This window comes from Perissodus microlepis, chromosome 1, assembly GCF_051167445.1.
Source record: "Perissodus microlepis isolate ML-2025 ecotype Zambia chromosome 1, ASM5116744v1, whole genome shotgun sequence".
NCBI lineage: Eukaryota > Metazoa > Chordata > Actinopteri > Cichliformes > Cichlidae > Perissodus > Perissodus microlepis.
In genome coordinates, this window is record NC_140461.1 from 9832048 (window position 1) to 9904136 (window position 72089).

Sequence of the window (72089 nt, forward strand, 5' to 3'; positions counted from 1 at the left end):
AGTCCCCATGGACACAACAAACAGCATCCACAAATGCTAAAAAGTTATTGTAAAAAAGACCCATCATCTCTCTCTTTTTCCTAAAGCTATTTTCATTAAGTACTAAGTCCCCTGCGAGGTGCCATGTGGGTTCAGTGTTGTTGAAGGTGCTTATAGTATTTTAAAGGATTTTACTAACTTAAATATACGCTAACAAAGAATTCACCCATTAAATAGTAAAATAATGTAGTTTTAGTTTTAAACATTATTGACTCATTTTATGCTGTATAATGTGTGCAATGCAGTGAAAAGCATCTCCTTCCCTAACATTTCGCTATTTCAGTCCATATCCTAAAATTAAAAAACTCAGATTACAAAAATAGACATGGTCGTTTCATGGTAACTAAACGATAGCTCGAAATAGCAAATTCTAAGCAAAGCAAATCCTAACATGAATGCACTTTCAACACATAAATCAAGACATCTAAGTGTTACATCACTTACAATAATATTTTTTTGCCTTTTCCAAGCACATTGTTAAATTAACTATGGATACAATGAACCAGAAACCAGTAAATAACACATTTATGTCTGACTGTTGGCCCAAGGATTGTGTCAGTGGAGGTCACATGGCCAGTGATCCCATGTACCACACACCAAGTGTTCAGTGTCCAGCAGTACAAGTTCTAAAAAGGCACACTTGCACAAGGTATTCAGTTCCAACCGTCAACTGTAACAAAAACCACAGAGAATTAGGCCATGCATCGTAATATGAAGGCATGCTTAAGCGCACATGTAGATGTGTACTTATGCATCTGTGTAATAATTAATATCTATTCTTTTGGTTAGTTCACTAACATGTGAACATACATATAAACACTGATAGGGAGTGTGCAATCATGTGTCTGTGTGTGTGTATGTGACGGATGGTTTTGGAGGTGACCTCTCTTAAGAGCAGTCACCAGTGAGGGCCTGCCTGTGACCCTTGGACACTTAGGCACATTAATCACAGCCCTCTCCCTCTTTCCTTTATCAGCCCCGCTGAAAGCTACTGTCCAGCTTCCACCCCCAGTCCCCCTTCATCACCTCTCTGTTTCAGCCATTCATAAGGATCTCATCAACCTCAGACCACAGGTATCACTCCATCACTACACATTTATCAGGGGCTGCTCTTATCAGCCAGCAGGGACTGAATATGGAAATGGGATCCCTGCCACTGATAAGGACAGTGGAGATTATCCCTAGTTCTCCTTCATCAGATAGCCACTGAGGAATGGTAACAGGCTGGAACATTCTGTAATTGTTTTGCAGTGCTGCTGACTGAAGAAGTGCTAAGAGGGGGCATGTAGTAGAGAAATATGTGACTGTTTATGCACATATATGTACACATGCATGTTCATTAGTAGAGCACACACACGCACACACATGCAGAGGTACTTCCCTGCTGGCTGTTAGGTTTATTAGCTGTATGCTTGTATACAGCATGTATACAGCTTGTATAGTTGTCCATCTATAGTTGACTATTGTTGTCCAAGAGTCCATCCACACATATAAAAATACACAAACAATTCTGATATGCATTACACATGAACATGCATACTGAATCACACATACTCTCCCATACAGATAGTAATTCAAATGGCGGCCTTGTCTACACAAATGATGATAAACATACACACAGGGCTACACACAAAACACTCTTTCCTTAGCATGCGTTCAAACTAAAATAGGCCACTCCTAATTAGGACCTCATAACCTGAGCTGTTTCTTCAAAGGCAGCCGCTCCTGTGCTAATCTGAGGCATCGCTTCATTATGAATTCTTCAAAGTCCCACCCAGCTGTCAAGCAAGCTTGTTGAGAAGGCTGTTATTAGTGCAGCTAGTATAGCAGGCACAAAGCCTGGTCTGTTGTTCTATGTTGCTTCCACCCTCACACAAATATACACAATGACTGGAGTGAACATTTTGACCCGAGATGAGTTTGTTGGTCTCTGAAGTGCTCAGGTGCGTTGACTTGAACACACTCTTAACAAAGGAGTATTGACATGACTAGGAGGGTTCCTGCAAAATCCGTTGCTCCGTGAGAGAGAGGCCCACTAAAGCTTATCTTATCAGATGCATTATTAGCTCTGATTGGGAAAACTATCAAAAGAACGTTAGCTGACAAAAGAGGTCCTGTCCAATGCCTGCAATAAAGCCACCACCTAAGTGATTTATATGAGCGTTAAGTGATTTATATGAGCGACTTAAAATGTCTTTTGGTTGGGCTTTGAAAAGATGTGGCATGCTTGTGTGTAGTTGACACACTGAATATGGACTTACTGCTACGCCCAGGGTCAGAATCAACAAGGGCTACAAGATGTTATAATGGGCCCATATAACTCATGTTACAGACAGCATGTGTCTGCTTTTATCACTTAGTGTGTAGGGATTGCACAGGAGATCGTTTGCTGGCTATAGCTCTGTTCTATGGTGATGCATGATATGGTTCGGATGATGACTTGTACTCAAAAAATATTATACTACAATAAATAATATATTGGTTACTGTGTTTGTATATGTACCAGTTAATATTTAAAAAAATATTTTTTGCCTGGTATTTGTTAAGTAAAGACAGTCACAAAATCATTTAGCATTTATGTTAATAATATGAGGAATCCAATGCCTTCAGTCCTCGTCGCTCAATGAGCGACAAGAGACAAAGTTTGTAAGTATCTACCCACACTGAAAAAAAGGCCATGTTGGATTTACTTGATTCAATAGTGGACATTGGTTGCACACAAATGTTTTGCTTTGGGAGAAACTTAAACAACTGAGTTAAATCAACACAACTTTTTCATATTCAATAAACCTGTGCATTTTGTGTTCATAAAACGCGATTGAAACATGTTCAGATGAAGTAAGTTGAGCTCTTGGAATATTTTAATCCTTCACAATTTTGTCATTTTATTTCAACACTATTCAATAACTTTTACCCCAGTACTACTTGGTTACTTAAATACTACATGTTGTATTCATATTACATAATGTTCAACAAAGTCTAGATCCTGGTTACCATAAAAATTCAATGGGTCTACAACAACTACCATCCTCCTATCTTTATCCTGGTTGCAGGAGGGCTGGGAAACAACCCTGAAGTGATAGGTTACGAGACAGGGTACACCCTGGACAGCTCACCAGTCTATCACATAGAAACAAACAACCATTTACACTCACGGGTAATTTAGAATCACCAGTTAACCCTAACTCTAATAACTGCATTTAACTGTGGGAGGAAACCAGAATACCCAGAGAGAAACCACTGCAAACTAGCCAGAATGTGGATTTGAACCCAGGACTTTCTTACTGTGAAGCAACTGCACTAACCACCATGCCAACAATCTAGGAAATACAGGAATGCTATGATTTCCTGTATTTGATGCAGAATTTTTTTGTTTTTGTCTTTCACAGTTTAATCCACAATAAATAGCAATAGCATGCATGTGGTGTGTGTGTGTAGTCGTCTGCCTCTTATAACTCCAGTGATTTTCCTGCAGTTTGAAATCTTGTGAATTTCATGAGTTCAGCAACTAACCACTCTTACTAGATTGTATCATGTCATCTCAACAAGAACAAATTAAGTTGTTGAATTTCGTACAGATCCTTCATGATTTAATTACGTTCATAGAAACATGAAATTATTGTGTTCAAATTACAAGTTAGACTTTTTTAATGTAACAACCACCCAATTTACTTTTTTCGGTATACCAAAAAAAGTCGAGGTGGCTGCTCGACTTGACTGAGATGGATGCCTTCCTCAAACCACGATCCAAAGAGCGCAAGACTGAAACCCGTGCAGTGTCGCGGGATTTAACATTGGTATATTATTGATTTACTTCACTTGAACATGATATGAACAATTTAATCTAGCCGCTCTGCATATCATGTAGTTTCTACACTATATAGTTACACTTAACTTTAAAGCATGAGGCAATTGTGTTAAATACACGCAAGATGCTTACGTAAATCCAAGAGCTGGCCAATCCCTTTTGTTCAGTGCAATATTCCACAGGAAGTACAAGTAGGAAGTAAACATTAGTCGATAGTGCTATATATGTTTTGGTGGCAACATTGCAGTGGCTCTCATGCACATATGCATGCCCGAGCTTAGATGGGGGCAACAATGTTGGCCACTTACCTAGGTTATTTCGTAACCACCACAAAGACTCGATACTGAAGTCTAAATCAAACTTAAGAGATAACAGAGCTACAAAGCTCACATACAAAGACTGTATGGATTGCAGCAGCATAAGTTAAACCGGAATGGTTGACTGGTGGTTCACATTTAGGAGCTTTGTGTTTTGAACTTTGTTTTGCTTGGCTTTTATCCACTGATTTGTGACATTTTCAGTTACTTTGAATATGGCTTTTAGTCACCGTTTAGGCTTAGGCACAGAAAACTATTTGGTTTAGTTCAGGAAGAGATTGTTTAGGTTATTGGAGCTTAATATTGAAAAATGATGCTGCTGTAATGCACTAAAGAACAATGCCAAGAGATTCTAAAATATATTTATGAGTTTTTAATCAGTATGTTTACTCTAATTTCGATATAAAAGGTAGAATCCCAGACTTCCAATTTCATTCAGTGAGCACAGATAGTAATAAAAGTGTGACTTCATTAAGGCCACTATGGCAGGAATTATTCATTCTGACATAGAACTTAACACAACATTTTTTATACCATTTGTTTGCATATCTAAGCTTAAGTTTGACACTAACTTATGTAGCATTTGCCACAGAGACTGAGGCATAATAATAGTATCTGACTTCCCTGAGTCCTCAGACAGGCTGGTAAGGGTGGGTGCATTCATGCGTGCAGGGAGCTAAACAGATTTTAATTGCTTCTCTGAATAGCTTTGATAGTGACATCTAAGTATGTGGCAGTGGTTCTCAAGTACACCCAAACAGGCTTGCCTGAGAGATCACGTTCTGTATGCGCACAGACAGTGATACTGACCAATACACCCATACACCCATAACACAATGACAAATTAAGTCAAACGCACACACAAAGGTTATACATAAGTGGGGTGGAAGGAAGTTCTCTGTAGGATTACAGGAGCCACAGAGGACTGTGTTCAGGCATTTGAAACACGACTCTAAATTTTTAAAACGAGCATTATCCAGTTTCCCTAACTCCAAAACACAGCCCTTGAATGACAAGAGCTGGTGTTGGCCTATTGCTGAGCTATTGCTCAATGTCCTCTTTTATTTTTATTTTTTTAATTGTAAATATATTAATTACCATCTACCATCTAACTGCTATCAACTACCTTGCTTTGTTTAAAGAAAAATCTGTGATATAGGGACACAACAGCCCTGTTAAGCAGGTCACTGTCAGGCTGGTCCTTGATTGGCAAGCAGTGCAAAAGCTAGTCACAGTCTTTCACACATTTAGCAAGGCCCATATGCCGAATCAAAAAAAGCCACAGCTTCATGTGACTGCGCCTATGGAGTAGCTGTATCATGCTCAAATCTCCATTTAATCACCATTCTCAAGTTACCCCACACTTAATAAACAGCAGATTAGTGCATTCTTTGCTATGCCCAACACACATTTCCGCTTCAGAAAGTCCCAAGGGGGCAGATCTTGTTGTTGGCATAACCAGCCATGTTAAATGGTTGGGATAAGGGATGTCATCTGCTGTCATCCAGCCCCTCTGCTCCCAAGATTTGCTAGGTCACCCTGCAGCCATTGTTGTGGAGGGAACTCACTTGTCTGTGCCCTTATGCCAAGCTGACCCCCTCCTCATTGGAAAATGATCTCCATAACCTTTTGTCTGGAGTTCTTCTGAGCCACAATTGGGAATATCTGTATTATTCTCAAACACAGTAATATGAATGTGAACGAGAACGTGTGAGAGAAAAGTGTAAATGTAGTCTGCATCATTGAAATTATTGTGCGGTGTGAATAACAATAGGAAGAGATGTCATATTAAAAGGTTACTTGGGTTACTCCGTGGAGTCTGTCTGTCACCTCCATGCCTTCAGGGAGCTCTAATCACTTTACCCTATAATTACCACTACAAAAGGCCCCGTTAAAGTTCCTGTAAAATAAACCTGATGCTATTGAGAAGAAAAGAGCCCCTTTCTTTTAATTAGAGCCATCCATCTTAACCTTGTCTACCTGAGGTGAAGTTAAGGTAGTTCAGGTCAAGATCCCAAAACGCTCTTCCCTATTGTCTCCTCCTGCCACTGACTAAAGCATAATGTCAGTGCTAGCCTGCTCTCCACGACGTGCCCTTTGTTGCCTGCTTGCTGGCTCCTAGTAGGATTTGCCACTGAATAGGTTTTTTTTTACAGTGACACAATGCTTGCAATTCACAATGGGAACCCAACACTGCACGCATCACTGTTGGATGTGAAACATATGCAATGGGTGACTATAAAAAATTAAGTATAAGCTCGTATCATTTAACAGCTGTCGGTGTGACGTAACAGACTTGCTCCTTGAATGGACAACTTGAGGCTTGTGGGAACATTGTTTTTTTATTGGGTGTTGCTGAAAGTTGTATCCGGGATTACACGTTGTTACATCTAATCCCTTGCTCTGCTGCTTGATACACCTCTGCGTATCCGCCCTGTGTGTGTGTATGTTTGTCTCCATTTAGAGTTTCTTATTTGTGTGTCAGTATGTCTCACATACTCTGTGTTATCACCTGTGTATGTTTAGTCAAGCACCAGACAGGGCGATGCTGTGTTTAGAATCTGTGTATCTTCAACAAATTTCCTAGGTGAGCAGTAGGGTCTGATGATCAAAAGTAGTGTTTGTTTTTTCTTTCCGACCCCGAGAGGGAGAAACGCCATGTCCCTGCAGAGCGCAGACAGGCAAACTGCCTCACATGGATGAGCTCTCCTGAGAAGAGTACTTTCTCTTGTGTGTGTATATACAGTATGCACTGTGAGTGTGCATAGTGTGTGCTACTGTTTCATTGTTCTTTCCCCCTTAGACTCTTTTTTCCCCCTTCTTCACTCTTTTTAGGTGCTGTTGGCTGCCACCTTAAGCTGACACTGATGTGTGCTGTCAGCTCTGCTGCAGCGAGTGGTAGACATGAAACATGCTCACATATACACATACTGTACACAGATATAACTATATACAGTGTTGGGGAGCAACACAATGTATGCAATTACAATGTATTTAGAAAGCACAAAATAACTTAAAAAAATAAAAACCAAAAGGAGAATTTTTTATTTAACCCTTCATTATTTGCTCTGGACTCTAAAAGGTATAACACATTTCGTATAAACCACTGATTTAAAACAAATTACAAGCATAACTGCACCACAGTGGTAGGGTAGGGTGGAGATGGAGTGTAGCCTAACTGTCTGCGCATGACATAAGAGGATGAAATTGACACAAAGCAATGGATGGATTTCTCTCCTGGAAATTTAATGATCATGCCACAGTCATAGGGCCAGATTTACTTGTAGGCATCAGGTAGCAAGTCCAGTCAAATCAAGTCAAGTCAGGCTATTTATATAGAACATTTAAAGACAACAGATATTGATCACAGTGCTGGAAAATGGCAAAAACAGTGATGAAACTGTGGGTGATTTAATAATATCTACACATTTTAAAAACTTTTTTTAAATATAAATGGAGCCAGTTTATTTCATTAATGATCAATGTAATCAATCAAGAGAATCTGAAGTGCATAGTATATGTATATACAGTACAGTATTCTTCTATAGCCTCCTTTTTTCCCTTACTACCTTTATACCTGAGCCCACTGTGTCTGTCCCACAGTGCACTGCGTGTGCTTTCATCTGTGCTGAGGTGGCGTGGTCGTATATTATTCATGGATCGTGCGATCTGAGGCGCGTGTCATATGGCAGAAGTAATAAGATGGAGTACTGGTGAGGAGATGATGAACACAGCACTGGCATGAGGGACACAAACCTCTCTCTCTTGTTGCCTTGCATATCTCTCTTTACTTTGTATGTTGGCACAGCTTTGATTTATCCTGTAATGGATGTCCCAAAATAGGACTGCTGTATTAAAAGAACAGAGACTATTCCATTGAGTAATATATTTTGTATTTGTTGGACATGGACCACACTTAAAACTGGTGTATCAGAAAAGTTTGACATTTTTTCTTTAATTGTTTTTCTTTTTATTCCTTCATGCCCCTTGCATTGTATACTGATATGCAGCTGTCTTTTAATCTCATTGCCTGTGTAGTGACCTTACGCTCACTGAATTTGCATTCATCCTAGGCAAATGTTAACACTAGAGAAAAAAACAAAAAAAACAAATTAACCGTTGTACATGAAGGAGTAAGACTTTTGACCTCCCACAATGCCCCTCAGCTGTATACATGTAGCATGGGTGCCTTTTGAGGGTGGAGGGCAGGGCAAAGAGCAAACCAGCTGACCAGTATTGGCGTATCAGAGACTGAGCCCTGGTGCGCAATGTCTAGGGGTGACATGTGGTTCACCACCTGGCCCTGCTGTTTGACCCACTGCAGTGTATGTGTGTGTGTGAAAGAGACAGAGAGGAAAAGAGAGTGAGAGAGCAAGGACAGGCTGTACAACCATTTGCTCATCAATGGAGGGCATCACCTCCACTTAACACAGCTTATTGATCTGCACAGCCTACAGGGCCTCTGTTGTGTGTCCATTTCCTATTGATTATTTCAAGTCTATTCTTATTGACTGCTTTCGCTTCCTTCTAACCATTGCCCTCCTCTATCTGCTCCACTGGGGAATCTTTTTAAACAGTCATTTGAAATTATAATCTGTGTGTGTAAATGTCATAATCGCCCCTAAGGTCTGGTGCAGATTGGCTGGAGAGCAGAGGTCTCTGAGGTCAATGACACCAATCGATACTGATCCATTTGTGTTATAGCCAGTGCTGTGGTCACTTCAACCAAAATGGCTGACCTCAATTCTGCCTACTCTTTATTTTATCCTTCATGGGTCCAGTAATTTTTTTCATAATTACAGTGGATTCAGAGACGATGTAACACAAACTAATATCAGTGACACGACGGAGGGAATTCAATTGTTATTGTTTCAAAAAACCAGGGAATGAAGAGTGACGCACTAGCCAACTGCTCATCAATGCTTCATAGGTTAGATCATTAGATCTAAAGTGACAGCGCTACACAAGGATGGGGAGTGGGGGTTGCTTAGATAAAGATTGGCATATTGCTATTGATTCACCACCCCTGGTGCTTCTTCTGTTACCGTGGCTATAGCCAGGGGAGCAGGGTAGGAGCATGAATCTGACACAGTGAGAATGATGTAACCATTATCATTTGGAATTAAAATGAAATTTTTATGACCACATTTAAATACTCCTCTTTTCACTTTTGCTTGCTCTAAGCCTGACAGCTCATCATTTACTTCTAATTTATGGGACTGAATACAGAGACTAACAGTTGGCGCATTTCCGATATGTGTATTTCACTGCAGATAACCATCTGTGATCCTAAAACTATTACTTTAACCCATAACAAATATGCAGTTTGGTTGCATTAGTCAAGATTTTCATTGTCAACAGATATGGGCTTGAAAAAAAATCTCACGGCTGCTCATGTTGGACTGTCAAACTCCGTAGCTGTCCTTCTAAAGCAGACTGAAATTAGAGCAGGCCTCAGAAGCTCTTTGATCTTTTACTGCCAGGGTCAGGGTTGAAATGACACGTAAATGGGGGAGGAATGAGTTTTCATTTTGTCAACCTGTTCTGTTATTGTAAAGCTAAGGAGCCTTTGGTGTGACATGACATGAGTTTGTTTTAATTGCCCACAACAGTGGAACGACTGAACATGTTTGCGAGTCACAGCCAAAACACTTTTCACCTCCACAGCATAAATATATTCACACTGCTATGGAATTCTACATAGATGATACAAAAAAAGTCAGTGTTAACATTTATGTGTATGTGTGCAAGCATGTGTAGGGAGTTTGTATGTGCAGTTCTTCTTCTCCACATATGCTGGCTGTAAGGTACTGCAGAGAGATAAAGAAGATCTTCCAGCAGTATGATAGGACAGCAAAGTAGCAGTAGTAAATACCTGGTTAAAAAGGAGCAACCTCTGTAGCTGTTTATGGCGCTCAGATTTCCAAAGGAGTGGAAATGGTGCTGAAGGTACATAAAGGTAACAAAACATGATCATTATGGGATGCATTTGTACTAAATCGCTGTACAGAACATCTCCTTCCAAGTACCAGCATCACCCACGCATTGTTCTGACTACAGAGAGAAACCCCTGGAGCTGACAAAGGCAAAGGAAGAAGTGGATGGGAGGAAAATCGGGTGCCATATCCATCGCTCAAGTCTCGGCTTGTGTTCAGTAGTTCAATATAACACCCACTCCACCCATTTTTTGATTTGAACCTGACAGTTGTTTCTGAAACGCTGTACTCCATATCACAGAGAGGAAATGAGAGCGTTGAATTCCACAAGATGTGAAAGGTGAAAAATGGAGAAAAACACCCTCCCCCTTCAGGAGAGAAAAAAAAACCCTAAAACAGAGTGAAAACAAATACATAAATAAATAAATCAACAATAGAAGCTGCAGTTTAGAAGGGAAACATTGCGAAAAAAAAATTGCAGTGGGAAGATTTTAAATGGTGGTTTTATCAATAATTTAACTCCCAGAGACACGGTGTTTTTGTTCACCATAAGGTTTGATGCGTCTGAGAAAAGAGTTAAGATTAGGAAGACTTTTTTATTATTGATGCCACAGTGCGCAGCTCACATATGGCGTTACACCACGACAACAGTGCGCAGCAATGCCCTTTGCAAAACGACTGCAACACTGTCAGTCATCTGTAAAGATGAATAGTTATCACAGACTGTGTCAGGTCCAGGTTACAGTGCCTTGTGAAATTGGGTTTTTCTCATAGAAGGTATATGTAGTTCCAACGTAACTGCTGCACCTATTAAAGGAAAATGTGTCTTAACTCGTAATTGAAATACTATTGTGAGTTTTTATTCGTTTTTTAGTCAGCTAATATGAAAGTCCTATTGCACAGTGTAAATCAATTCTAAGACAAAGATGAAAGTCTGGATTTAATGTGTGTGACTTTGAGCTTTTGGCACATTTTGAGCAAAGGCATGTCTGGGTAGGTGGAGACATAAAACACTTATAGCTTTCTTGTAACCTCAACTAGACCTTGTAGCACACCCCATGATTCAGAATCTTGTTATGCCTCCCTAATGCCATGTCAGTACCAATGCTCACGGTTAGCATCACTCCTCCCTACCATCATCAGTGACTCGGCCAAGCACAAATGACCCTTGCCAGTGCACTGAGGGCTAGCGTGAACTTAATCACTTGAGCAAATTGAAACCACTCGCTCTGCAGTATTTTTACAGGGGTATAGCATATGACCTCAGCCTATATTGACTGACCTCTGCTTTTGAAAGGACTCAAGACCTAAAAAAACACAGTAATGTCTTTTAGCTTGTTCCATATTGGGCCAGGGTTCCCAGCTTACCCAACTTGTGTGTGATTTATAACACTGTTGTAATCCTCTCAGAGTTGACATTTAGAGGATGTTGTAAAAGAGATGTCCTCAGTGTGAATGCGTTTTAATCACTGGGGAGATCCACCACCTTTTCTGAAGGCCTTCCTGAGCCTGTAGTAAAGCTTCTGACCCTGATTACTGGTTCTCAGGTCTGGTTCCTGTCAGCCATGGAAGTAGAGTCAACAGCCATCAGCAAAAAAGGAACCATATAGTCATGATCACCACTGATCTGATGCAGCACTCTGATACTAAGTGATTGATTCTTGGTGTCCGTGAGAAAAATGTAGTTCAGAGCAAGATTTTTGCTAATTTTGTACATGAGTCATATGCACGTAGACAAGCAATGAAAGACATATGGCTGTCAAAAGTAAAAACTAAGCAAGGCAGACGAATAACAGGCTAGCCGTTAGCACATGCTTACCTTATTCTGCTCTTTTGTTCTCTTGCCCAAAGCTCAGTACTGGGATGTCAGTAGAACTGAACGACTTATACACCACTTCAACATAATCTGCTTTCACTCAGACTATGTCATGTCACACAGTTGTTGCACAAGACGCACATGTTCACACAACATGGTTGCAGGGGCTACTCCTTAAGTGTTGGAATTCCAGGGCATACAGGGGCTCCCTTATAAAATCCCCAACGAAATCCCCAATGCTCCTTCACGCCCCCTTCTTAATCGTAAACAGGCTAGCACACAGTATGGCCACTGCACCCTTAATACCTCTTCAAATAATAAGTATTTAGTCTTGATTTACAGAGGCAGTAAAACTCTTCAAAGTGCAGTGTAATCTTTCATTAGGGATCCCGAAGACGATGTCAGCCATATCTGTTCTTCATTATCTTTAATCACTCGGTGTTTTACCTGTTCATTTTATTGTAACGGAGATCATAAAAACACCCTTGTTAAAGAAAACACCCTCCTGACTTCAAGAATGTCTTGTTAACACAGTCATACAAACTGGGCCAATTTAACTGTTTTTTTGGAGTGTGCACAAAAGGGCAAATCACTTTTGTGAGACAGATTTTTTAATTTTTTTTGCTAAATTTTGCTATCGCTCATCCTTCTCCAACCTGCATGAATGTGAATTTATATAAAGTAATAAAATAGGTTCATACAACAGTAAAACTGCAACCTTGGCACCTTAATGGAGAGAGCATAAGAGAATGATAAGAGAAGTATAACTTTTTAACACTGCACAGTAATTGACATATCACACAGAGTTCCGTTATAAGAGTTTTTCAATAGCCTCACCACTGAACCATGGTATTATTATCACAATGTAGACCCACTTCCTGTGGTCTCAACAAAAACCCAGTTGGGTGTACTCAGGAACCAGCCCATGACACTGACCACTGCCTGTCACTGTGACATGGGGGTTGGGGATCTCAGGCAAGGTATTTGACCTATATGACCTTTGACCCTTAGATGATTGAAGTGGTGGCCTTCCCTGCTCTGGTGCTCCAGTCTAAAGACAAGGTGATGATTCCTTTAGGAGCTCTCTGGTTGCAGGATTTTGAAGAGGGTAGAAGCACGGGGAGCACAGGCGCCAGCCTTTGTTGGGAACGTTGTTGTAATCTGTCTGTTAGGCTTAGGCCTAAAGACACGTTGGCCAGTCATGAGAGAAGCTGGGCTGTGACCTTGAGTTGTCTCAAGTAGTATCACTGTGGCTGGTTTGCTCCAGGGCAGCCGCTTACTCATGTAACCTAGATGAGTCACTTAGTTTGGGTTTGGGTAACACACGATGTAGTTGGTTACTTGTGTTAGCCACATATTATGATGTGCGTAGAAGCATGGTATTATTGTGAGTAACTTGTGTGAGTTTCATATATAAAGAGCCAAAAAATGTTTGCTTTCTAAAGTAAAGTGTTTCTGTAGATTCTTTTTGCAGGGCTATTTACAACCAAATCCTTATAAGCATGGATACATCCAGGTGTTAAGTTGCACTCAACTAACCTAATAATCTCTCTTAATTTTCACCTTGTCCATGCCTCAAGGTCAAACAACTTTTCTCTCTTTAGTGTTCTCAAATGTTGCTATGCTGCTCCCAGGGTCATCACAAGTAATCCCTAGTTACTACAAGCCTGTTGGATTTCTCCCATGGGCAGGTGAAACCAGATCCCAAACCCCGAAGCTGGGCCAGAGATAAGCATCCTGAGCCCACTCCCAGTCAGAGGTCTTAGGCAAGAATTCAGAAATACATCATCACAAATCCATTAAAGCCAGCCTACTACTTTAACCACACAATCCAGATTCAGCCACAAGACCTTATAGCCCCAGCCTGGAGTCCCAGTACCTTGGTTAGAGCCACAACCCTAAACCACGGCGTTGCTCCCTATTCTCACATCAGTTGCAGTTTCAATCTGACCTGTCACCCATGCCTCAACAGGTCCCAACAAGAAATGAAATGCATACAACAATCATAAGAATAGGGACACAGTGAAAAATGACTACATGCTGCTTTGCATCACATTATTTCTAGATAATATATCAATGTTTCAAGTGGCTTGGAACCCATGGTCATTAGCACTAAAAGAACTATCGCCTCACCACCAGGCATTTGACTAACTATTCTGCATGACCTTACAGCTCTTGTCTTGCTCTTGAGTGCTGCCTTTAGCTGAGCCAAATGGATGACGCCTGTATGGGAGGTAGGCGGTGGCCGTCAGCCACAGAGAGGGTGGATTAACAACCTATAGTGAATGGTGGCAGACTACTCTATTGTTTGTGGTACAGCGTTGTTTGTGCAGCTCTAAAAGACAGCGCTTGTGTATACCAACCACAAGTGGGAGATTTGTCTCTTCGTCTTTCCACATCTATCCCGCATGAAGCCACTGTACTGCCTGTCTTGCACCAACAGTATTGTGTTTTTAACTGTGACAGTCACTCTGCATGTATTTGGCTAGGTTTTATGTCTACTTAGCGTCAAGGCTACTGTACCCTTCAATTAGCACAGCTTTTAGTGGGAATCTTTGAAACCAAGGTTGTGGAACAAATACAACAAAGCCAAACATTTTCAAGTAGATCACATTTGGGTTTTATGATAACTTTTATGAAAACATTCCTTTGTTTTCTTCAAATTGTGTTTAGTTAGTGTTTAATACACAGCCAGTTTTTATATGCTTTTCATGTTTCATGCCAGTTTACTTGTATAAAAGGATTCCTTGTAATATTTTAAACTTTTTGTCTAATAAGCAGTATTGCTCAGTTGCGTAAAATTGTTTCATATATAATAGGTGCAGAGGCATGTTTGTTTGTGAGTTGCATAAAAAATTGATGTCACCATTTGTGTACTGGGTGCGTGTGAGGGTTCTGCAACCAAGGGTATCTATTTCTTTTGTTCACCCTTTGTCATTCTTTGTATGTTATTTTTATTTTAGTACAAATTGGGCGTGTATTTTAATGCCTGAAAAAATACTATAATATTAGTCTCAATGTCCTTTTTTGTCCTTTTTTGGCACACAAATTGTTACCATAAATGGTACTATCCCCCTTTTAAATTTTAAAGCACAGTTTTGTTATTGATAGCAAACAATTTTGTGGCTCTCTAAGCTACGGGTTGCAGACTCAAATTTCCCAGATACAACTTCTTTATAATTTACAGAACTTCTGTTGTAAATTATTAATTTACAATAAGCTTGTTTGTACACCAAGCATTTGTTTAATTATTTGTAGTTTGGTGTTCTTTGTTCTTTGATTCTTCTCTCAGAGGGCATGTCAATGTATGATTCTCAGGACAGAGCAAAGTCCAGCATCAACACAAGGAAAACTCTTTTTTACTAATAAACATGTAAGCCAAGGAAGTGTATAGTCAATGCTATCTATTTAAACTGTAGTTTTAATTATCAAATACTTCCTGCCTCTAAAGTCTAATCAGTCAGCTTTGACTTGATGCCATGAGAGGGCTGCAAATGTGCACCAGAGGGCTGCACATGGCCCCCACCCCCCATTCTAAGCACCAACACTACCTCCAACCCTCAGCCTTGTTGTTCTTTTTATCGTTTTAGCTTTGTAAAAGAATAAGACAGGCTTCTGACAGCACTGCTATAATACCAAACTGCTTGATGGCTTCAAAGTTAATTAAGAGAAGCTTTAAACTTCTTTTTTTGTGATTTGTTAAGTATTATTATCTATACATAATTTCACCGGTCTTTTCATAAAAATGTCTCATTGTCCATGTCAATAATAAAAAACAACAACTTTTTTAATGATTGCAAAATAACAGGCCAGCTTTTACATCACTTAAACACATTATGCAACTGAGTAAATGAGTTCTTTTGTATGTACTAGCACATTTTAGGATACGTAGACATCTCGGAGAGAATGCTGCAAGTCCTGTTTCCTGCACACAGCATGTTTTCATTTACCAAACAAGGAGCAGAGCCAATGAGAAAATCAATAGCACAGATAAGAAGCCCCTCTGCCCTCAATGTGTGACGGTGAACCCATATGGACACAGCAGGGTGCTGTGGCGAAACATGTCGCTAGGAGGAAAGGTTCCAGCCTCAACCAAATGTTTCTGCTCTGCTCCACAAACAAAGGGCTATTGTGCGATTATTAGTAAGCTTCATACCTCAAGATTGCTACAACTGCGGATGGAGAATTTACTACTTTCAAGAAAAAATAATGTGCGAGAGGACTAGTGTATGTTTGATTGCAGCTGTGAGTAAGTGAGTATGCGTACAGGTTTGTAGCTTAAGGTCAAAGGTTCCATGAAAACGCTGAAAAAAATGTGTATCAAAGAAACCGATATATACATGTACAGTCTTATCCATGATAGTCCATGCTTAGGGGGTTGTGTGCAATATGTTCTCTATTACATAGTCCAGGTGATATCTGGCTGTCTCTTCTCAGAACATGATCTCCTCCAGGCCAGGGCCCGTGTCTCGTTAAAGCGGCGTGGACCCGGCGTGGATTGAGTTTAAAAGTAATAAAAGAAGCGGACCTGCTGGCTAGGTGAAAAAACCACTATCGGATTCCTAAGAGCAACTTTCTTTTCATGTGCAGACTGCATTCAACGAAGCGTTTAATTCAACAAATCCATGGTTGTGATCCACCAGAAACAGAGCTAGGGTTAGTTCAATTTGTACCAAACGATCTCCACATGATCAAAGCACGGCAAGCTCTCCCCAACATACTGCTTAAATTAGACTAACACCAAAGTCTTTGGCTCTGGGACAGTATTTGGAATGTCTTACCAGCAGAGAAATTCCTTTGCACATATGGTTTCAATAGGCCCAAGATGCCAGTTTCACATCTTTAATGGGCTGACAAGGAACTTTGGTGCTAACTCTCTGACTCCCAAAAGTTTTTGGCCTGTCACCCACAAAGCAGTGCTCTTTTTTTTCTTCTTTACTTTTTCTTTCCCTCCCATTACCGATTGCTGAAGAGGGGTAATTGTGCATCTGTGTGAGTTTCTCTCTCCCTTTCCCTGATGCAAATGCCGTCCTTGCTGCAAGGGTGTCACTTCTCGGAGTGTGTGTCGGCCACAGTGAGTCGGGCACCTCTGCAGCCTCCTTGAAATAACAAACCAAAGTTACAGAGCTACCCTAACCAGACGATGTCCTTCTCATCATCCCCCTCCCTCTCCTTCCCTTCCACTTTTTTTGGTACATGCAGCCAAAATAGCAGAACTCAGCTTTGTACTGGGTCAAACAGACAGACAGATAACTTGGGTTTGTCTCGTAGTTCTGTTTGCAGGCAATGACCGCGCATGTTAGGCCGAGTGGATGGAGGGTCTTTCTTCTTACTTTCTGTTGTCTAGATCTGCGAGGCATGTGGAGCACACAAAACACACAAACACACCAGGAAGAGAAAACAGGGGTGTGGTTCTCACGTGGCTGCTGGAAATCGAGCACTCCCCCGGCATGCTGTAAACGCTTCTCTAATATCAGTGTTATAACCAAAAAGATTGTGCATAGCCGGATGCAGTTTCTGTTTTCCAAAGTTGGTGATATCACTCCCGACACATGATTGTGACTTGTTTGGAAGAGCGGATGTCACAGGCATTATATAAATAAATGGAATATCACTTTCTCTCTCGCTCTCTCTCTCTCTCTCACACACACGCACACACACACATGCACACTCGCGTGCGCTTGCAGTCACAGACATTTCAGATTTCACAGCTGAATTGACTTAGGACTCTCTGGAGAGTTCAAAATGTGACATTTTCACTCTGCATCTGCACTTTTGTTACAACAGGCATAAAGAAAATCAGAAAAGTAGAACCAGCGGGAGGTTGGTAGGTGGGTTGTGGGTTGGGGGCGTCTCTCCAGGAGCACATTCACACTTCTCAGCTCTATTTCTGTTCTAGTGCAATTAGTCTGTTCCCAGAAGACAAGACTAAGGAGAGGCAATACATGATTATACGCTTGTTGGCATGTCACCCCATGAGTTCTCTAGTATGAGTTTCAAATGTGTATGTTTTTTTCTTCAAACTTGCTTTATGAATTGAATTAAATCATTCCTCTTCAACTATATATCAACATATTTCCATGATCTTTGGGTTTGTGGATGTAGCAAAAAAAATAATAACTTTGCTTTAACATTAGATACAGTTCACCATAATTCCACTACTACTCTTTAACAAAAGGAGTTTTCTTTAATTCTGCATGATAATATATACATCACAGCAAACCATATTTTTTTTGCATTGCACATCTTTCTAACTTCTATTGCCTCTATTGTGTTTTTGCAGATGTCACATCATAATAAACACAAATAAATTTTTAAATTTTGCTAATCTTACATAGCAACTTTACTATAAAATCATCCTGTCCTTAGGATTGATGATGGAGATGTAGAAAAAAGCATATTTTCTAGTGCTTTTACACTGATGTTGTACAACAGCATCAACCTAATGCTTAAATTGTAAAAAAGCAGCACCTAATCACCCCCTAAAATTTTTTTACACTGAATAAATCCTTGTTGCCAACTTCAAATGTTATGGACATTAGTTAAAAGCAATTGTTCTTTGCAGTAATTTATGCATAATGTGGCTTGTTAAATGCGCCTTAATTTATTGTAAGGTATGAAGATTCAAAGCAAAACATTTACAGGCTGTGCACCAACTCAGACCACATAAGGGACTTCTTTGGAAGAAGTGAGCATAGCCCCGAGTTAAACTTCTTGTCTTTGGAAAGTTTAGCTCCCACCTCCTCTCAAGCTCTCAGGGTTAATCAGAGGCATAAAGGTTACGATGTAAGGCTAGTGACTAACGACAATATGATGTGCACGGAAACGACATGGCAGTTTGCAGCCATTAACCTGAGAGCAAGACATAGCTCATTTTTTAAAGGAAGACAGGTCAGGTTTAATACAGCACAGGATGAGACTTATTTTTCCCTACATCCACACTGTTTTGAATTCTGACAAGCTGTCCCTTGAAAAATGCTAATTTTATTTTACATTCCCCGAGTCAGACAGGAATGTTAGATCAAAAGGAAATTGAATGAGCTGTGAAGCACATTTAAAATCCAAACCATTTAATGGAAAAGTTTACTTTAGAAAGGTTGTTAGACAATTTAGTTTTAGACAGGTTGCATCTGTGTTATCACAGGCACAATCCAATTTGACTCCCCCCAACATGTGTTGAACCAGGATGACTTGCTCATAAGCAACTTCTTGAGAAATGCACACCCTCTTGAAAAGAGAGAAAAGCTGGGCTAACACGGCGAATCACTGACTGACCTCTGACGTGACCTCTTGCCTGTTTGCTGACATTTTTGCAATTGAGGCACTTGAACAAAAAATTGGGGGAGGAGAACGAAGAAGAGAGGAGTATGAAAAGAGGAGGGGGAAACGGGAGAATGCCTTTTTCTGATGGATGAGGTCTTCTCCTGTTACATTTGGAGAGAACACAGCTGTGAGGAGCTGTTAAGTACACGCAAACAAGCCGTCTGCTTCAGACAAGCCTGCCGGGCACCCGGCCCCACATCCCACTTGTACAGCTCTGACACATGATCACAGCCAGACAATACATGTGGGAGCTGAGCATGCTCCACTAAAAAGTGAGAAATATTTTCAACTAGAACAAAAAAACAATCCCCTTTCAATACCACTGGGACCCCTCTTGGTATTAATTCATCTTGTTTCTCTTTGTTTTGTGCTGGTTTGTGTGCTGCTGGGGAGAAGGAAGAGTGAAAGGAGAGAGCGAGGTTTGGTGGTTTAGTGACTAGGAAATAGGTTAGGAATGGGGAGAAATGTAAAGAACATCTGCTACCGTGACGATGTCACACTCTGTCTAATGTGTTCTGAATAGGCACGGCTGTCCCAACTTGTGTGAGGGGAAATCTCTCTGATCCATATGGTGATTAGGGGAATTAATGTGGGATTTTTTTTTTTAAGTGATACGCACCATTACTCTGTTTATTTTATTTTATTTTTTTTAGGCTATAATAGTGATAAAATAGTATCATGTGTCAAAGTATTTCTTGAAAATTTTCTTTGAAACAAATGGAATCTCCACAATGCAGGTTTTATGTTAGTTAATCTTGATTGATCGTGATAACGTTTTATAAAAAAGATAATCCTATTAGAAAAAGGGAAAAACACTTTCGCGAATGGTTTAATTTTAATCATTCTTTTGTCATATGTTCCCCAGATGAGCTTTTGGAAAGGATATTACCCAACATTATGGGTCCAAAAAGCAGTGCTTCTATTCGACACATGTGTCATCTCAACAGTGACTGCAGAGGGGGCGACATTAGTCATTATGTTCCCCTATGAGGAACTGGAATTGATGTGATGCTTGTGGCAAACCACAAATAAGCTGACAAAGTTTTCAAACTTTTGAACACTTCCAATCTACAAAGAGTGTAAAGTGGTTTGGGCAGTAGCCTTTTGTAGTGTTAAGAACATCTGGCATTGTGCTAGTCTGAGTCATATCTCTGAATCAAAGGGTGATGGAGATGGTTTGCCGACAGATGTATGTTGTGGTGAAATCTGGATCCCTAAAACAAACTGTGTCTTGTCATATTTTTAGTAATAATCCCGTAAGTGTTTGTGAGTGAAACTTAAAACGGTTTGGGTTTCGGTAATTGGGTAATCAGTTCTTTCTGTGTGTGTGTGTGTCTGTTATTAAGAGTGCTGATTCAGCATTCAACACTGCAGTGCTACAGTTGGTTATTTTTGGGGGCACGTGTGGCTTTTTCTCTTGCTAAATATGAACTGTGAACTTCAGAAGAATTCTACTGTGTAAAGTGCACTTGTACTTGACATGTAGTGCTAATTGCATATAAAGAGCACAATAAGCACATTCCTGGACATGTGTATGTATAAAAAGCCAGTCTCTCTGGGGCAAGCAGGGAAAAAAGAGGTGAAATGGACATTATTGATACATGACCTTGATTCTGAATAAGAGATGTTATCTGGTTTTAAGGTACAAAAAAGGATGTTTTTAAAGCATCAAAAGACACTGTGAGCCCATGCTAAAGGCCCAGCTAAGTGTCCACTGTAACCACAATCAAGTGCCACAATTTTTAAACCTAAATCATATGGCAAAAACCAACCTTCAGACAATTAATCACCATGCTATTAATAGAGCTGAGAGGGTTGGGGTCGTCTTTATAACAAGACAAGAAAAGAACATGCACAGTGTCAGCAGTCAACAGAGCCAGGTCCAGGTTGCAGGATACACTATTGTTAAGTATCTCCATTTATCACAAGACTTAGGTTAAAGAGCAACCCTACTTCCCGTATCCCAGCACTTCACACTCAGCTGAGCTGTTCTGCAGGACTATCACAAACAAAGGCAACCTTTGCACAGCAAAGACTGGGGCTCCAAAGAGAAAATAAACACACAGATGAATAACTTGGGGGGAGCAACTACAAGAGGAAATATATTTATATCAATAGTGCCTGCTGTTATTTTTCCACACTGCAGCGCGCTAACAGTAGCTACGTGCTGTTGTAGCTGCTGCCTGAGGGGTTAGGGTGATGAAGGAAATCCAGGTGAAGCATCTCTCCTGCGCTGATGGCGTCACACCACTGGCTGCCTGCTGATAATGTTATGAAGTACTCTCTACTTGGTGCTGTGCTGTGGCCAGACGGGCTGGTGACAAGTTATTAGGTCATACATGAAAAGCAACATTATATAGGTTCTTCAACATTTTTGTTCATTAAAAAAGTGCTTAATACAGAATTGCTGAAGGAACAGAAAGTGTTTGTGTGCACTATAGTCCTGGTTAACTAATGTCACTGCACAGGTTAATTTTACCTCTCTCTAAAAGAGTTACTGATCTTCGCAGACTCACTTTCACGAAACAACGCCTGTTTTTACAAAATGCCAAAATATACACCAAATTAAGATAGTCTTTAAAAGTCTAGCTCTTATTACATATAATGTATAAGATTTAAGTGCTACAAACTAATTTAAAAATTATTATTATTGTGTTTCACTCCAAAATTCTTTATTTTACAAGTCTACTGGTTATAGAGCGCCTCAAATAACATAGTTGGTAAAATTGCCAAGCACTAACAGACCAGACGTTATTAATGCATAAAAATAAGATAAAAAAGTTATGGCCACAACCTAATAAGGCATGCAAACAGGATAACTAGTCTGTGGTCAAATCTCATTTATTCTGTTATTTACTTCATATACCTCTACATAGATGCAACACAGATATGAAAAAAATACATGTGTAATAAATGGAAACTCATATAAATGGATAAATGGAAACTCTGAATTATGAGAAAATAAGTGCTCTTCAAACTAAAGAAAATGGATCAGAGTGAAGAACAAAAGTACAAGTAAACAAACAGAGTGTTGTACCTAAAGTCTATGTTTTCTTTGATGCAATCTGTGACTTTTTCTCTCCTTTGGCCTGCCACCACACCACCCTCCTGTGATGCAGGAGGTCCAGATTACACTACATAGACTCCAAAACAGCCCCTTATGCAAGTCGCAATATCATGTCATAAGGTGAAACTTTTCAAAATGCATGATGAACACTGCAGCATACGTTAATTTACAAACTGAAAATAAAAATATAATTCCTGATAAGTGGCCACTTAACTTGTGCAATTTGGTCAGTAAAAACAGATCCTTGGTCTTGTCCACACATTCTTAAGACACAATATCATTATGACCTTCTTAAGGCCTATACCCATCTGTACAGCTGATTGGGGTTATGCACACTGCTGAATAAAGTTAGTTGTCTTCCAGTGATAATGCCTCTGTTTTCAGATTCTCTGAAAGTTTTGTTCCACTCTACTTCTCGTTACTGATCTTGTCTTTAACCCTCTGCAAGCTCTGCTGAGCTTGGATCACCCTAAACAATGTTTTACTCTTTATCTCTTTCTGTTTGTCTATCCATGCATGGTGATATCTTTAAATGAGGTTCGTGCTCCTATGACATATTTCTATTCTGACTCATTATGATTTGATTTGATTTGACTTTTTTCTCTTCTCTCTCTCCACTCACTTAAAAGAAAACAACTGTGCCCTCTTACTTGTTCTCTAGCTATTAATTTGGCATAATTTAATTTGGAAAACATCTCCAGCAAGTTTTCCTGGCACAACCTTTGAAGTGACAATATGAAATAATAAACCCTATTAAATATAAATCACAGGGGCGATGCCATGTTGCTATGATTCCGATTTGATTTTCGAGCGAGAACACATGTGATTGCTCTCTTTTCCATTTTTCCCCCACCCTCTATCCCACTATTTCACCTTTAATTGAATACGTTTCTGTTGTTGTTGCCAACCGCCACCTCCACCCCACATCCACCCCCATCTACTTCCTCAAGCACGTAATACATGCAGTAAATAATTCAAATGAAATTAATTTTACAGCACCTTGTTTCCACTAAGCATGCCAACATCTGTTGTCGAGTCACAAGTTTACATTGTTGGTCATTACTTTCCACACTGAGCAAAATGTTTTATTAAAGCCCCATGGGAGTCCCTCTTGGATCAGGCAGAGACGACGGTGCTACTGACTGAACCCTCCCTGAACTCTGACAATCAAAGATTGGTTGCAGCTCTTTTGGGGCCTGACTACTGTCTCGCTTTCCAAAATGGGCTGGGACTTAATGTGATTGAGGTATTGGACGCCTCAGTCCTTCAGGAAATCGCTGACCATAATGAAACAGAGCTTTGCTGACTTTTGAAGTGACGCAGTGCTTTTGTTCTGTACAACAGAGTAAATCTCACCCTGCTGTTGTTTCACAAAGGCTTATTACATAGTGGCTATATACGCAGGCCTTTTATGCTGTTACTTCTAATTACCATAGAGCAAATACTAATAGCACAATATGAAATGATAATACGCTAAATCATTAACCATTTTATCTTCTGTCAGAGTACGATATGCAACATTATACTGCTTTTTAATGACATTTTCCACACCCTGAGCCATATTAAGAAGTGGTTGGTGTTGTTAATAATATGTATCAGAGGAAAGGACTTGCATGTACACTGCATATAATGTAATATGCCATAGAGATTTGTGTGCACATCCCAGTGTGCCCAGGGTTAAATAGCACATCTCTTTCATTTGTGGAGGAGACAGTGCAGGAAGTAGGCTGTTTATTTGCACTGGTCCACATTTAAACAAATGCACTCACAGCCCTTCAGAGAATGGCACAGAGTATATTCATTGGTTTTAGTCATAGGGAGTGAAAAAACAAGCAGACTGCACTACATAAATGATTAAAAGAATGTAAATAAAAATACGCAATAAAGAGAAGACACAATGTGTGCAAACTTGACAGAGACAGAGACAGTCATCAGCTGTGTGCTGAGTTGTGAATGTGGTCTCGAAACCTCAAACCAAAGCTGCAATAGTGGTTATAAGTTATAGTTGGAAAAGAGGTCTTTAAACACAAAATTCTCCACAGGCTGCGGCTTTAACAGAGCAGATAAACAAGTGGAGAGACAGGCCCTGGGTGTTTCTGGAAGCACCTTTCCTCTAAAGACTTGGCTGTAAAATGTGAAGGGACCAAGGACACACCCCTGAGGAGCTCTGAAGTAGTTGTAGCCACCAAGGGGCCCTGATAGCCCTGCTGCTTCTGTGCTCCATCGGCCCCCAAGCAGGTGACAGCGACTCGTCTATGCTCTGGGCCTCTGCCAGTAACAGATGTGCTTAGTCAAATGACTAATTGAAAACCTAAAACAAAATCAGCAGCTTGGCTATTTGGCCTGCATAATAACAGTCCTGTGCTGATAAAGGGAGTGGGAGAAAACACGCACACCCCTCTCATCAGCTGCGCCATTAACAATCATGAGCAAAGATGAAAACAACGCTTGGTTTATTCGGCAAATGAAAGCACATAACTAGATGCTGTCCCTGGAGTCCATTTCCAATTTTAATAATACATCAAGGAGCCTAGCCGCAGCAAATGCTACTACGTTGAGAGCCAAAGCATACCAAACTACTTACAGCTAAAGCATCAGGAGACAACTCCCACAGCTAAGAATTTAGCAAATGCATAAAGGTACACAACATGATAGCTATTAGCTAAATTAAAAGAGCCATTACCAGAGTAGTGTGCGGAATCACTTGCCAGTTAAAGACTACAAACCCAGATTTTCCATTTTAGAAAAAAGTCTGCATGTTTGTTTCTTCCCCACCTCATCTCTTTCCATCTTTATCGTGAAAAGCAGGCAGCCTGAGCTCGCCTCAAATTATGTGCATGAATAATAAAATACCTTCTAATTAAAAACTGTTGTTAAATATGCAAAAATCTAATGATAATGAGATTGTGCAATACCTTGGAGTAAAGCATATTATAAATTACTTAGAAGTGCAAGTCGGCTTGACCCAAACATTGCATTTTGAAGGCTACTTGCAATATTATGTCTGGCGCATATGGAGTGGGGGTGCAGTAACTGTGTTTAGGTCTGTCTCAAACTGTTTGTGCTCATATATGCACATGAAAGTCTGTAACTGTGTGTGTCTAGTGCTATACATATGCGTGTATATGTTAACACATGTGTCTGGGTATCAGTGGGGGGTTAAATATATGCAAATGCATATAGTGCCTGCCTCATTGCCTCGTCGGGGGAAATGTCAGTGATGAAGAATCTTGAGGTAGAGTATCTTTAAAAATGTGGTTCATATTGCAAAACGGTGAAGTAAAAGAGGCGCATTATGAATTAAAAACATTTCCCCTTTTACTGTTGTACAGGACTGTGGCTAATGTTAACATGCCTCTGTAATCAAAGTGCACAACACACAGAATTCTGAATGATGTGTTTGATACTTTTACACCTACTACTAACAACAACAACAACAACAACACTAAAGAAATTTCAGGTTGTATATGTATTATATTTTTAAAGACGCCAATGATTTACAAGTGTTTGATTTGATTTGATGTCATCTTTATTTGCTGTGGCAGTTAAGCAAATAAATCATCACACCACCCAACAAATCCCAGTCCTTTTCCATTGCTTTCATCAATCACACGAGTTTCCAGTCATCCTCAGATGGAGTTGTCTTCGCAGCTATACATTACACTGCTTTTATGTTCCTTAAAGCAGTAAATAAAAATAGATTTATTTTATATGCATTTACATGTGCTTTTGAAGAACGTAGAAAACCAAGAAATAATAGTTTTCAGTTTTTAACAGCAGTGTCCATAAAAAGCAACTGTGGGAGAAAAAGTGCAAATTTTGAGTTGAATTTTAAATTGAATTGGTTTTTCTGACAGTCATGTCCAATTTGATTTTCCTGTGAAGCAAATTATAACTTATGTTTGTGTTGAACGATATTGTAAAGGAAAAAATTTTATTTTTTAGGTTACTTGTCGACATAAAAGGGTTTAAGTACACTCTGACATGTAATACGTGCACACACGTGGATACATAAGCATCACTTTTCATTTCCATAATTTTATTATATTAAGAGGTATTAGTGAATCATATTTATGGAGATCAGAGTTGCAAGTCAAATGGTGGAAATAATATTCCTCAGCTTTATAAATTCACTCGACGCGCGCAGAATGCAGCCCGTATTTAATATTCAGCAAAATAAGACTTCACTCTGATTGAAAGGTTTGCACTTCACATTGTCAAACATGATTGCCTCATTCTGGACCAGCCAGCACTGGGAAGAACGTGCATATTTCACTTCCAGTCAATAGGCCTCCACCGTGTTTATTAAAATTTTAACAGGACTCTAGGCTTCACAGCTTTATCAGCTATTCAAACCTACTGAACAAATCAGCTGTCATCTCTCTTTGCATGTTTCTGCCTCCCATGTCCCTGACCTTCCTGGCATCCGGGCATGCTGCCTCTTTACTTTCCACCAAGGCTTTATGATCAAATAAATAGCAGCATGTGACTCATTATAACCCCGATTGTTTTTATATTTAAACCATAAACAAACACTTGATGATGCGAAAAGGTAATAAATCAAGTGACATTGTATGAGAAGGCAACCCAGCCAGTGAAACAGTCATTGTAGATTACTCGTCCTAACACATACAGACAAATGCACTTTGAGGATGAAAGGCCACTAATAATAGTGATAATAGAGCTATGAGTCAAATGATGTAAAAGTATAACTTTCCTTATGTAATGAACAATTGTAAAAACCTATGAAAGCCAAAAGACAGCTTTTCCCTTTATGCCCTAATATCTACATATGTGCCGTGTCTAAGCCGCTTGTTTTCGATGCTTTCTTTAGTTATTTATTATTGTCCTTTCACAGCTGTTAGAGCGTCTCGGTTCGGCTTGTCAAACAAGGTAAACCCAGCACTGATGTGAAAACTTGACACTCCAATGTGGTGACCTCAAACAGGCTCATCCAGAGTCAACTGTGAGAGTAGATGCCCCTTTGATGTCAGAAATGCATGCCAATGTGGAAAAACAAAAGGGCTTTTGGTGAGGTAGGATGAAATGCTTGCATGTGTATGCACTTTAAACCATGTGCAGTGGTATATACTGTCTTTGTGTGCATATGTATAAGACAACAAGACAAAGGGAAAAAATAAGTGGGAAATCTGTGTTTCTGTTTGACTGAGAGTGAGTGAGTGAAATTAGATGTGTGTGTGCACGCATGAAACTCATTTTACCCGGCTATCAACTTACATCCTTCATCCAGCGGATGAAGTGAGTGAGAAAGTGGCAGTTCTTTGGCAAATAAAATCGGGTTCATGCAAAGCCAGTATTAATTTGGCTTTTCCGTAGGAATGAAATGTTTTTGTTTTGGGAGGAAATTGCCCTGAGCAGTAATGAATTTCCCCCCTCCGCGCTACGTGGCAACATAATTTAGCAGAGTGATAGATCACATAGGCTGACGATTTGAGTGTGCATATATTCTAATAGAAAACTGATACATATTAAAAGTGCGACATTTAAAAGAGCCTCATTTTCCTAGCTTTTAGTGCAGAGAGAGCAAAATTTTTCATAATGGCTACTGGCAACATAAGCCGAGGAAGAAAAAAACAAAACAAAAACACAACAAGCATTATTGGGGCCAATATTTATTCACACTGATTTATCCAAAATGAGCCTGTTAGCAAAAGAGATATCAGAGAAGCAGTGAGTAGTTAGTTTTGCAAAGCTCAGAGCTCCCTGGCATATGACAATACCCGCTGCTGTGTTTCAAAGCATCGATCACCCGTCATCACAAACCCATGGTGATTTTGCCTTCTTCCTTTTGTGTTGAAATGTTTACACGGCCACTCTCTTGTTGTCGTTGTGATCAGTTGTTGCTTTGGTATGAAGTTACAGTGAAAATATGCCAGTGTTTGTCTGCTAAAACAGCTCTCAGTTGTCTATGAGGGAAAAATGTCTCTTCAAAACATGTCAGCTGCTTTTTTTTGTTGTTTAGAAATTAGTTTTGGACACCATGATGTATTTGGAATGCTTTGATGCGTTGGCATATTTCTTTTCATGTCATCTTCGTAGTTAAACACATTTACAAATCAACGCAGTTACTTTCTGGATGAACAGCTGGAGTGTCAAAAACAACGTAATCAAAGCAGCAGCAGCGGCAGCTTTTGTGTTATTTGTGGTAATTTCACACATGATTTTGGAGCACTGCTGTACAGAGTTTTGTTGAAACACTGATTTAAAAGAAAATGCTACTCAATTTAAGACTTATTTCCCTTATTTTACAGCATGCTTAAAATGATAAACCAGCCAAAACTGTTGTACAAAAATAAAGAGGACAAATCAAAGACAGTGCATAGGATGACTTCACTGCTTTGTGAATTGTACATTTCTGTTCATTTTTTGATTTTGTTTACAAGGTAAATTTGTGAGTTAATCAGCTAAAACGTGATTGCATAAAATCTGGCTGAATCAATTATGATCATGGCTCTGTTGAGAATGACAGTGATAATGATGTCAACACAACATCATAAATTAAATTAACAGTTTGATGTAGGCAGAAGCACAGATTCAATTCTGTACCAAATAATGACTTAAAAATTATGTAATATCACGTAATATGCAAGCTTTCTGTTTATTTATGATTCGTTTATTCTAATAGGTCTCGTGATTGGGATTTACTTACCCCAACTTCTAAAGATAAGTTGCATATTCTCAATTCTAAAACATCATTGGTAATATTATAGCATGAAAAATGCATTTTGATGTAACATTTATCAAATATTACCATCTTAGTTCCCCTCTGTTCACCATCTCAGCCGTATCAGTGACCATTTACAGCACCAATGGACCTACTCCTTGCAAACCACTCTAAATGGTGCCTAACTCTAGATTACTTAAAACCTATGGGTAAAATTATATTTTTTCTGTCTGCTCCAAGAATAGAGGTCTGAGGGCTTCTGCTAGCATCATTTACCTGGACTAAATTACCATGACAAGGAGATGAGCAAATGGACAGTGCCTGGCCTTATATGAGAGAGTTGCACTTTAAAAGGGCTTTAATGGAACCAATTATTGGGAGTATCTTGCCATCTGATTGTTCTTGTTATAAATGTTCCTCCTTCCCTTGTCAGAGTTGGCCATCCCCATAGCCAACCCACCTCACATTTCATCTCTCCCCATTGTATAGTGATGAGAAGGTCGATAAAGTAGTCTTCACAGTTCTTAAACATTTTCCATATTTCCTAATTAGGCCAGGTTGCATGTAAAAATGAAGCCTATGGACAAGTACTTTCTCACACATGCACATACTGAACATATTCACACTTCATAGTGTGTTCACTAGCAAAGTCTGACTGGGAATCTGATGTTTCTCACAGGTAAAGGCAGACTGCACAATACATAGTTGATGTCTAGTGGTTCATTTCATATACTTTACACTTGACCAAAGCTGTCAGTTTGTGCTGTCTGCAGTTGGCATTCCACAAACTTAACATCTGACATACTAGAGAGGTGCTGGACAACCCATCCTTAACTCTGGATAGAGGGGACTTACCATAATGTCAGTGGGAGGAAGGATGGAAAGAAGCAGGCAACAGTGGAGAACAGAGGAAAAGGGCCACTAAAGCCTTTGACATTTTGTTCATGCTTGAAATCCTCAAGTTGTTCTACTGAGAATCAGTCGATTCAAGTACTAATTAGCAATCAGAAGAATGTCATGGCTCCAACAGTAATTGTGCATGTGTGTGAAGTTACCCCACAGCTGTCCTAATGTGGCGACTGTTTCTCCCTTCCCTGCCTCTTCTCAGATTTAATGCAACCACTGCTGCACTAAAAACCTTACAAGCTGGAAACTCTTTGACAAAACAAAGTTTAGGAAAAATATATAAATCTTCAGAGTCCATTTAGACTACTCTGTTTTTGCTTCCCTCATCAAACCATGGCATTTGCATAATTCCATGCGCTTGGTCCTTTTTCCAAGCTATTGTGTTATAAGAAGCAGTTTGAAAAGAAAATTGTTTTCTCCCAGGTCACAATCTCCAGTCATTTGTCTAAGATGCATTGACTGGCTAGCATAAAACAATGCTTTGGATTTCTGACAGTAAGCTGTAATTGAAGCTGTCTCCGAGGAAGAACTAAGATGCTGGATAAATGCCGGTAAGATGAAAACACGCGGCCTAGAATTACCATGACCACACTGTCACCTCTCTGACCTCAGAATGAGACCTCTGTTTCACTCTGTTTAGCTGGAGAGGTATGTGATGTCAAGACTTTACTGGTTGGTTGAAGAAATTATGCAGGGCTTTCCAGATGGACACCACAACTTTTTTGTTTGACTATGCTTTCCACTTTTCTGTCACTATAACGTTCCAGTCAATTTTAGTGAAATTAAAGTATCTTCCTTTTTTATCTGGATTCCTCAAGTAGATCTCATAATAAATTACCTGGGATACTAGTTGCTTCATGATTAGAGGAATGCTGGTAAGATGAGGAACTGATAAGGAGTATTGTGCATGTGGATTTAATGACCATAATAATGATTAAAGTGGCAACACGGCCAATGACTTGTATGACCCTATGTAGGTAAACCTACTGCAAAGTTCAGACCCTACACCAATGTCCATTTGCACTGTGTGACATGCATAGCTAATTAAAACTCATAAGAACCAATATTGTGGACATATAATATCAAGTCAAGTCAAGTGCCTTTAGTGTCATTCCAGCCATGTGCAGTGGTACAGTCCACAGTGTAACGAGACAACATTCCTCCAAGACCATGGTGCTAAATATAACATATAACTGGCAATCAACACAGCCTACATAACTACATATGTGCAAAAATTGCAAAAAAACAAAACAAAGATAGCGCAACACCAGACAGAACAGAATGATACAGACACAAAACAGTGCAGACACAACAATAATGTGTATTGCAGTATAAAATTAGTATAGTTGTAAATAATGGTGTTACATTTAAATTTTTTCTGCATCTCTCTGGCTGACTATATTTGCTTTTTTACTACTCTTTAGCAAATTCTTGAACAGTGAGCAGGTGATTAGTGGGCTTTAATGTTTTGTGCTGTGAATTCTTACACAAGTGGAACTTGACTAGAGCTCAAGGAAGACAGGCTGATGATATATATGTGTATATGTGGTGGTGGCTGGGGGGTTATCAGTCTTCTTTTGCTTTGTAACTAGAGTAGAAATTGGGCTAAACATTTATTCTGCTGGACGTCTTAGGATCAGAACACAGCAAAACTGCTCAATCAGTCTGGTGGAGAGGCAGCCAGACACACTCTCAGTAAGTCCAACTCAAAGTGACAGCACAAAAGGTTGCTTTACAAAGCGTTTTGTGTTTCAGGCATGTGTGTCTTTTGCTTAATTTATGGTCCTGCTGTTTTAGGGCATTTTAGATTAGTCTGTACTGGGGATATCTCATTCCATGTCTCACTGTGTGGGGCTCATTAAAGCTGTGAACCAGCCGCTGTTGCCCTCTCATTGGCCTAAGACGCAATAACCTCCAATCAGTCGATTTGGAGCTATTTCAGAATGCAGGTACATTAAACGGGCTTTGCATCAAGTTAATACACAGAGTCTGTTTGCCAACGCTGGCACGATAGTGTGATTCATCTCTGATGGCTTTTAGAAAACACCATAAAATATATTCTGGTAATGACTCAGATATCGTCAAGAGAGTGGGCTGATGGTGTGGTTAAATGCATGAATGCTTGCTTGTATTATTTTCAGTATGTGTTGGATCTATGGTGGCAATTATGCTTTCATTTCCACTCAACTGCACTGTGTGTGGTACTAAGTGTCAACCAAGTCATTAAGTTGGAGTTTGGACTAAGGAGTAGCTGCGTATTATGTGTTTGTTTGTGATTGTTTTTGTTCTAAGGTTTATGGTCTGTATTACAAAAAGACAGTTAGGTCACACTGAGAGTGTGTGTGTTTGAACTGCGCTTGAGAGGATCAGTTTCAGACTTTCTTTGTGAGGACATGTTAGTTATAATGCAAAAAAGAAGAAGCTGTTTCCAGGTTTACCATAACAATGTGTTTTTATTAAGACTGTAAATGATCTTTATTAGTTATTAGAAAATCAGCACTCATTAGTATTAAAATAAACATAAATATGTCTGTATATATAAGCGTGTACGTATTGTATGCTCATGTCCTAATGCACACTTCAACAAGCTGATGTCTTTGTGCTTGAGTAGGTGACTGTATGTGTATACTTCTAGCATATTGTGTTTGTGCAAAAGTGCTGTTTTTATGCCATTTTTGTGTACATGAACATCAGTGTTTTGTGCTTAAATGCATGTGTCTTTATGTCTATGCGTATGCTTGTGTGTGTGTGCATTGTGTTGTGTTCGTTGAGCTCCTTGGAGGACGTGACCTGTGTGGGTAAGGACAGTGTTAGGGGAGGCAAATTGGGAGGGGGCCAGCATTCTCATTAGCAGGGCAGATGTGAGGTCGCTCTGACCAGATTGCAAGCCACTTCCTTAAAAAAACAGTTCACCAATGGCCTGGCGTGAGACTTACAGAGGGGGAGCTGGGGCATGGAAATGTCCTGTGTTCCTGACATATTGTGAGTAGCCACCAGACAGGGGAAGGCCAGCAGTCTTAACCCACCTCAGAGGCCACTGAGCTTTCCCCCCGCTTCCCTCCCGCCTCTTCACAACAACATCCTTGTACAAGAACTATGGTCAAAAATAACACAAGAGGAAAACTGCAATGAGGTGCTACTTCATCCCTCCTGGACCCCTCCTGGGACGATTAAACTGAAAGAGAAAAAGGCAGAGGGAGAGGGAGGGAGCGAAGGTGGGCAAAGGAGAGAAAAAAGGACAGGCATGGAACCAATTTCACTACAATTTTCATCCCTTTAGAGATGCTTGTTCATGAAAGACCATAAGAACAACAGATTAGGTAATTACATACTGAAGGCCAACCTATAATCTTTTGGGGGTTTTTTTCTTCCAAAGTCAAGATGGCTGCCAGTTTGAAGAGCATGCGAGGTGAGATTTTGATGAGGGACTGTAACTGGCTTTCAATGAAATATGAAATACATGCGCTGCACTTTTTAAAGTAATTAATTAATTATGTTTTGCACCATCTGTTCTTTAATATTACATTCATAAAAGAGGGAATATTTACCCTGCATGTTAGAATTTAATGTGTTAGATTTAAGGCAATGTAATGACCAATAATTAAATACAACAGCAATGAGTCATTCTGAAGTGGCCCAGGGCAGAGGAAAAATGTCTTTTTGTCTGTGCATTATAAGCACTCACTCAAACAGTAGGGGAGAGGATTGCTTAACAGTGTAACAGCACTAATAGCTGTGTGTGCATGTGTGTGTGTGCATTGTACGCAATGTGTGAGACACCAGCTAGGATAAGGTAGACAGGTCAAACTGTCAAGCATGGAGCAAGTGCATGGAAAAGAGGGGTCAAGGGCGAATAATTCGCTCGGCCGCTCTTTTTGAGATGACAAACACGTGCTCCTGCCAGAAGGGAACCATTAAAAATAATTTACACAAGCTTTATGTTGGCTGAGTTCTTTTTGATGCAGTGTTTCCCCTGGCAATTATGGCTGTGGCGCAGCTCCAGCCATATGGCCAGCCGGGCAGTGGGCCGTGAGGCTCAGCAATACCTGGGTGGTTAATTAAGAGCTGTTGCCAGGGCCATAGGAGGGCAGTCTCAGATCTTCCACACCCCGGACCACCACTGCCACTATCTCTGCTAACGCTCTAACTTCTTCCTACAGCAGACCCTCCACTGTGACCTACTGTTGTCTCTACTAGCTCACAAGCAACAGCCACTAGGGACGGGGAGAGGCCACCGGTAATTATTTGAGATAACATCCCCTGAGTTGAGGTGGGATATGTGAGCGAGAAGAAAAACTATGTGCAGCACTGTGCCTGGTTTTTTTTTTCAGTTTCTGGATGTGTTTGCATATACTCCAGAGCATAAAGGTCAACATTTCCACCTTCCTTCTTGAGTGAGCATAATGCTTCTTTCGAATGGAGGACAGTGTAGCCATATCTTATATAAATACCTTATTGTGCATTCAGACATTTACTGTACTCTGCTCTCAGTCACCAGACTAAATTGAATAAACTATTCTTGCTTGCCAGGGAGCACTTGCCTCCCTTTGATTTGCATGTGCAGAATATTTTTCTTTGCATACAAACAAGCAAAAATGAATATAAAACTTTAAGGCTTTAAAAAAAGAAATGTATTGTCGTGCAATAAATTATTACGCTGCACGTTTTTGCATAGCCAAGAAATGCAGCCATGGCAAGGAGAATTATTATAGCTCGGACAACATTACACTTTCTATGTAGAACATCAAAGTCATATTAAACATATATCATTCTACACTACATGAATTTATCATTGCCATGTTATCAAAATAAGCACAAAAATCAGGTAACAACCTGATTTAAACCAAACCTTTTGCAAAACTTGAAATGATATTTTACATGTTTCAACAACATCTTCCTTTAATGACATTATTGTGTTGCTGGGGTTACTGTTGTTATAACATATAGCTTTGACCTTGGCTACATTTTTCACAAACCCTCTGTCTAAACATATTGATATTCATAAAAGCACTATTACTCTATCAATCTGCTAGACAGAGATCTAATACAGTATAATGAAGCAATAATGAGGAATTTTCTCTTGTTAAAATGTCATTTATGTAATGAATAAAAGATGATGGGTTCAGCTGTCTCTGCTTTGTTCTCAATCAGTCTTTTTTTTCTCTGGCCTGTACACTAACAATGGCGTCATTGGCAGACATTGTCCTGATAATCAGCCAAAATTGCTTCATGTTTCCACCGTATAAACAATCATTAGGATGTTGTTTTGTTCATTCGCTTTGCCTCAGCCTTTCATTTGCGAACAGTGGCTGCAACGAAAACACTGACAGCTTCTAATCTACATCTGTGATAGTTCAGAATGTCCTGATTGTGACAGCATAGCAAGGCAAATACATTTGTGACTGTGTCTGTGTGCACGTGCGTCTGTACCTGGCTATAAATGTGTGTGTATGTGTGTCAGGAACCCCCTGCTGACATTCCACCTCATCTCCATATTCCTTTATGGGAAATGTAAATGGATACATGATTATCTTAACATGGGCTCAAGCAGGAAATGGGATCGCACCCTTCACTGTGACTAAAGAAAAGAGGGAATGTTATGGTACACATTATAAATGATATATGCGTATAGAGTATGGCATCTTTTCCTTGATAAACTCTCCTGTGTGTTTTATGTGCTCCCTTTTCAACAGAGGCTCAGCAAGGTCCCAACGGTACAGTGTTTTCTCCCTGTACCTTTCTAAACAATAAACAGCATTATCTGTCTCCTGCACTGTGTTCAGTTTTCAGCCATTTACACTGATGTGGTATCTTATGTTAATAAATCCCAAGCAGTGAAAGAACGGCGATATACTTGATGCTGGATAATTGGTCATTTTGGTTGCAGGCTCCCCTGCTTCACATTATAGTGATAATGAAGGCCTGCTGAATATGGTGATCAGTGTGTGTCGGATATGTGCATCTGTCATCTGCATGCATGCATCTGTGTGTGTGTGTGTTGTAGCAGTGTCTCCTGAGTCAGGGATTATTGCTGATAGATTATTTCTTCAGCCCCCTCGTTATCACTGGATCAAACAGACTTGTGACCTGCACTTCATCAGTCTATTCATCCTGCTCTTAAACTGAGCTCTGGAGACTTGCAGAGAAGGCTGCTGGAACTGAATATATAGTGCTGGGTTTATACCAGGGGGCCATAATACTGCTGTACTGGGACCTTTTTGCATAATTATAAACCTTTACTTGCACTCTATGTGGTATATCTTTACCGGCATTATGAATTTTGTTTCACACTAGAGAAAATCCTCATTTGGGAGTGGGGCATGTTGTAATATGAAACCGCTTCTCATTCATCTGTATCATTCTGTTTGCAGTAAGGGGGAAACAGTGGACATTTTAAAAGAGACAGCTCTTTAAAATGTTATTTTTATCTTTTTCATACTGCTCTGGCCTCTGCTGTCCGGACTCATGTTCTAGTCACTGTTATTATGTGATATTGTCGTCACCTGTCCTCATTACTAGTTGAAGGACAGGCCCTTTGATGCTCATTAGTGAATGTCCCTGTGTCAGCACTACTTGAGAGGTGGTGGGAGCTGCAGCTATGAGAGACTGTGATGTCAGCCACCATGTGTATACCATGACAGTGGTGACACCCAGCCAGTCCTGCTTTTGTCAAGGACCCCTAACGAGGTCATCACTGTCCCTGAGACAGAGGTCACCCTTACATTTGACCCCCATCCCTCCCCATGCTGTAATGTCAACAGCTCCACCCGTCACCTACCGTGCAGTGTCCCTACGCTGCTCCCTCACTGGCTGGTGTCATGCCGAGCTGTCACACCAGTGGGCAGCGTGTGTGGAAATCAAGGTGGGCTGACGTCTTTTAATGAGACAGACGTAGAGCCCCGCTAATGTCCCCGCCTTCGTTAGGCAGGACCCAGCTGTAGCCTGTCAGCCTCCTTGTTAAGCTCAGCCGTGGTGGGATGGCCAGGCAGGGCAACGCGGCTGTCTGTCTGTCTGTCTGTCAGTTGCTCATATTATCTCCTCTCCTCTCCCCTTGGTGGACCTTAGTCTCCTGGGTGGAAAGCAAGCTCTGTCTGCCTTATGGCATTGTACTGCATGTCAGGGCTGTACTTTCTATTGCTTTCCCTGGATCCTGGGAGGTGGTTGCCTAATGATTTGCCAACAGAGCTTTGGGGCGCTCCACGGCATTTTGTTTCCTGATTAGAATGCAGCGGCGGCCTTTGTCAACAGGGATGTCAGCCGCTGTAAGGACAAAGCATTGTTACCCAGAGCATAATTAAATCTGTTTCCTGTGAATCTGCCACCTGTGTTGACCAGGCAGTCAGGGATTCAGGAGATTTTTTTTGCCACCCACTCTGTGTTTTCTGTTTATTCTCTCCCTCCTCCCATCTCTGTGTTTGAGAGTCAAAGGGGGATAATGCACCATAGTAAACACAAATTAGAAAATAATTCACAGACTTATATTTATGCAAAGCAATTTTTCTTAACTTGTAAATTTCGATGTTATTTTTTGAAGTTTACAGGCATGAATGTATGGCATGGGTGCACCTTCAGACTTATTTTAGATTTTTTTGCATTCATTGTAACCCTCTTATGAAAGACTACAGTTATCTGTCTCATCAGATACACAGTGACATGTGAGAGCTAGCTAACCAGACCATTAAAAGCAACAGCAGTCCCTGGGAAATGGACTGGTCAAAAATTAATTGGCCCCACGGCTGTTTGAAAGAGTAGAGAAAACAACTCCATGGAGTATACCAGGATTTCCCACATAAAATATGTCAATTTTCCTCGCTCATGCCAGTCGAGCATTAATGACCCCATGGTGCTATAGAGTGGTGTGACAACACAAATGACACTACACTGTGTGCTAATGACATGGGATGTAGTCACTGGGTAAACATGGCAATTAAACAACAGTCTCAGACTGACTAGGGCACACACAGAACCTTCACAGACCCTATTGTGTCTTTGTCTTAGCGTGCTCTCTTTTTCTCTGTTTCTGTCTCTCTCTCTCTGCAAGACATTTGCATGCTTGAGGCATAATTGGCTGGTCTCATGGTGGCAGTGGCAGTATTCCTAGAACGAGGACATCTCAATGCACCTCACACGTCCTCACTGTCACAAGGCTCGCTGCTGAAAGCCTTCCTGACACAAACACAGCAACACAGAATGCTCCCACAATGGCAGCCATGTCTGCTCCCACTCAAGCTACACCCTGTGACAAGAAGGAGCTGAACTAAGCACATTTCTCTTCCCCCTTGCAGTTTCCAAAGTTCTGGATTACCGTCAGCATGCAGGAGCTCTGCTGGAGAAGTTTTTTGCTCTCTGAGAAGGCTGTGTGAGAGTTAGGAGGCTGACAGTTGTAGCAGTTTGCTGGAGAAAACTCATGTTGAGTTTGGATATGTAGGCACATTTGAACATGCGGCAACTTATAAGTGGCACATTTATATGCATACCGGAGTGAATCCTGAACTCTTGTCAGGTGGAATGTTTTGCAGAAATGAGTTACATGTATGTTAAATAAAGATTCTTATAAAATACGGCCAGCTCATTACTTCCACTGCCCTCAGTTTTAATGTTCATCAGTTATAACAAATATAATATAATACTACATAGTTAAATAAATCACTGACCGCCTAACATATATGTGTGGCTGCCCACAGGTGACATAGCAGAGTGCTAGAGTGGCCTGCATTCACCCCATTCAATTGATAGAGTACCCCTGCCAGAGCCTTATTTCATTCACCCGTGGAACAATTAGCAATGCTGAGCAGTTTTGCAATTAACAGGCACATAACTGTCACATGCCCCAATTTTAAATCAGCAGGACTAATATCTGTTTTAGAGCAAAGTTTAATTACAAAGTAAAGCATTTTCGGTTTTGCAATTACCATTTTAAAATTACATTATTATTACCTTCTTTTTTTTAAATACTACAACTTCTTCAGCCATGTCATTTCCTGATGGCAAGATATGCCTTTTGGCAGGTGTAGGTGTAACACCTATATGGATAAATGAAACTAAATCTGATAAGAATGCATTCTAAGCTTGGCTTGCCCCAAGTGGTGTTAGAGAAATAAAGTTTTTAGGTGACTGAATGAATGACTGCCAGTGCCAGTGGAATATCATTCACTTCAGGCATGACATTCTCCATCAAACCACAGCATACTCTTGTGAACAAACAGTCTGTCTAAAACTCTAAATGGGCTCAGTCAGAATGGATGCTAGAGCCCAGTCAAGGCTTAAATCATCTCTCTGTTGAGCTCAAAAGAGAAGCGTTGAAGCCAGAAAATAGAAGAGCCGGGCTGATGGAATCTGGCGCAAACACATTCCCACCTTTCCAATCTTATTTTCGTCTCTTGCCTTCTGCCTGGTTCCCTTGCAGGGGCTTAGTGTACTTTTTGTGTCCCAGTGCGTACAAAGTCTATCAGAATGCATTTGTTTCAGGGAGCCCCCATTCACTTTCAAAGGGTTAAACAGACCATTCACCGGCCTGTCAACATTCCCTGGCCCGCCTCACGGAAAAGTCTGCTCGAGTTTTGTTCCTGATCAACACTTGTCTCCTCAGTCCGTTGTTGCTCGCTTCTTGTAATATCCATGACAATCGTGTTGGGCTTTTCAGGGGGCTCTGTAGCACCCATTCTGTGGGGCCACTTTCAGGCCATAAAGAGCTTTATTTGTGTGGATTTGAAAGAGTCATGTGAAGTGCCCTCAGGCTGGAATCCTCTTCAGCGGGTCACCAGTGTCTCAATGGGCTTCACACTCACAGGCAGCCATCAGTACTGCCCTCACGTTCTTATGAAACAACATCAACGCCACTGCTGCAAGAGTTCTGAAAGTCCTCTGAAAGGTGCACTACAGGCAGGGGGCTGGGAGTGATAAAGAACGGGAGACAAACAGGGAGGGCCATAACAGCCCACAGTAGGAAGGGTAAAGAGTAAAAGTAATGGAAAGGAACATTTTTGGTTGGATTAGAATGATGAGCACTGTACTTTAAGCTCTTGACTAGCCTGGATGTCTAAACTCATCAACAGCAGAACTCCTTCTGACCTCAAACCTGTCTCTCTAACCCACCTAAAGCGTGTGGACACGGACAAACCACACAGCAGCCAAAGACACTAAAGGCCGGGGCGTGGGAAGTAAAAGAGGTCCAACGGCGTATCTATTTTCATGAACCATATGGAAATTCTGTTGTGTGCGCAGTGGATGTGTTAGTGATGACCCCGACGACAGTGTGTGTATGCTGAATGGTAAACAGTGTGGAGAGGGGTGTCACCCTGACCCCAGCATATGGGTCTCCATTCTGAAGAAGGGTTTTCACGAACACAGCCATGCTGCCAGGCGGGCCCTTGGGACTTTGATTTGTTAATGAATTGCTCTATTGACTTGCATCTTTGGTTGCATCATTAGAAGACACCAACAACACTCCCTGTTTTCTTTTTTCCCCTTCTTTTCATTCCACCCTGATCCTGTGCTCAGAGAGGAAGATGTGGGCAGAAAGAGGGGGGCATTACAGCATGCTATTGTATGTTTGACTTAAATCTTCAGGCTTGTCATCTGTTTTCCCCCTCTTCTGTGGCTTCCATTCTTTAGCCCAGCTAATTTGTATTGTGCCAATTTAAGACAACTCTCCAGTGCTCAGTGATGCAAAAGAACAAACCTAATGTCCCACTCCCCTGCCTCCCTTTCCCCCCCCACCCCACCCCAAGCACACCACTATTTCAGGCAGGCCAAGGCCCAGAACCAGTCTCCTCTAAATCTATTTCCCAGTCCCTCCCTAGCCCTCATTACCATGTGGAGACAATAATGGTTTTGTCAAGACGATACCTGCTTTACAAGTAGCAGATTATTGTGTCCCGCCAGTGTTAACACAACGAGTACAAGCCCTCTGTCTGTGGCCATTCCACCGGCTGTCAGCACTCATCCATAATGGCAGTGTCACAGCATAACACATAGCACACAAAGACGTGTGACCCTCCAGCTCCATGCACAAAGACACACAGCTTCTATAAGAGTTGCACAACATATGGCTACAGCTTTATGGCCCACGGTTCGGCCGCAACCCACCACTGAGCCAAAAACATCTTAGCCCTTTGTCCAGAAAATGTGTTGCCCCTAGCTGCTAGGCCACACAGTGCCATGGTTTATACCCCCGGTTACACTACGTTTTACCAGAAGTGCCATCTGTATGCCAAATGGGCCACTCTGTCTTTGAGTTTTGGTTCAGTAAGTGTGAATTTTACACCCTTAAGAATGTATTAAAGACAGCAGGGATCTAGTATATTTGTGCATGTCTGCATGCTTTTTTCCCCTGTTTATGTAAATGTACTTGTCTTTACTAGTCTATAATAGAAATAAAAATGTAATATTAAATATAAACAGCAGCTTTTATATTCCCGCTTTGTGGATCACCATCACCCACAGAAACAAAAGCGAATAAAGACAAAGAAAACTATCCCGTATCTAATCTTTTTGAACTTCCAACAACATGGAAAGCCAGGGATAATTTAAAGAATGTTTCATTCCTAAACCAACACAAAGAATGCGAATGTATGTTTTACTGAAGCAAATGGCTTTTATCAAGTCACTGTGTAAAGACTCTATTAACAATGCCTGTGCTTACAATGTCCTACAACAACACAAGAGGAAGTGAAACAGACTTTGGCAGGCTTTTATCATTACAGTTGACATTAGGAATCATCACAGACATGGTGATACTGATTTTTTTTATCTGTAAAGGAAACTGCTGATAATTTTAGGCAGAAAACCCAGTGATGTTTGTTCTGTGTATGTCAGTATATTTCCTTTATTTGTAATTATATCATTGTTAAAACTTGCTGTCCATTTGAATGCTGTACAGGATAAACTGGGTACACATTAAAATACACCCTTATGTTCTGAGAATAGTACAAATTATTTCCTGCCTGATTGATGTGCGCCTCTGTTGGAACAGTATGTGTCAGCAGCAACATGTGAACGCTGGCTGGCTGAGGGAACTTCCTGTGACTGTATATGTGAGGAGGCTGTGGGTCAGCTGGAGCAGCTTCCTGTCCACTACAGAGTGGTGGATGCCTGCTGTGTTGGTACATCATGGCAGGCCAGGTCTATTGTCTGGAAAGAGGATGTGATTTGGTGTTGTCTGGGCTTTGGACCAGAACATAGAGCATATGACGCACAAAAACTGTCACAGGCTAGACCCATAGACCCATGGAGTCAGGGTGGAGCTCTTGATGTTGGGATGTTGAGGAAGTAGAAGTTAAAGAGATTTTGGGAAATTTTGAATGTTACTGAGAACACATCTTTATATCTGATTAGAATTTTTAGTAACATATTACAATATAAACATAAACCAGATTATTATGTTATGAGAAATTTAATTTAGTACAGTTGGCACCTTTTAAACATTTTTTTCTTTAAATGAAGGCAAACACTAGAAAAAATAATATTGTCAGATGATAAACTATAAAAACCTAAAATTCCACACAGACACAAACTAGATTTTTAGATTTTTTTTTTTTTGGACTTTTCCTTTTCAGTTGTCATTGCCCCATCCACAAGTCTGCAAGTTTCCAAATGACAAACATTTCCCTATCAAATGGTGAGTGTAAGGTACCATATGGATGTCTACATATGAGCCTGAAACTTTTTTTTGCTTATGTGGACATAAACTACGCATGTGCCTGTTAAGTGAAAAATTAAGTGTAAAATTTCTCCCACCTTCAGTTATTTTCTATTCCATTTTCTTTGTTATCACAGTCCTGCAACAGACACAAGACCATCCCTGTACATTTGACAAAAGTCACATGGCATTTTACATACTGAAGGACTGACATAAAAATTAAAAAAAAATAAAAAACAAGTAATAACAGTATTAGGTTGCCAAGTGCCCTGGATTCAAAATCTTCACTTGCAGCTTGTTTGATTACGTTAGTCTAGGAAGGACAGGACAAGATGTTGTAATTTAAATTTTCATCATATCAAAAACAGTCAAACAATGAAAGTACTGCTAATATGCTGCCAGCTGTCAATCAAAAGTAAAGCTATTTTTTGTTACCTCTGAAAGTGACAACTTGGTGATGTATTGCTTTCAAATTGAGTTTTCAACAACAGGAGTTGGCCTATTTTTTTAAACTGTACACATGTTTGCATTGGAAGTTTTTTTTAATGCCATGTAAGTATGGCATTACCACAACTATTTGTAAAACACTTTATTGCAGTGGGGGAAAAACACCATAGTCCACATACAGTAGGAACTGTTCATGTTTCTACTGTATATATTAATAAATACTGACAGCAAAAGCCAGACAATATTTATCCACACAATACAATATTACGTGTAGTGAAAACATTTACCAAACACACAGAACAATTAGCCGTGGATCGTGATATGGAAAGACAGAACTAAGCTACCCAACGGGGCCAGTCACTTCAAGAGGTGTATTAGAAACAGTTGGGTTTCATTTTGTGTGCTGCTGCGCTTGGAGGAATCTCAATATTTATCCAGTTTGTCTGGCCGTGGCACCTGCTGAGGGAGACATTAGTCATTTGTAAGTATTAACATGGGCATCCCCTCCTTCCCTCATCTTTCCTGTCTCTCCCTGTTCTTGTCTTCCTCCCCCCTCTGCACTCTCACTCCCTCCCTCTGTGAGTACACTGTCAGTCATGTTGTAGCCTTTTAAATGTCATCCACTTACTGCGGAGAGCAGTCGCCCCACTTGACAGTTTTATTGGGAGACGTTGTGATGACGGTGATGAGAGAGAGCGAGCGAGCGAGAGAGAGAAAGAGAGAGAGAGAGAGAGAGAGGTAAAACTGAGAAGAGGCATCACTAAGTCAAATCAAATTAGAATAATCAGAGTGATGTGATTAATAGGAGTGCCATTGTGGGGTAATCATGCACAGCGATCATCACTGCGGTGGACTTCAAATTAGCGTGCCCTGCAGTGAGGCTTTGATCTGGCAAGCATCAAATAAAGCTGGGCGTCAGGCTGTCACTTACTTAAAGTACACCTTCGCCTTGACGTCTTTTCGCCACACTAAAAATAGAGATGGAAGACAAAACGTGACAAAAGGCAGAGGTACAATCGACAAATGATCACGACTGCTCTTTGTGGCTCCTGCTACTGTGAGCCACTCACAAAGATCTACATGTCAGTTTCATAAGGTGGACTCATAATCCGACACACAGAGGTAAGAAAAAAAAGAGACAACGTTTTGAGTGTTAGAAAGGAAGACATCAAAGTAGCATTAGCCCTAGTGACTTTTTCTCAGGTGTACATCTGTCAAGCCCAGTTGTGGCTGAAATACTGCTGTGGAAATCACCAAGGAATTGTTTATGCAGTCTCTTCTTTTATCCAAATCATGTGGTTTAAATTAGGAACATATACAATTTCTCCACACTTTTTTAATGGGGCTCTTCGTTTTAACGTAAGCTAATAGGTGCTAATAGGGAATAGACTGATTCTGCATATCAGTATTTCTACTGAAAATATAAGTGCAAATAGCCAAAGATGGTCTTATCCTTATGTCAGCGAAAAAAATACTTTGAACCAGTGAGTCAAAGAAAACGAGACATTTAGGATGTGTCATGGAACATGTAGCTGAGTTTTTGAAAGCTCAAGTGTCATGGAGACTGTACTTGGTCTCTGTAACATAGTGCTTGCCCCTACCCCCACTACAGGAATACTGACATTTTCATTAAAAGGTCACCAATCTTTTCATGTATTCACCTCAGCTTTTAATGTGAGTAGAAAGGTGAGCAAGAGAATGAAAAGAAGAAAAGGGAGAGAGAGGAACAGATGAAAAAGACACCAGATTTAGACGTGGCCAGAAGAGAAGCAGGACTCTGAGAGATACAAGATCAAAAAGAGAAAAAAAATACCGACTCGATCAGCTCTCAGACCAAGGTCAAAGCTATGAAGTACATTTCCCGAGCTCTTATCTTATACAGATACATAGCTTTGAATAGCTACATAGGAGAATAGTCTTTTAGGTGACACCCCTAAAAGCTCGCCTTGCACTATGTAGTGTGGATAATGCCCAACTGTCTTTACTGTTGCTCAGATTAGATTGTATTGAATTAAAAATTAAATAAAAAGAGATGTATCCAAAGTTGCTTAACAGTGTTGTTTACTTCAAGGTTGTTTCAAATACTCCCTATAAGAGAACACACTCAAACAAACATTTAAATGGTAAGCCAAGGATCCATAAGACTGTGCACTTTAATCAGCATTTATATGTAAAATAATGCGGCATTAGTATGTGAGGATATCCTTTACAGAGCTACTACTTTGAAATGAATGCCAAAATAAAAGGAGGCCTTTTAGTTCTCTAATTTACTATGTCGACTGCATGAAGTTAAAAGATGCCCCCATTTAGCTGTTTAAATGAGGATGTAGAAATTTTCCTCTGAAAATGGATTAAAATAATTTGGCGAGAATAATCATTTAAATAGCAATAAGGACCCAGAGTGTATCTATTGAGCATAAAATAATTTCAAGTATAAATTAAATAGCTTATTACTGCCTTTCATTTCCTTCAGGGAATCCTCTGCACTCCTTTTTCTCAACCCCCTTGGTAAATGGGGTAATTTTCTTTGGAAGCTGGTGGAATAAGCACCAAGCGGCCGCATGTTCAGCAGGGAAAGTACATGAAAGTCTTCTGTTTTACACAGTGGATCTCATTCTCCATGCTGTCCATATTTCTGTCTGTCTATCTTGAGAATAGTGTTAAAGCTCTTTAGTCTAACAGTGTTAGAAGAGTAAAAGAGGCCTCATAACTATGGCTCAGTATGATTCTCAGGAATAAATCCAAGACTAATCTTTTATGCTTTACCTGTCAAAAATCCTTCACTCACTATGCGCTTGCATTCCTTTACACACTGTTAATATGTCAGAGAATTGCTGAGATAGGTTAATTTCATCACCTGCCAGCTGATATACACCCAGAAATGAAGTTGTGCAATGGACTTGCCTGGGAATATTTCAATGCTGGAATGCAGTGTTCGGTGGCTGAAGAGAGTGCAGTAGGGGGTAAACAGACCCTTGCTCTGTGACGTCAGTGTGGTGGCATGGCAGAAAGTTAAGGGCCCGTTTGGCCCTGACAGCTGCGTTTGCCCACAGTAATGCACCCTGCCGGCCGGGGCCAAGGCCTCTCTCCTGCTGTCAGCACACCGATCGGCTTTCATGGATCATCTCTTATCTGCCGAATCTGTCATTGCAGAGAAGGGTTCCTTTTGGGGGGCTTTAAACCATGCTGCCATGGTTCACAGGCTCCAAGCCCCTTTATGGATACTTTGCTCTCTCTCTTTCTGTCTCGCTATCTATTCTGATCCATGTTTCACTCTCTTTCTTCTCTTTCTTGACTCAGTCTTGCTCAAAGATGCACACCCTCTCTGTCATTCCATTTTTGTCTCTGCCGTTTGTTTACAAGTGAGAGCTAACCTGAGAGGCAGGGTATTGAGGTTTCGGGGGGGTGGGGGGGATAGTTGCGGCAATGCCGAGCGAGGGAGGCGTCTGGGAGGGAAGAGGCTTTTGTTTGTTTGGACAGATGCACAGACCCATCTCTGAACTTCTGTCAGTGATCAAAGGAGCCGATGATGTAGAACAGATTCATGGGCCATGTCTTATCAGCCCTTGCTCCGGCCCTCATCCATCATTCTGAGCCTTCGTCTGTCTCATTCTGATGACGGCACCCTAAACAAGGTGCATTAATCACTGCCGCTCCCTTCTTTGGCCAGGTGGCCTTATGCCCTCCAGACATCCGAACCAAGTCCTAAGGGTGTACACACCACTAACCCTAAGCCCCTCCAGGATAGCTTTGCCCACCTGCTTCTGGTGTTTTTTCACCAGGTCACAAAACTTTCCCTTGAATTAAATGGGTTAATAAGACAAATATGGCAAATGCAAGAATTACTTATACATATATATAAAGCTGATACAACAGTGAACATACACTATTTGAGGTATAATAAAATAAAATTGTTCAGAAATGTGCACGTGTCAAATGAAGAATGCGTTTGGTTGCCTTATGGTTTTAATATCCTTCAGAACATGTGTCCTTTTGCTGTGGTTGCTTTCAGTCACCGGCATTCCCTATTATTGATTTCAAATGGAAAGTGAGTCATTGGGTTCGTAGACGATCAAGGGGAAAACGGCTTAAGTGGTTCCTTTGTGTCAGCAGGTTAAGCAAAACGTTTCACACAGGCTTTTACAGCTACAGATAGTGCTTTTGTGCCTTAGAAAGACTCAACTTAAAACAAATGCCAAATGTGACACCAAAGGGTAATGGCTACCCACAAAATGAGGTGTTTCTAAGGAAAGCCTTGTTTTGTCAAACCAGAATATATTCTCCTTCAAAAGTTTCAAACGTAAAATACCTCCCCCAAAAATAACTTTTTTTAGAGTCTCTGTGTTAATATTAAATGATATGTTTAGTTTATAAACAATATTAACCAGAAACACATGAGCGACAAAGAGTATTTTGGAAATACTGGTAATAGTGAATAAAATTACTTATCTGAGACATTGTTAAACCTTGGGGTAAAATACATAGATAGCTAATTCCAAGTGCAAAGTATAATACAGTTAACAGGGTATATAGAAAACAATATTTAAAAAAATGAATAAATAAAACAACTTTAGGAAATGGATGCTGCCTTTAAATGTGACCCTGCTAACTTTGATTTTTGGGAAGTTTGCCCTTAATATAAGTTAGTAACACTAAATACCCATTATATTGCTGGCCATGCTGGGTTCTGATAGACGGTTATAGCAGTCTGGGAATGAGGTCATGAGGTCATGAGGTCAAGTGCCAAAGTGTCAAGGAATACAGTCAAATGATGGAGCACGTGTTGGTGAACAGTCTAGCAGATGCAGAGAAGAAATGCCAGGCACACAGAGTCAAAGTCATTTTTAAGGTGAAATCTTAAGCAAACAGATGTTGTCAGGGGGAGTACAAGTTCATCCCAAGGTGAGGAGAAATAAAAAAAAAAAAACTTAAGTAATTTCTGACATTCAGACAAGTAATGAAACAGGTACACACCTACAAGAAAACTCAATAATTCTCTCATATTCCCCATTTATACCTATACAGTTGCATAACCTTGCTGTTGTCCTTGGCCTCTGAACTGTTAATAAGCCTATTTGTTAAAATGACACTGGCAGGCAGCATAAGCTTGGTTCCCCTATTCCTCAGAGTAGGAGTCAGTTATCCCGCCCTCAGCTCATCTGGTAGAGGTGAGGGGATATCACTCTGACTGCTGTGACAGCTCTACTTTAGCATATTCATGACGAGTAGAGTCTCATTTCACAGGTGTATTAAAATACCCCTAACCCCTTTCTCATAGGAAGCCTCGTCTCACACCGCAATGGCTAGATGCCATGCATGAAAATATGTAGAAATATAAGCATGCATCAGAGGCCGGGTCAAGAACCTAATTTCACAGTGACACCAGAGGTAATTTGGCTCTAGAAATGTTTGTCAATTCGCCATTCATTTGAGCAGGCACGGCATTGTGAGGCCCCCGATGTGAGTGCAAGGTGGCCAACCTGAACGCCTGTATTTATGGTGCACTTTTGTGAATACATTACGCCTGTCACAATGAAATAAGTGACATACTTACATGCTGCGAGGAGTAAGTCCAAAGGGGTGAGCACTGAGCGAGGGAGAGATAAGAGGAGAGGTAATTAGTACATTCATCTTTTTTATGATATCATTTTTCAGACATATATGATCACAATGTAAATTAGAAATAAGGAGGGACCTGCAGAAAATGGAATTCATTTGGAGCGGGTCAATCGCCCTACAATAGCGGTGCTGGGAGGCCAGGTGTAATTTACGGTGGCTCTTGGCCCTCTCTCTCTCCTGCCATACACCTGGCAGAGCCTGATACCCTGCTGCTCCCCACAGCTGCTGGGCCTTCTCTCCCACAGATAACACTCTTGTCTTCAAATGAGATTCATTTACTGCACAGGAAAAGAAGGAAAGGAAAAGGGAGACAAACCTGCCCTCCTTTCTTGCACCATCTTTCTGTCTCTCTCTCTCATGATTCAAGACTAAGCACTTACTGTAATGGCATTCTATGGATTATTGATTTTTGATTTGGTTTTTCTGCTCGGCAGATGCCCCCCATTTCAGCGGAGCCATTACCTCCGTAACGATTAGAAACAAAAAGTTAATTATGTAATTATAAAGCCAATAACAGCCTGCGCTGGTTTACCCTGCCTTAGTCGGTTTAAACATTATCTCTTGTGTGCACATCATAACAGGCGGAATGTGAGGAGAGGAGATTAACGCCTTGGAAAGCAGATGCGGAATTTAATTCTCCAGTCCATGGCTGCCTGGGAAACCATTAAGTAATCACAACATTCTCCCTCGATTAAATTCACGGCTGCCACTTTGCACACAAAGGGAAAGGGAAGAAGAGGTGCCTGCAAAGCTCTCCCATTTTTATTGACTGTAACGTCAGTCCCTGCCTGCAGGCACAGATGAATAAAACTGTTAAATAGGGTGCCTCAATCTGTCAGAAAATGAAAAGTTTGAGTGGGCAAAATAAAATCTAAGTAAAATAAAAAACGGAGGGGGCATGTTGCGATGTGTTCAGCCCGATAAAGCTCACTCAGAATGGGTGGAATAAATGGGGGCGCAAAAAGATGCACTTGATATTTCCCCATTATTTTTAGTCATTTTACTCTACCGCAAATGATTTTTGTCCCCAGCAGCTACAGATAAGGTTGGCGGTGAAAGGAAGTGGCTGAATTGGACTTGGTTTAAATGGATTAAAAGCACACAGAGGCCAACAAACATAGGCCTACTTTGTGCAAGCATGCATACACACATCTGTGCAGCTGAGACACGCATGTATTGACAACCTGGGATGCATACAGTAACTGTGACTAATTACTTATGGATGGGTAAGTGAGAAATTAATATGGCCTTGAAATTATATTTATTTGATGTTACGCAGTGAAGCTGGTTGAAACAGCCCTAGAGGGACATAGGTCAAAGGGGCAGTCTTCTTCTATAAATGAGCACTTAAGGGCAGAGAGAGGGTCCTGCTCTGATTAATTGGGTAATTCATTAGTTTGGTTAAGTCATTTAGTAAGATGGGTGAGATGGGGGCCTATAACCTGAGGGCTGTGCCGAGCACTAGCTGTAGACGAGGAGAAATACCATGGATAATGCAAGATAACAACATTAAATGAACTGTGAAAAAATACATATGGAGCCATGAGCCAGAGTGGCTGGGTTTCTCTGAAAATGATCAGCAAATGACAAAGACAACACATCAACACCTACATACACAAATGCCCTTTCATATTATATGAGTTTAAACATGCTGAGAATTAGAGCTCAGACAGCTATGGGTGTGCCGCCAGAGCCGGTATTGACACACATTAATCGTACGTGGCCGTTCAGGTATGTGTTAAAGACTTTGTTCCTGAATGGGTAGCTTGTATGTCAAAGGCCAATTCCTTATTCCATATTTAAATAAGCTTAGCTTCAAAGGGCATGCCATTATCTATTATGCTGAGGTTATAAGGCCTCTTGCATTGGACTAACAGCCTGATTGGTGAGCAGCCTGAATGTGTGTACATGTGTGTAAATATGACACTGTTTTTTTCATGGCTATATTTACACATGCTTCTTAAAGTACTTCCTTGAATGTCTGGTAGCTCCACTCAGAAATTTGACACACATTTACAGCCTATTGCAAGAATGCACACACACACACACATGCATAAACAAAGACACACACATAGACTGCACCTGCATACACTAAAATGTACCTAAGTTCTTTTCAGATGCATACAGAGCTCAGTGTGAGTGCCAGCCTGTTGCTATACTCCTCCACTCCTGTCCATCAGTTTCTTCCCAGGGGCCTTCAGCAGTACCCCAGGGACCTGGGGCCTGTGCTTCGTTTCCACTCAGTGCGATGCCAGGATCAGGTTTGGGAAAGGCAGCAGTTTTTTGTGTACAGTGGACAGCTGGTACATTCCAGATAACAGCTGAATCTAAAGCGAGTACAAAGGAGCAAGCACGGTCTTCCTATTTGTCCATCCTTGCCTATTGATGAGCTTCTCAATCGGACCCAACTGATTTGTTTTTACATGCATTCACACAATATGATAACAGCACTGGCAGAGAATAGCAAGCACTGTCTCTGATTCCTGTTTAGACCTGTTCGGCCTTTCAAGGCTTCTGTATTACACCAAATACTAAATGCACAAAATAGGATAATGGATTTTGACAAAGAGATTAAAATCCAACTGTGCTTGTCAGCAAATACCATTTATTCAGTATGTACAGGTACACACAGCTGCTAGTGCTATTTCCAGCTTCTTGTATTAGTTGCTTTTACACATTGAAATGCCAGTGCTCAAAAGCAAAGTTTAGTCATAAAATACATTTTTAGCAGTGTTGTTGTTGTTGTTGTTGTTTTTTAACTTTATAGATGATACATTTTCTACCTCTAAGCACCTCCTTAGTTCTTCCAGAAATCATTCAGCAAGGTTCAAACATCTTCACCTCAACCCTGCCTCTGTTGGCCTTCTGCTTCCCTGAAAACGCTGTTTCTATTGTTCCACATCACAGGAGTCTGTCCAGCTAAATCAAGGCATGGTGAGATTTTCTATCAAAACAAATGATTGATCAGCAAACGTGCAGTGTATACCAAATATAGAAAAATGCACTAAAGAGCATATTAATGTAGGGACATACACAAGCATGTACACTCACAATACATAACGCACACACACCAAGCATGCGACATCAAGAATTCACTTTCTCTAAAAAGCCAAATTCCTCTCTGAGTCCCTTTTGAACCAGGTCAAATCCCCCATCCACAACCCGAGGCAGAAAGGATGGGAAAACTAATGACTACAATAGAGTGTTTGCATTTTTCTTGAGTCCTGAAAAACACAAAGAACAAGGCCTGTGACAAGCTCCATTATTTGGTTGCTCTGCCAGTTAGCAGACAGCTCCTGCTGGAGAGATGAAAGTGGGGGGTGTGGGATAGAGAGGACAGAAGAATGGAGAGTGTGTGAGTGTGGGTGGGGGGTTATGTGTGTGGGGTGTCAAGAGGGCCACGGAGATGGCAGGTGATGAGGACGGTCCCGCCCTCGCTGCCATAACCCATGTCGCGTGGAGCTACGGACCCATCAGCACAAAGACAAATTATCGCAGGGGGAATTTCACGGACAGGAAGAATCTGTCACGTAGTGGAACCCTCCCTCCTAGGGACTTCACACAGCCATTATGAGCTTCTTTAAGGAGGGAAAATTCACTGAGAGGCCCACATCCAACACCCCTAATGCCAAGATGGATGGGGAAGAGGAGGTGTGGGTCATAAGTCAGAAGGGAGTCGTTTTGCTTTTACTTTTTATATTGTTTTATGTATACTCTTAAAACTTTATTTTTTTTTTAAGTTGCTGCCGTATTTTCTGAACATTCCAGAAGAACCATGATCAAAAATAATTAATGACATTACCAATCAATAAATAGATGCTATTTTTAAGTCAGTTTATAGAAGGTGCTTTACACATTTATTGAGTAAAGTATGTTTAACCTATGTCTTTACCTAAAATGTCAAAATATGACCTTTCTTTTTTTTACCTACAATTTTCTTTATAGACATTTTGGCTGCTTCTTAACAGCTGTTTGCATTTTTGCTGCTCATGTTTTCTTGAATGACCTCCCCCTCTAGCAGTGAGCATCAGGATGTCAGCCTTGTCACTGCTTCTGTTGCTGGCACACAGCCTCTCAAAACTTGGACTGTTCCCAGCAAGCACATGAAAAATCCTACAATAATAAATAATACCTCTCAAATGGGTATTATGTGTACTTAAGAGAGTTAGATTTATAAATTAAGGCTTTGTGTTTAATTGGCAACTCCCTGTGAGAGTTAACAGTGTGTTGAATGTGCACTTCATGGATAAACTTAGCATTAAGCCGCAAAATACACAGGCAACAGTTGTTGGGAAATGCAGGCAAACACATGATGTCAGGAATTGTAAAGAAAGGCTGTTACAACAGGAGTGCAGCTAGTGGTGATAAATGTCCTATTTATTTGGAATATTAAAGTGCTTACTGTAGGGCTTGTACTTTCACCCCAAATGGAAATGTGAGAACAAGGGCCCTTTTAACTTTAGCAAAAATGTCCACTCCTAAATCCAACATATAGATCATCACTAATCTCAGGTACAAAGTAACCGAAAGCTCCAAAGAAAACAAACATGAAAACCAAACATGTTCAAAGACGTTTCATCTAAAAAGTTTTTTTTTCTTTTTGTGAAGAACAAGAATGAGTTTATTGAAAAATGTTTTCATAAGAACATTTTACTGCAGCTTTCAACCACAACAATTTTCTTTTCACTCAAGTTACAAAACTAAATTTCATATGAATACATTTCACATTTTCATGTTCACTCAAACTAATAATCTCTCATTTTTTCTGTGAACTAATTCTACTCATTGAGGAAATAAATTGCAGGCACCATAAAGAGATACCACCCCTCTTCCTGTCTCACTGTGTCTGTATCATTCATGAGACCACAACATGTGTAATCATGCTCAATATTTTATTACAGGTTGTAATACAACAACTTATTCTCATTCAGAGTATACGCATGTATCCAAACATCTCACCCAATAATAGGAACAATGGGGCTTTAAGTTGTTCATGGAAAGAAGCCACATCTATTGTGTTCAAAGATATCATTCCAATTGAACCATTATGACATCGCCTTTTAAATTTGTCTTGGCCAACACAAAAGACCAGTGGCCCTTTAACAAATGTGAAGGGGATTATTCTATTTCTTCAACGTCAAACCCCACAGCCTTTCTCTTCTCTTTCACACAGGGGCATGAACTTGGATGGGCCCTGCTTTCCCTCCTGCTGAACACCACATTTTAAACACACAGTCACAATTGGCTGGATTAACCCACTCACTGTCCCCCCTTGTGCGGACCAATCCTATGGACTCAGCAACCCCTACCATGCTAGTAACCAGCAGAGATGCATGCTAACTGGATCATGTTCTATGAGAAGTAAAAAAGAAAAAAAAATGTCCCTAACTTTTCTCACGTCACTTTCTCTCACAGCCCCAAGTGTGGATGGGTATAGGCCTCACTTAAAAGAGACTCCTTTGAACTAGATTCATGGGCCATTTGCATAAGCAGATTTGGGTGAGGAGAATGGAGGGGTATTGCGGCTGGTCATTAATATGCCAGCTAATTCAGCACATTGTAAGCCCATTGATGCTTCACTAAAGGGCAGTTATCCCATTGCCATTGTTTAGGCCTGAACCAGTCTCAGCAGTTGTTACAAATTACAGACTTAATTGATTTAAAATCTGCCATAAACCACACAATGAGTGGAGATATGGCAATGCTCAGTGATAGAGCAATGCAGTGTGAGATTTTTTTAAACAGTAACGTTAACGTCTGTGTAATAAATAAATGGGCTCGCAAACAGCTGTCCCTGTGTCTGTGTGATAAACATCAAAAGCAGATGCTTTTCCTATCAGCCCAGAATCAACCACATAATAACATATTCAGACATTCATTTTCAAGACATTTGTAAAACGATGCCCATCAGTTGTGTCTTTGGCCATGGGTCTGAATTTAATCCAAATGCGTTCCAAAGATAACACAGGGCAAGCGATTAGTTTGGAACTGCTTTTGCTGTCATGACTCAGCCACGATAATGCGCACCCCACATTTTTACACTCAGCACCAATTAGTGGCTGCAACAAAGCCTGACCAAAAATAAACATTGCAGTATTGCATACTTGTTACTACAATAAGGCGTAATCCCTGGGATATGCTGAACAATATTAGCTTTTCAATTACTCCTCAGAGCCACTGAGCAACAGTCTATTGAAACAGAGAGCAACCCCCAATGCATACACGTTGTCCTCCACAGGCTACTCCAGAAAAGTACTTGAGCTGTGAGAGACTTACCATTTCACCATACACACTAGCAGCTCCTCAGTACTGATCATCTTCTGTGTATCTCCCTGATTATATGCCGTTTTTTCACTACTCCGTCTCTTATTTTCTATTCTAAATAGCAATATAGCAAAGTGCACAGACATTTTTTGCGATGTAGCAGGCTGGGTTAAGTGAGATAATCATGTGATGCAATAATATTTTGCAATGACTAAACACATTTGGGGGCAGTTCTGATCATTGGGGTGGTGTTGATGATTATGTAAATAAGAGAAATGGTGATTATAACGACAGTGATCATAAAAAAGAGATGGCCCACCTTTATCAAGTCCCTGACCCGCTCTTCAGGACTTGTCATTGTCAATGAGTCCTTCGAGGGGTTTGTATGCTGCGGGGGTCGCTGTGTATTCTTCCCTATTCTCTTCAATCTCCTGCCCCTGATAGGGCCACATCAAAGCTGGAGGAGCTGTGCTTTGTGGGGCCTTGGTCCCTTGACTCTCAACATGTGGTTTTGTGGCTCTGAACATCGGCACCTTTTAACCCATTCTGTCGAGATTAGGCATCTCCTTCAATTGGGCATTAGTGAAACTATAGTAACCAATAAGAAGCTTGTTGCTGAATGGAAACTATGTATCTTGTCACAGTGGAGCTGTCGGAACATCACGATCCCAGACAAGTTCCTCGGCAGGATTTTGGCTGCCTGGATGGGGGCCCCTTCTTTTCATGCTGACACCAAGTAAACTCGTTCTACACACAAAGACACACATGCACACACACACAGACCATTTTTTGCAGCCCAGACACTGTAATGGTAATTTATATTAAATGCAAAGAGGGGCAAAACACTGTTTTCCACAGGGCACAAGCATTCAATTATCTAGTTTTTTTTCTCCCGTCTTGTGTATGAGAGTGAGTGAGAAAACTGGACTAAAATGAACAACCAACAACAGTTTAAGAAAGGGGAGGGGAAAAATGCTTGTACACAATGACTAAGGGAGTAGGGCTTGGAAGCCTGGGAAATAAACAGGAACTAATGGAGTGGGTCTACGCTGCAGCCTTGGCTGGCACAACACTGGTCCTGGGGAGAGAGGAAGGGCAGGCTGAGGGCCAGGCAGTGTCGCTTGCCCCCAGCTTCATTAAGAGGTGCAAACAAAACTCTACAGTACTGTGGCCTAGAGCTCCATCAGTCAGATCCTGGCCATAGCCTGGGCTTAACATGAGCTAAAGACTCCAGACATCACACACTCATTAAGCCAGGCTCCTGGAGCAACTGTCACTGGCTAGCAGCTCTCCGGCAACTGCTCTCTCTCCAGATTCCTGTTGAGGAGAATCTTCACACATTCCCAGGTTGGCTCCCTCTGCTCCAGCACCAGTCAACAGCTTGGATTAGAGAGGTCACTATAGTCAAAACATTTATTCAACAGAAAAGGCTAGTTAGCCCGTTGCTCACTAAACTATATCTGCGCTAAGAAGCTAATTTTAAATTGCTTATCGCTTAGTAAAATTTCAGTTTACCAATGTGTACATGAAGCCCATGTTGCAAGCTGGACTTTGACTCTGTACAGCTTCGCTTTTGCCATCAAATATAAACATCATACCATTGACACTTGGCTAGTGCTTTTTGTCTCTCCGTTTTGTCGTACAGCCCCAGTTACAGTGTTCATTTGATGCTGCACAGTCAACACAAGTCTCACACTGGCTCAGGCAGAGCAGCGAGAATCAGCATGAGGGTGGATTGATTTTTGGCTGAGTGCGGACAGAGACAGTGGGCCTCCAGACAGAAGCTTGGCTGGACTCTGTTAAGACTGGAGCCTTCTGTGAGGTTGCCTGCCCCACCACATGGAGTGCTCCAACAGTGACCCTGCGCAAACTGGCAACTGCCAACCGTCTGCTTCCGTCTGCTTGGCATATTTGGCCATTTAGTGGGCGCTTGTGAAGATCAAATGGGTTAAGATCGCCCTTCTTAGTGAGCGGGGAAAAAAGAACATCAAAAAGGTGTAAATTTCACTTCCCCACTTTTGATTAAGTCAAGCATGAAAAGAAATGTAATACTCTCAAGTGGCAAGGGTTTACACTATTGATGCTGTTACTTCTGCTTCAGGAGGCCCAATCAGCCAACAGGGAGCTGAGTAAACTCGCCCTGAGTTTTAGAGGAGGCCAGATGGAGGGCTTTTGCTGTGCCTGAAAAGACAGCTTAAGAGCTCGCCTCCTCAATCCCACTCAATACTGACTGTGTGAAATCCTGGCCCTGGCTAACCCCCCAACCCACCCACCTTCTCCAAAGCTGGTGGCTACCACCATATGGGCTTGTTTAAAAACTCCCACAGGCTGGTACAAAGCACAACAACACAGTTTTCATATCAAGTACTCTCTCAAAGAGGCCCCCCCTCTGACTCCTTCCCTTTCGATTCCAAAGGCTGTCACGGGTTCTGCTCTGATTAATAGTTGGTGTTGGCCGTCTGTTTTGGCAGATCATTTTGTGCGATGATTAATATGAATTTGCCAGCTCAATCCAGATTTCATATGTTACTAAATAGGCTGCTGACTGACTGGATGTTTGCCTTTTCACCTCCAAAAACACTTCCCAATATTCAAGCGATATTAGTCGAGTGACCCTCAAGACTAACATTGCACCACCTTGCTTTGCTTTGTTGCAACATCCTCTCACAAAGCAAAAGTGAAGTAGAGCAGTGCCCCAGTAGTATGTGGTGGACAGCAGAAGGAATAGCTTTTGTAAAGACTTAATAGAATCTTTAACCGTTCCAACAATCCACTCCCATGGAGTTGCATTAAGTAGATATTGTAAAGGGACAATGACCTAAATAGCTCAACATCAACCTCATTAGGCATGCAGGCAGGGCCTGGACCATTTCATGGTGGAAGCTATTGTCAAGGCTCACCCCAGGTAAGCATTAAATTGCAAATGATACCCTGAAAGGCGGAGAGGAGAGGACAGAGTGGGAGAGAGGGTGAATATTGCAGACACAGAGAAAATGGTTCTCAGGACAACAGAGAATGAAAAGGCAGTTGGAGGAGCTGCTCTGACCGTAAAAAATCCAATACATCACAGCTTTTGGGGAGCAAATTCCACTCGTCTCCTAAGTGTCTTATTTGTAAGCAATGCTGAGCACAGGCCTGTGTAGGGAGACAGAGAAAAAAAGGGGGAGGGAGCAAGATAGAGAACCTAATGACAGACTGATAGCAATTACTTGTGCCCGTCAACGGCCTCTCTCTCACCCGGCATTCCAGTGGAAAATTAGACTAGTGGGAAAAATAAGGCAGGAGAAAAGGATAAAGAGGCTGAAAACAGTTTAGATTGTCTCTGAAAAAATAGTCTCTATGGACTTTTTGCACTGTCACAAACTTTCCACCAAAGTCTATCGCTCAGCAAATCAATAGCTGCATCCTCTGCACCAAACAATCTTCACCTAATGACCCCTCGGATCAACATGGTAATAAAGGGCTCTCTGAAGAATAGTTTGCAACTGCAGAGTGCTCTTATGAGTGGCATTAAAAGATGCTCCGAAACGGGAGGTGTGCTCCCCAGTGTAACTGCTTTCTGTCACTGTTCCTGGTGAGAAATTGTGCCTTTGCATATTCCTTGTCACCCGTGGTATAAGGGAAAGGCCCCCTGAGGACGGTGTTAGTCACCTCTTGCTGTGTAGAGTGGAGTAAATTAAAGCAGGGATTAAGGCAGGCAAAATTCTGGATGACAAGCAAGGCGGTGGCAACCCCATCAACTTCTCTTTAGGCCCATATGTCTTCATGAAGCTCTGAATTAGGGACAACCAATGAGCCCAATGTAAAAGAAAAAAAGAAAAAAAGTTTGGGGTTTACGATTTACACCACTTGTTTATGAAAAAAAATGTAACACTAACACTTGTTTATAAGAAAAACAAGTAACACCATGTTCTGTTTTATCTAAGACATGAAAATCTAACAGCCACAATACCCTCTTATGATCTTATTATATGATCGTATGACCTGTTTTGCTCTCAGTTAGCTTAGATTGAATTAATTTTGATTTCTTTATTTTATATTACATTGCAAGTGTTTGTGCTTGCAGTGGCAAAAGTGCTTTTAACTGCAATTCACACTTCAACAATACATTCATATGCTTTATTCTGAACACTTCAAGCACTTTATCTACTTCACATTCATGACCAATTTAGAATCACCAGTTAACCTAGTATTCATGTCTTTGGACTGTTGGAGAAAGCCAGAGTCCCCAAAGGAAACCCATGCAGGCCCAAGGACAACAACTTTACACAGAAAGACAGGCAGGTTTGGAAGCAGGGACCTAACCATTGTACCACCATGCTAGTCAGTTCAGATCTCATGTCTATGCCAAGGCACCTTCTGAACTCTGACTTCTTTTGCTCACGTGCATCATATTTTACTTCCCCTATGCTGTTTTACTGTTTCACTATTTTGAGACTCCCCATGATCCTTCAAAGACATTCAGTCTTGCTCTGAAAAAGCCTGTCTCTGCAGGAACCTGGGCGAATGTGGTGGGATCACAGACAGGTCCCCCTTGAACTCTGTCAGCACTGTCCCATAAAAAGTACAAATAGATTTGGCATGTACAGTTTCATAGTTTTAAGTTTCCATAAAACATTTTTACATGGTTTGACCCACACGGGTGGACCTAAAATCTATTTCAGCAGATATAAGTCAAATCAGACCTGGAGGAATAAAGCTGAAATGTGACCTTAGCTTTTAGACACAAATATATTTGTTAACAAACTGTCCAATTTTGCAAAGTTTGGATGGTATCTGATACACATAGTTAAAGTTCAGTGGGACACTTGCTAGTTCATACAAGTCTTAACTGAACTGGAATTTCTGTTCTGCAGTTATTAAATTATAGATGAATTCTGATGCAATAGTTTCAAGGTTAGTATAGAGTTTTGAATCATGTATAAATAATCGGGTGTAAATCACGTATAAATAAATTAGTCTTATTTTAAAACTGAATCTCTCCTTTCAGTTGAAATATTTGTGGCCAAGTGTGACATTGTTCATTTGTAGGGTCATCCCGGATGATCTGATATCCTCGTGTTGGTGTTGTTCCCAGACCATCATGAAAATGTTGTTCCAGGTTCAACATTGCAAGTGACCAATCACGTTGTTGTGACGTTATTCTTTTGCGCGCCAAGCCATTCGTGCATTTATGAAATTCCAATGTTGCAAGGACAATATCAATTCTGCTTACCGTTTATTAAAGGGTTACGGTTAGGGTTAGGGTCAGGGTCCGTTGATCGGCGGACAGAGGTGGTTTCACGCAGCTTAAGTACAGTTTTTTGTTTTACGCCGGTTTTTCCCGAAGTCGCAAAAGTATGACGTCACAACATTCTGATTGGTCACTTGCAATGTTGATCCTGGAACAACATTTAGTATGATGATCTGGGAACAACACCAACACGAGGATATCAGATCGTGCGGGTGATCCCTGTCAGTTATGTCAGGCTAAAAAGGTGAATCTTGCATTTTTCACTATGTAACTTTGAAGTTTCGATAACTTTGATATTTATGTTTATATCATCAATAATCAATATATAAACTTAGTGATTATTACTGGATTTTACAAACTCTTAATTTATACTTCTGCACCGAATCTATGTAGAGTCTGCAACATAGTCAGGGCAAGTGGCCACTTGCATTAGGTGTCGATTTAACACAGAAGCATAAATCCACTACTACTCTCAACTTGAGGTGCAGACACAGTGTTTACTCTACGCATGAGAAGAGCGGGAGGCAACCATTGGGTGCTCTAATGAAAGTCACTCTGTTGTCCTACAGAGAGGTCAAGCTCTTACACTTGACCATAACCACGTGGAGCCATGCTGCATGCATGGCCCTGGAAATGACTGTCAGATAAGGCACTGAATAACTTAGACGGTAACAGTCTACATATATAAAACAAGATATTTCTCTCTGATAAATTTAGAAAAGTGCCATGTTCAAAATAATTCTGAATCCGCTTTGCTGGTATAATAGAAGAAAATAGAATAGAAATAGAAATATTCTTTATTGTCCCTCATTGGGGAAATTCACGTGTTCCAGCAGCAAATTGACAGGCAGATGGAGCATGCACATGCACATACATGTGTGTGTGCTTGCAAGTATATGCATGTGTGTGTGTGTGTGTGTGTGTATTGCCACCATCACACCAGAGGATGGCAGAGTGGTTGATGAGACTTGGCTTCATGGAGCTTGGTTCCTGCCTGTGGCTGCTTTGGATGCAGGGGAGGGCTATAACAGTGAGCTTTGGGCCCCATTAAGCACTACAAAGCCTGCTTATTTTCTCAATTCCACACCTCCCTTTAAATCATTCTGCATTCTATGAATTGCAAGAAAAAAAAGCACAGGCAGATAAATTCAATCTGAAATCACATTTCAAAGGTATCTCAAACATATTGAGAAGATGTAAGTGACAGTTCTGACACTGTTCCTAAGAACCTAATAAATAGGGGGGTATATATACATTTAAGAAAAATCCTTCCACATATTTGAGATGATCAGATCAGACAACCATGTAGGAGAAATAAACAGGTATAATGACAATCAAGGGGTATTTTTTGTGGGATCTATTGAAGCACAGTACTGCTTGACATTGTTAAGGACAATTGGGTTCTTTAAAATGTGTTTTATTGACAGGTTACATGGAATCTCTGAACGGTGCAAAGATGTATAAGTTGCTAACTCGTGTTTCCAGTGGCATGCATTTGTCCATCTGGCTGCCGTGTCCAGGTCTCTGGCCCCCACAAGCAGTCTGTGCAGCCTGACTCTATCTATGCCCTTGATCCTCTTGGTAGCCAAAGATGCAGCACGCTAATGAAGAGGTAATGAGCCAGCGGATCCCTGCGATCTGTAAGGGGGCCACAGTGCAAAAGTTTACGTTCCCAGGACAGGGAGGGAGAGCATGCCGAACAAGCTGCAGGATGAAAGCTGGGTCTGAGTCTGCCGCATAGATCTACAGCCACAGAGGGGATTACAGACACCTACTTCCAGCTTAGGCTGGAGTTTTTGAAGTTGGGCATAGGAGGGGTGGGATCCCTTTGGCAGAGTCCTGTTTGATTCTGGTGGGAGTCCGTCTATAATCCCCCCTTCCCGTTCTCACCTTCTGCCTGATCCACTGCAGCCTCTCATCCCCGTGGTCCAGGATCATTATCCACCTTGGCCAAGGGGCTCCCCCTCATTAATTTCCCTAAGCAGATTACAGAGTGTGCGTTTGTTGTTGTTGTTTGAGCCATCTGATTTGCCTAAGCCCTTTGTTTTTTCATCTGGTTTACACTTTAATGCCCCCCGAATGAGTTTCAATGACGGGGGGATCAACCTGACCCACTGGCAGTACAGCAGAGAACTTAAGAGAAGTGAGGCTAGCCTGAGGGGGTGGATAAAGGGAGGAGCAATATCTTACTTTTCTCCACTGCAGATTTAGATGTTCAGAAGGAGGAGACAAGTGTTGATTTAACCTCAACTCATCTCCTCAGAGTGGAGCTAAAGAGTAGATGGGACACTGGATCACTGACTGCAGTCACTGGACTAATAAGGACCACAGGCTCATGTTTAGCTCCTCTGCACTGCAAATAACATAGCTGCTGAGCCAAACCGGACCTAGTTGTCTCTCTACAGCCAAATACCCATCTGAAAAATGAACCCTTAGAGTGATGTCGTCAGTTGGCCAGCTACACAAGCTCCTCTCTGAATTCGGGCTGTTTGCACAATTCAAATCTAGGGGAGGGGAAGTAGTTTGTAATGATGCTTGGTCACTCTGGTCACTCCATCTTCTCCATGTGACATCTCATTAGTAAGATGAACACAGCCTGACCTGGGTCCAACAGCACTTGGCAGTCCAGTATGCTCTCCAGTCTGACACAACTCTCACACATCATTATCAGCTATTAGCTACAGTGAGCTGAACATTACATAATTAATCCAGCCTTTCATAAGCAAAGAAGGTGCATTCACTTGTATATGACACAACTGACAATTCTGCATCTTACTGATAATTCTTTATCACCCTCCCCAACCAAACACACACACAAGTGGACAAGAGTAACAAGAGTAAAGGGTAACAAGCTACCTACCAACAGCCACACAAGCATCCTGGCCAAACCCCATCTATAATCTATCCTGGTTCCTAGCTACAGCAAACAAAGCATGCAATTAATCTGACAAAGCTAAATGTAATTGATTGATAAGGAGCAGAAGACCCTTCATGGGTTGTATTTGTCTGGGAGCACAGACGGACAGTGCAGACGTCATTAGGCCCATCACTGGGCCAGACTTTATCATAGAGATCAAAACCAGTCAATTTGGAGCACAGCCAACATCACCCAGAGAGGGAGGGCAGAGAAAAGATAAAGCTAATGGGACACTGTTGTAGACCTCATCTCCACCAAGATCTAACAGGCCAAGCCAAGGCATTCTTTAAGGTCACAAATGACTACATTTGTTCTGTTTTCAAAAAAAAAACCCCCAAAAAAACCAACCTGTACTGGGAGATATAAAGTAACCAGAAAATGTCCTTGATTCATGATGAGCAAATTTGTGTTTATTTGTTTGTTTGCTTTTTTGCTAAGCAGTCTCTTCCCAACTAGTAATTTATTTATTTGACACAAAAGCACAAAGTGTACAACTGTGACTGAAATTCCTGAGCAATAATAGTGAAAGAGTTGGTTAAATAAACACAGATGTTTAACCTATGATGGCCACAGCTCAGCACTGATCTGCTAGTGGAAAATGTTATGGTCTGTTTTATTCTGACCTACAATCATAGAATGCTGTTTGTGTATATCTTTTCATTGTAGAGCCAAAGTGGTATACTGAATCACATAGAAGCTGGACTGTAAATAGCAACAGAACCTAGGAATTTGGTCTTGGTTTAGACTAGAACATAAAAGACACAACAACATCAGAATAAACTGTGATTTATGCACACACAAGCAAAGCATTTGTATATAGCTCCCACTTGTTGTAACTAACTGTCTACAGCTGACACTACAATGACCACATCCTCACTTTATGCAGTTTCATTTGGTAAACCTGCTTTGTATGTGCCGTGAGTAATATAAATTGTTGTTCTTTGTCTAAAAACTAGACAAAATATTTTTTTAGGTGTTATATGACCTGAAGAATTTTCTTAAGCAATCAATGCCTTCCTTGACATTCAATTGGAATTTTTTTTTTTTTTTAAAGCCACTTTCATACATGCACTGTGGCTCTGAATGAGCTATAGGAGAGATCCGGTGGCGATACAGCTGTGCAATATATTAAACATCAGACATTAAATTGTGTTTAACCTGCCAGCTCCCTACATTTTAAGTGGGTGGAAGTGTGGACTTCTACTAAGTCATTGCAACACCTTGATCCTTTCCTTTTAATCAAGTGCATTTAATTAGCGACACCTGGCTGCCATTTCACCCGCTCTTAATTTGTAAGCGTGTATTTAGTTTTTCACAGGTATACACAGAGTCATGGGAAAACTTTCTTGTTCACATGGACATATGTGTGAAAATCGCTACTGGTTACAAGGACATACAAATATAAATAAACACAGTTTAATTATCCTGACCACAGGCCCCGGACACATAATTGCCATTAGCTCACATAACTGTTTATGCAAGATTAGACACTGCATGTGTCTTTGAAAGCACGCAAAGTTTTTATTTCATGTGCCATTTTTGCTTTTATCTGTTACTCAGACATGCTGAGTTAGCCTAGATTGACTGTCATGTTATACTCTATAAACACCATGCAGTGTTAGGGTCGTTACTCCAAAAAAGTAATGTTTTGCACATTGCTCGTTAATTTTATTAAAAGTAATGGAGTAGGTTACTTAATTATTCACTGAAGACAGCAATTTCTTACACTACTCACTGAATTTCTTTTGCGTTTCTCTGTAAAATCACCTGAAATGCACTGTCATGTAATTACCAGTTAACAATTTAAACCTGAGGCTACCGCACCAACACAAATCCCCGTATTAATGATGGCATACATACAATCTTTTAGCTTTTCTGTATAAACACAAACTGACAGCACAAAGGAAACTTGAACAACAGCCCAGTAGCTTTCTATAGCTACTATAGAAATATGTACAGGTAGAAATGAAGGCTACAATGTTGCAAGCCTCATGATTCATCACTGCCTTTACCTGTTTAAGTTAGGGGCTGGGCTGGGGTCAGTAGTCACTCAGCTTTATCATAATTCTGGGTTCTTAGCTCTTGGCTGGTTTTCTGCTAGCATCCTGTCTGTGCAGATGCTTGCTGAGGGCTGAAGTTGCGTTAGCAGCATTATGCAGCTATTACTGTCCTGAATACAGTCTGCATTACACCATCACACGCTTGTCCTTTTGCCCAATAAAAATAAAAGTAATGTCCATATCGCCACTACTGAAAAGCTGTTAGACCGCTTGCTGTTTTCCTCCTCCTTGCTCTCTGCACAGGAACTGAAATCAGGTGACTGTGGTAAGCCCACAGAAGGAAAAAAAAGGAATGTGATTACAGTAGTGGGTTACTTTGGAACACGTTATACCCAACACTGATGGCATAAACGATACAAAAATATTCAGGAATCATTGACAGATGACAGTTATAGCATGCATTATTATGAGGCGATTTAATCAGATAATTTACAAAACATTCAAACAACTTTATAATCATACCACATTTTCAAAATTCCAATTCCAAAGGAAAAATAATGTACAGCAAAAAGTTGATATACATATTAAGGCCAAATACTAAATTTGGGTCAGGGATCCTGGGAATGTACTTAAAGCGATATTTAAGTGTAAGCCTGGTGCCTGCACTGTGTTTGCCAAGTGCTTTTTCAAATCAATCAACTCAAAATTATAATTCTATACTAATTACTTCTGATTGTTTAGTTATGTAAAAATCTTTGAAACAGGAGATTTCTGAAATAAAAACAAATGGATATAATTTTAGGACATCATTTAGTTTCATATTCTGTGATGAAGACTGATTTTTTGAAGAAAATGCTATAAATTCCACTAATGAAATGGGTAAAAAAAAAAAAAAAAAAAATCCAGTTTATGTCCTTTTGGTTTTCCCTTCTATTAGAAATAATTGTCTGAGAGATTAAATGTACACATTTTCAGTTTGATTAGTTGCTACAGTTTGATTAGGAGCTCATGTCCTCAGGCAATTAGCCTTAAGGGTAGGAACGTGGACTGGTAACCTGACAGTTTTGCTTTCAGTTTTGCTTTCACGCTGAGCTCTCTAATACACATTAGAGCAGATGCCACACCAATCCATATGTCAATCTTCTGCAGAGGTGGGAAGTAACAAAATTGTTGTTTTCTGACTACTTTTTACTTTTACCCCTACATTTTTAAACAAATATCTGTACTTTATACTTTAAGTATCTCTTTAAAAAGAGATGACGTGTGCCAAATTTAAAAGTGGGATGGTGGGTTTTATTTTTTGTTCTTTTGTTTTTACCACAACACCGGAACTACTGCAGGTGTAAGTTGCGGTTGCGGCACTTCAGCTTCTAGCTAGCCCTACTGAAGAGGAGAGTGAGCATAAAGGGAGTGAGCATAAAGGAAGTAATATTTTCAAATGGCAGGTCATTTCAAATGCAACATTTCTATCAGCTCAACAAACAACAGCAAACACACAAACTGTGGGCAGTTTGTCACAAAGTGTGTTGCTAGCTAAAGGTTCAGCTGCTGTATTTCACAGGGAGAGAAAAGAAAGAAAGCTAACTTCACTCAGAGATGGAGAAAGCTAAGGAAAATCAGGACAGGAGAGGAAGAAGAGAGGTTAGATTTAAAGGAAACGACTGCTCAGTGGGATTTCATACACTGGAAATGTAAAGCTTACATTAAGTCCCTATGTTTTTAAGTCAGAAATTGGGTCTGTACACATGACATTATGTTTTTTTTATATTGTGAAACATGTTGCAAATTTAAACTGGGTAGACTAACTACTATTTACGGCTACATGAAAATATACAGATGAGTGCAGGATGAACAGGTTAGATTGCTGTAAAGAACGGTTTGTGTGACTGGTTTCATGGTCAGAGTTATGTTACATACAGTGCAGCAGAGATTCATATGATTTTTAGCTGCTGATATTACTTTATCATTATGTTAATACAGCACAAGGTTCAGTTAGCGTTACACAAAAATAGAAAAATCCTCCAAAGAGATACTTTTTACTTTCTTACTTTAAGTACATTTCAGAGGCTGAACTTTATTAGTTTTACTTGAGTAAAGAAGTAGAACCAGTACTTAAACTTTTATTTTAACAGTAGTATTTATACTTCTAAAGTATAGAATCTCTGTACTTTTGCCAACTCTGATCTTCCGGTCACCTCTCCCCTCACCCATGAACAATATCCCAAGATACTTGAATTACTCCACTTGGGACTCCAACTCCTCCCTGAGATAGAGAGAGCACCTGTTCCATCTGACCATGTTCTCAGACTTGCAGGTACTAATGGTCAAACCAGCCACAGTTGGCTGCAAAGGTGCCCTAGTGTAAGCTGGAGGTCACTGCCTAATGAAGCCAAAAGAACCACATCATCTGCATCATCTGTGAAGAGCAGAGAGAGAGATAAGGTGAGGAGCTCAGTATTTGGGAAGGGCTCAGAATATAATGACTACTTACCACATCAAAAGGAGCAAGCTGAAGTGGTTTGGGCATCTGACTAAGATGACATCTCCTAGATGAGGTGCTTCGGCATGTCCTAGCAGGAGGAGGCCCTGGGGCATACCCAGGACATGCAAGAGAAACCATTTGGAGTGGCTGGCTTGGGAACTCCTTGGTGCATCTCTCCTTGGTGTTTCTCCTTGGAACAGGAGGAAGTGGCCAAGGAGAGGGATGTCTCTGTTTAGACTGCCCCTACAACCTGGATCTGGATAACAGAATAAGTGATGAATGGATGGAGTTTGATTAAGACTGGAATGATCTGGCATTTTTCCTTCTCTTTTCATGAAAATAAGGTTTCATACCTTAATCATAACAAAAGCATAACAAACCAGTGTCACAGCAATATGTTTAACACATACAACCACACCATAAAAGATATCAGTTTCACAATAAATTTACTGCAAGATGTTAAAAACAACTCTGTAAGGACTAACAACCTAAAGCTTAATTATAATGATGGAATGACATACATATAATACACTCAGTCTTATTAAATTTTATTTTTATATTAAACGTTTTTCAGTTGAGCCAATAACATCCAAACTTTATTTAGACAAATGTGAGAAGGATAAAGTTTGTGTATGCACTCTTAACCCGGCATTTAAGTAACTGGCTTCACATCTGGAAATGTCTTTACCCAGATGAACAGCCTGCTGTGAGCATTTACTGCCCGTGACATGTTTGGGATAATCTACCTAAATTTCTTGGTTTGGCTATAACTTTGTTCCCATTTCTCACTGAATAAAGTTAGTACATCCTTCAAGAAGTAATCTTTTTAGGTTATGTTCACTATATGTGCAACCATGACAGTTTTTTCTGACCGAATTCTAACCCTGGACACGTGTATTATGTGTCAAAGTGTTTGAATTTGCCTTTGGTGTGAATAAAATTTACTCATATGCAGCAAATCACAAGCCATGTTTTCATCATTGCATATCTATACTGTTATTTTTTGTCTGCTACAACCAGGCCCTCTGGTGTCCCTGTAGGATATGGGCAGTAAGTTTTGTACTGTATCAGACCCAGTCAGTAGAAATCTCCTTCTAGTATTAAGCTGGGAAAGAGCGACGCAGGGGGGAGGTAGAGATGGGGTGGGAGGAGAATGGCCCGCAACCACACTGGGTTTTGGTGGCAGAGAGAAGCTGCAGGCAGTGGCATGGACTCCCTAACGGCCTCACCCCACTGATCCCGCAAATTTGGTAAACTTCATGGAAATTTAATAAGTGCCGCTGCTTTGTGTTCACCCACAGAGACCAGGCCTGGTGCTGGGAGGCACATGTGTGATGGTTTATCCACAGACACTCGCTGGCCTGTTTCTGAGGCAGACAGAGGAAAGTCCCTCTTAATGCTGCGTCTCTCAGAGCCCGAGAAGGAGCTGTGACCCCAGGGGCTGTGCTGCTTCAGCCAATATAGACTCTGTACATCCTGAGGGGGAATAATATGTGGGGATGGTCCGGGTCTGTTTCATTTCCCCTCCCTTCTCTCTTTTTCCCTCCCTTCAAAGGCTCTGCTCAGCTGCTCCTGCCAAGCTACAGAGCTCTTTAAGTTAAAAGGACAGCGATACTTATTTGAAATCGCTGCCTTTGCTCCCTCGTCTCTCCTTTTTTCATGGGCTGGCTTCTGCTGCCTGCGCCACACTGGGCAGTGCTCTGCCATGACAACTATATAGGCCCCCTAATACCACTTCATAAAGCCGAGAAGTATCCTCCAGGCAAGGGGTTGTAAATTAAAGGCATAAATGTTGCCTTCATGGAAAGCGCGAAAGAGTGAACCCTCCACTAAAATGACAGAAATGACTTAACAGCCCAGGCTAAATGATACCTTAACCAGGCATAATTTATAGCCATATCCATGGTGAGGAATAAATCGATGTCCTGGTTATGAGGACTGCGAACAGAGAACATGTTGCTATGTGCATGTGCTATTCAATGTGTGTGTGTGTGTCAGTGGGGACTTATAAGCCTAAGTAGGATGATATTAGTCATTGGATAAGACTACATATACAAGATTTTATTTTCTTTGTTGATCAGTAGTAGCTTTTTGATACATAGATATGCATTCACAAGTCTGTAAAGGGCAAGTATTTACTCACTAGGTGATATATTTTCTAACTTTGTTTTAGAAGGCAAAAATGGAGAAGGTATTTCATTTCCAGGCGTTGTCTGTTATTCCTTTCCATCACAGCCATTTAAACAGTTTTGTCAGTCTCATAAACTGCTCAGCTGTCCCTCTCCACCATTTTTCCTTGTCACTGTTCATTTTCTAAAAGAGGGACTCCAAAAGAATGACAGTGGAGGAGAAGAAAAAGACATAAAAATGATTTTGTTTGCCTTTCCAAAGCACAAGAAGGAAAACAAATATGTTGTACAGCTGTTTATTTAGTCCCATTCCCTTACCAGTTAACAGGCCGAATGCAGGCACCTATTGCAGTAAGATGATAAGAGATGAAGAGGAGTCAAGGAGCAGTCTAAAAGATAAGAGCTTTCTTTCACTGTGTTTCTCTGTCCTTCTTTCTGTCATTTCAGTATCTCTCCTTCTCTTTTTTGTTTGCCACGTATGATGATGCGATAAGGCTGCTAAGCAGATATATGCACCCGTCATTTACGCACCAGGCTGTCTGTAACAGAACAATTCCTCAATTCATTTTTCACATCATTGTTTTCCCCTTTTTAGCGTGTCACAGAGGTCTTGCCTTGTGAGTGTTGTGACGGTGGGGGTGAGATAGGAGGGCAGACAGGCGCAAAGTGGAAGGATGCTGGGCTTCTCTAAGGGGATGTTTGGCTTTGTAATTTCACCCTTGAAATTCGTGATTACAAACGGGACAACTTTTTTAATTTTCTCTTTTGTCTGGATTCAGCTGGCTGACAGTCTGCCCCAGCAGCCAGGCCTTTTAATCAATCACCTAGATAATCAAATGTCACTGGCTATCTGCTCCATGTAATTACTTTTGCAATTAAAAATCAATCTCCAGTCACCCCATCTAATTAGAGGGATGGGCAGATCTTCATCTAGATTGATTTTATAATACATATTGACTTCAAATGCCATAACATTGCCATATTCTCTCATTTTCATGCTGTGGTGCATCAAAACAAAATGCCAGGGATTATATGGGAAGCACTGAGGGGTTGTTTCAATTCTGCGTACCAGAAAAAGGTCCGTACTCTAGGAAAGGTTCACCTTGCTTGCTTGTCTGTAATGACAAAACTCATCCTCTTAGCTCCCATTGGAGAAAATGGATGTCAAATATACATGACGTGCTACAGCTGATAAAATAAATAAACAAATAAACATGCATTAAATTATAGAAGCACTAGCTTGAACTGTAGGGTAATCATACTCTTCTTCTACAACAGAAATCAAATCTATTGTAATTGAAATGATTATAAAGGAGAACATTTGTCTCCAATTCAACAATGACATCTTAACACATGTTATCTGAGAGATCAGTCTTAGTTCCAGAGTTGTCTTCTCACGCCATGCATCATGAAATTTGGGCAGCCTGTTATCACAGACATAAACAAAGAAAAAAACAAAAACAAAACTCCATCAGAAACAGCTTATTCCCATGGAAACAGACAGATGTGTCCATCTGGAAGACACCACAATGGCCTGAGTGCCCACTGCTGGGGACAGGCGCTTGACAGGCATGTGTGCACAGTGCCTTACCATGTGTCTTTCTGTCTCTCATCTCCACCTCAGTGCCTTCAGGGAGACTTATAGAACTGACAGGTCCAGTATTGAAGCTTTCCAATGTAGGCTTTTTTAGACATACACACACCATGTGCATACATGTACACAGAGAGAAACAGAAGCAGAAATACATACACAAAAATGCATGCACAGATAACACACACGAACAGGGACAGCCTCGGGGAAAGTGCCACTCATACACACAAGCAAAACAGTGGAGCCTACAGGGAGACATGAACCTCAAGGACTGACTGTGTGCAGAACCTTGAGAACCCCAGAATGCAAATAACAGCTGAAAATGCTGCCACAGGCTTGTAATACAAATATGTACACAGCTAAGTACTTAACTATATTGAAGTCTCTCTTAGTTGATTGAAGCCGTGTCCCTTGTGTGATTACACTGGTTATAATAGATGGTTTCTCCTGTATGATGTCCATAGGTGATTAATTCTGTCCATCAGCTATTTGATGATGAGTGTCCTTCTTCCCCTTGGCTGATGATAATAGAGAGCTCTCAAGTCTGTAGTTGTTACTGGTATAGTCATTAAACATAGATCGAAACTCTTTATAATCCTGGGGAAAAGCAGTCGAGGGGAAGAAGGAATAGACAGCGAGACCGAAGAACAGAATTGGATATTTCAACCAACGTCACATTCAGAGTTGTACCTTTCAAGTAGGTGCTAAAGAGTAAACAAAATATCATGCTAGCTTCCCTTACCCCATGCAGCACCAGTGGTGTGATTGGACCCTGTTAGCCCATTGCTGCCTGAGCCTTTTTCCCAGAGCGACCAGTAATAAGGGCAGGACTTATCATGTGTTGCCTCCAGCCACCACCACCACCACTAT